The sequence below is a fragment of the Microtus pennsylvanicus genome, chromosome 19, assembly GCF_037038515.1.
Source record: "Microtus pennsylvanicus isolate mMicPen1 chromosome 19, mMicPen1.hap1, whole genome shotgun sequence".
In the NCBI taxonomy this organism is placed as follows: Eukaryota; Metazoa; Chordata; class Mammalia; order Rodentia; family Cricetidae; genus Microtus; species Microtus pennsylvanicus.
The window spans coordinates 29,076,246-29,148,334 of NC_134597.1; the positions used below are offsets into that span (position 1 = coordinate 29,076,246).

At 40.7% G+C, this 72,089-nt stretch overlaps 1 protein-coding gene across 1 annotated transcript; it reads right to left on the bottom strand.

The window, feature by feature from the left end:
* Nucleotides 1-21,403: 21,403 nt before the first annotated feature.
* On the bottom strand, nt 21,404-55,576 carry Mtpn (myotrophin). The gene is made up of 4 exons (XM_075953376.1): nt 55,194-55,576; nt 39,059-39,172; nt 38,212-38,295; nt 21,404-24,599 (listed from the first exon to the last, which is right to left on the bottom strand). Exons 1-4 carry the CDS (start codon nt 55,263-55,265, stop codon nt 24,513-24,515), a joined length of 357 nt encoding a protein of 118 aa, XP_075809491.1. The 5' UTR covers nt 55,266-55,576; the 3' UTR covers nt 21,404-24,512.
* Between the last annotated feature and the right edge of the window lie 16,513 nt (nt 55,577-72,089).

Genomic DNA, 72,089 nt, shown 5'->3' on the forward strand with positions numbered 1-72,089 from the left:
TTCCAACTGTGGGCTGAACTAGAGCTCCATTGGGGATCACTAGTAGAGAATATGAAAGGCCCTGTATTCAATTCCCAGTATGGTGTGTGTGTGTGTGTGTGTGTGTGTGTGTGTGTGTGTGTGTGTGTGTGAATTTTCCAAATACTTTATGGAAAAAGATCCACTCCCTGCTCTATCAAGATATTCAAGGAAGAAGGAAGCATTGTACTGAGTAGGAAGCCCACTCAGCAAGGTGGACTCCTAACTCTAGAGAGTGGACAGGCTCTGACGTCTTAAGGGGTTAATACGCGAAAGACAGCTCTGAATTCAGTCTGGCAGGGTACCCCGAGCACTGCAGATGTGCAGGGAGACATGGCCCCAGTCACTTTTCTGCTACCAGATGACCTGGCTGCTCTGACCTCAAGTCTGGTAGAGATCTCTAATGCCTGAAGGAAGGATTCTTGGGAGGTTCTGGTAGGAGGGGAGAATGAATCTGAGGTCTATGTAGTGTGTTCCAGCCTTGCCTGGACTACAGTGTCTCAGAAAACAAAACAAGCGAATTGGCTCAAGTTTGCAACCCTCACTGAGTTATCTGTAAAATCCCAAGTACTCAATAATAGATGGAGTGTGCTAGTAAATGCTTAACCACTAATGCCGAGGTGTAGACTCTGCCGGTTTCCATGGTGTAAATAATTGCACAGCAATTCAGTTTCACCCAAGCCAATTTCAAGTTCACAAGGAGATAGGATAGTCTTCCCAACGTTCCTGGAAATCTAGCAGTTAGCTTTAGGGAGCTGGCATGAACTGACTCCAGCAGGCTTTGGTAAGCAAGCCTCCCTGTGTGTTCTTGAGAGAGCAGCATGACCAGGACAGCAAGGGCATGGCTGCTCCCTCATCACGTGGCTCTGTGCCTAGCTGTTGGGATGTCACTGTCGATATCAGACAATTGCACACGGGTGGCATTGGGATGCGCAGTCCAACGCTGAAAACACGGATGATCCCTTTTTATCAAGATGTCTGACAATTCTTCAGGGCCTTTGGCCAGCGAGTCATCATTCTTTCCTGCTTGGAGAAGGGCACACAATGACACTCAGAAATTGGATTGCCAATAAAAGCTGTCGCGAGCAGAGAAACAGACTCCCTCCCCATGCAGTGGGTGGAAAATGCTCCGCGAGTAGAATGAGGCTTGATAATGGTGCTCAGTGTAGTCTTGAATTCATTAACCGAAGCCATCTTTTTTTTAATTAATTAATTTATTTATTAAAGATTTCTGCCTCCTCCCCGCCACCGCCTCCCATTTCCCTCCCCCTTCCCCAATCAACTCCCCCTCCCTCATCAGCCCAAAGAGCAGTCAGGGTTCTCTGACCTGTGGGAAGTCCAAGGACCTCCCACCTCCTTCTAGGTCTAGTAAGGTGAGCATCCAAACAGCCTAGGCTCCCACAAAGCCAGTACGTGCAGTAGGATCAAAAACCCACTGCCATTGTTCTTGAGTTCTCAGTATTCCTCATTGTCCGCTATGTTCAGCGAGTCCGGTTTTATCCCATGCTTTTTCAGACTCAGGCCAGCTGGCTTTGGTGAGTTCCCGATAGAACATCCCCATTGTCTCAGTGTGTGGGTGCACCCCTCGCGGTCCTGAGTTCCTTGCTCGTGCTCTTTCTCCTTCTGCTCCTGCTTTGGACCTTGAGATTTCAGTCTGGTGCTCCAATATGGGACTCTGTCTCTGTCTCCTTTCATCGCCTGATGAAGGTTAATATCCAGGAGGATGCCTATATGTTTTTCTTTGGGTTCACCTTCTTATTTAGCTTCTCTAGGACCATGAATTATAAGCTCAATGTCCTTTGTTTATAGCTAGAAACCAATTATGAATGAGTACATCTCATGTTCCTCTTATTGGGTCTGGCCGAAGCCATCTTTTGATTCTGGTCTGGCTTCCCCTTTCTATAGGTAGAGACTCATCTCTTGTTACTATTTCTAAGGGATAATACTTTAATGTTTCTGCTTGTATAAAAAAAGAAAAAATATTTTACTTCCCAAGACACACTCAGAGATGAACTCATATTTTACTCTTATTTAACCACAATCAAAAGCATAACAAAGGGTCCTGGGTTCAGTTCTGCAGCAGCAAATGGGCTTTACTGAGGGTGAACAAAGCCTGAGTACTCCTTAATCATGAGAATCTCACATAGAAAGGGTGCCCTGTAGTAATAGGGGCGGCGGCAGGGCTGCGTCCCCAAACACCCCAGCCGCCTGCCCGGCTCATTTCTAATAATCTATGTAGCGCCCCTAGGTGCGCTTACCGGGAAGATTCTAGCCTAAGTCCATCCTGGGTCGGAGCTGGGGCATGGTGTGCGTCTTCCCTGGAGCAGGTAGCATGGCGTCTCTTCTGCTCCCGAGAGGAGAGCTGTGTAGTCTGACCTCACTTCCTCTTCCTCCCGGCATTCTGTTCTGTTTACTCCACCCACCTAAGGGTGGGCCTATCCAATGGGCCTAGCAGTTTCTTTATTGCTTAGAGCCAATGAAATCAACAGATTGATATATGACACTCCCACATCACTATATGGTAATAAGGTACAGCCTGTTTCCTGCCCAGTCTAAACCTTAACTGCGCTGTTTTTATGGTAATTACGGTAGTTCCTACCTGAGACCAGCACAGTTCAGCATGGCGGAACTCAGCCCGCCGCTCCTACTACTACAGTGCCCTCAGCAACTGCTGTCTTCTAATGTGGATATCTATGTCAAATGGGGCCCAGTCCTCTGTGTGATCAAGGGATCCCTCAACCCAGAGCTCAGCTGATGTGGCGGCACAAAGCCGGCTGTGCAGGCCACAGGACCTACCGCGAGGGTTTGGTGATGGGCAAGGAATCCGGCCTGACTCACAGTTCAGCCGTTCCAGGCTAGCGTTGGGTTAAGGTTTACGGTCAGGGCTTCTTGGACACCAAGAAGAGGAATAAGGCTTCCACAGCCAGGCTGACTGAAAGGGAAGGGGTAGGGACCAAGTGACACTGGGGGATGACCTGGATCAAAATTGCAAGCCGTGCTTTGCTTTGAGTTCCATGCTCTCATGCACAGTTTTAGAGCTCACTTTATTTCGTTTCTGTCTGTCCATTTCACCAGTGACAGCAGCTCTGGTGAGTGGGCATGGTGGTAGCAGCTGCGACATGGTTTGCCAGGAACTTGGAGGGCGCTGTTGGTAAAAACCGGCTGGAGATACTGACTTGGGCATTTGCAGTGTGCTGTGGGTGACTGTTTGATACTAGAGGGCTGGAAATTCTACCGTTAGATGGCATGAAAGTCACCAGTATTCTTTATATCTCTCTGCGAAGAGCCATAAAGTTTAATTTTTCATGCTTAGGTCATTAATTCCTTCACTTTCCCCTGCCTTCAGTCACTTGCCTCAGATCACCTTGCCGCTTTGTCCCACAAGTACCTCTAAACCGTCACTCTAAACCTGGTCGAGCTGACATACCCCTTCTACCCTTGTATGCAAAACATACTCATCCTGTTTCTGAAGCATGAATAAACTTCCCTTTCTGAAAATTTATCACCTTAGTGACTTCCATACTGTGTAGTGGTGTAGACCTCCCTTGGCAAAAGAGACTCAGAGGTAAGAGACTGAACATAGCTTCAAGCATCAGTCTTATAGATGAATATTGTTGAGCTCAGGGAAATTTACACAGACAAGATGAAAAAGATTGGGACATTTCATTTTCTGAGTGGATAGGCACATGAGGTCTCCAGAGACTTAGAACTGGTATGATATATCTTTTCTGTCATCTGTCTATCTATGCGTGCTTCTGTACATCCATCTGCACACACACACACACACACACACACACACACACACACACACACACGCTCTACACACTCACACTTACACACAGTTTATTATCAAAAAGAGCTCATGGAACTATTGAGAGTGAGAAGTCCTATGATTTATTGTCTTCTAGCTGGAAACTCATGACAGGCAATGAATAATTTAGTCTAAGTCTGAAGGCCTGTGGACCAGGGGGATCATGGAATAAATCCCAGATTCAGAACCAGGGAAGATGGGGTGAGATGTCCCAGTTCAAGCAATGAGGCAGGGTGGGGTTGGGGAAGAGATGAATTCTTTGTTTGCCTTTGTTTTCTTCAGGCTGCAGATGGGCTGAGTGATGTCTCTCCACTGGGGAGGACTACCTGACTCACTTAGATCATGCATTCAAATGAATTCAAAATGCCAAATTCTGCTAGATACATCTTCACAGAAATGCCCCCCAGATAATGTGCGATCAGAATACTCCACGACCTGGTCGAGCTGACACACCACTCCCACCCTTGCATGCAAACATACTCATCCTGTTTCTGAAGCATGAGTAAAGCTCTCAGGAGCATTCTGGAAGGACAGCACACCGATGAGGGACTTTCCCCAAAAGACAAAGATGGCAGCTTATTTGCAAAGAAGTGCTTTAATGAGAAAGAGAGACTCTGCTGAGTGGTACTCAAGTTAGGATGGTATTTATTGTGAATATGTGTACATGTAGCTAGAGAAATTAAAACAAAGGTAGCCTAGTAGGTCTGTGCGTGGGTGTTCTACAAGCCTTCCTTTTCTGACTTGGTACTGTGAAAAGACACCCATAATGAGTATCTTTCTACATGACCTGGGATTTCCCTAGAGAAATTAAAGTCAGATTTCAAAAAAGAAGTTCAGTGTGGAATGGTTAGATTCCAGGGGTATCTATCAGCAGAGGTTCAGAGGCACAATGGATAACACACCTAACTACAGACCAGGGGATGCCAGGAGTATCATGGGAGAGCTAGGAAACAACTCTCAAGAGAGGGTGAGGGCCGGTGAACCCCGGAGCAGTTTGCTGTCAGATGGTCCACCCGTGGGATCTTTGTTATTCCCATTTTATAGATGGTTTCCTGGGTCCATAGCCTTAGTTGAGATCTAGAGATGGCTGGTGTGTGGCCAGCAGAGACAGAAGCACACAGGTTTATGAAGCTGGCCATACTTCCTGTCTCTGCAGGGCTCATTTCTCCATCCCTGAAGCTGATCCACAGTCTGCCCGCAGCCGTATGATGCCGCAAGACCCAGCAATTAGGCACCATATCCATCCACCGCTTCCCAGAGCTCACTCTAGCAGAAAACCTTGAGGAGACTTTTGCAGTCATAAGTCTCAGCCTAGGGACTACCTCCTTAGTTCAGGGAACACATTAGTAACAGCTTCTGATAATGGGAAAGGGTTTTGCTGACCCCATGGTGGCAGCACCCCCTAGACCACCCAGCCATTCTTGCACTCCCAGTTCAGTGTCATTTACCCTAAACCCTCCTTTCCCAGATAGCATTACTGTTGTCTCAGCCACTTAGATTGCACCATGGACATGCCTGACTTGACACATTTAACTTCCCTGAGGTAAGAGCTTTTTCTGGGGTTTGAGGGGCTGGTCTCTTCTTACAACACGTATCCGAATAGTGGTGGGTTCACATCTGCACTTAGGAAAACAGGCTCAAGGCGAGCAAAGTCTCCACACTCAGGAGTCCCTGAGCTTGTTTTCTCGTTTGCAATCATAGCGTTAGGGAGATTATGGCTACTGGAAAGCTCCTGGTCTGCCACCTCACTAAACTTCAGTTTCCTGCTGAACTGGAACCCATTAGTGAGAAGATAGACATTTTGTGACCTGTATTGCTTCCCACTTCTAGCCACCACATATTCTCACTGTTGAGTAGTGCACAGAGTGTTCAAGCAACAGGCCTGATTAGCTCCAAAAGCCACAGTGCTTTGAAGACTGGCACCCCTCATGACTGACAGCTTAGCTATAGATATTACTAATGAATGTTTCAAAGTAATTTTGGAGCCCTTTTTTTCCAGAGTCCTTACAAAATCCACTTCTGCCTCTTCACAGGTCTGGATGTTGGCTGTGAGTGTATGGTGCATGATTGGGACAAGACGGTGGCTCTGTCAGGGCCACGCTTACCAGTCCTAGCTGCTAGTGGACAAAGGCTGCTAACATGGACATTGCTTGCCCTGGTGTGAGGAGCTGAGATTGAGGTCTAGGGCGTAGGAGAGAATGGAAGACTACTGTTCCCAGAGCTGAAGGTCAGCTCCATTATCTTCTGGGGCTGAGAAGGATGGATGAGTTCCTCCGAGTGAACTACTCAGGGAGAGCCCAAAGAAGTGGTCTAACCACCCAGAGTAAGGTAAGACCTCCAAAGAGTCAGTTTCATTTTCCTAGAGTAGTGGTTAGGTAGTCATTGACACACTATATACACCAGTTTAACATTTGACTTCACTCTTTCTTACCTGTGTGATGTTGGATAAGGGAAGTTATGGTTCCATGCTAAGTGCGGTTCCTGCTGTGCACAACAGAATACCAGTAGTGATGCTTACCTCAGTAAGTGATTAGGAGGCCTGTGCTTTAATCAGGGTTATTTATTCCCACCTATGATGAGTAATCTTAATTGCATCTTCACTGAGATTCAGCATCACCTAGGAGACATGCCTCAGAGTTTGTCAGTGAGGACATTTTCATAGAGGCTTAAACTGAAGAAGAAAGACCCACCCCAAATGCAGCTTCACCATTCCACATACTGCATAAAAAGGGGAAAGGGATAAAGCCAACTGAGCACCAGCATCCACATCCCTTTGCAACGTTACTGTTGACTTAATGTGACCAGCACCTCACACTCTTGCTATCACAAAGTCTCCGCCACGATGGACTGTGCCCCCTTGAACTGTAAGCCAGAATAAACTCTTTCTCCCTAAGTTACCTCTTATCTCACATTTTGTCACAGCAATGTGAAAAATAATGAATACATCATCAAACTCTAGGGAGCACACTCTTTGTTTATGTCAACAGTTTTATCTATTGGGTAAGCTGCTTCCTTCTCTCCACTAAATTGTGTTCATTTTTTTTTACTGTAATGTTCAATTAAAATGCTTATTTTCTAGAAAGTAGAGTTCATCAAACCTTGTATGGCCAAAGTCAGTACCGTCTAGACACATGTGTATGTGCACAGCAAACACAAGCTCATTACAGAAAGCCACAGCAGCAACTCATTTATAACTAAGAGTTACATACTACCTACCATGTTAAAAGGCCTGAAGAAGACAGATAAAATCTCTACCGTCCTAAGTTAACTGTATCCTAGTAATGGAGGCATACTGAATTAAGAAAAGCATATTATATATTTAAGGTAACACATTCCAGAGAGGGAATAATAAATAATTGAAAATAATTTGAGTGCCATGGGGCAACATTTGAACTGTGTAAGGGTTGATGTATTAGTCAGCTCAGCTGCTGTGACAAAACACCACAGGCTGGGTATGTGAAAACATAGGAACTTATTTCCTCTCACTTCTAGATGCTGAAGTGCCTGCAGGGTTGATCTCCTTGGAGGTTCATAGATTTTGTCTTTATAGTCTTCCTTCTTTCCTTGTTTATGTTTTAATCTCCTCTTCCTATTAGGACACCAGCCATGTCAGGATGCAGTGCATCCTATTTTTAACCTTAATTACCTCTTTATAGATGCTATCACTAAATACAGTGACAGTCTGAACCTCTAGGGGTCAAGACTGGCAGACATGTCAAGGGGGATGGATTAATGGAAAGATAAAAGATCATCTAATGATGTCACTTGAACATTTATAGAAAAAAAAATCCAATGGAAGGACTGGGGGGGGGAATCATCTTCACTGAGGGCTCCAGTTACAAGCTTTAGCCTGTTAGAAAGACCAGAAACAGTGATGTGATTTCTTGTTGAGTTAACATAACCACTTCTGTCATCTATCTTTGATACCCTGACTATAAGACTCATGGCTCGAGTGGGTCACAGTGGGCACATAGAGCAGCTGAATATCATCTTGAAGGCTATTGGCCTCACACCACTGAGAGGATGTTAAGCAAAGAATTAGTAATTATGGAATTATACATCTCAACCAGGGACTAACAAGTCATCAGTCTACAGCCCAGGCTGGTGACTGGGTTAACACAGGAAAAACCCAAATGATGCTACCAGGCTTCAGAGGACCATGGCACTTCTATGTACATGTAATCCAGCCCTGCAAGGAGAGAGAAGCTGAGTCCACTCAGTGAGGTAGCAAGTTGGAATGATCTGAGTCAGCTTGAAGATGTAGACGATGGGTTGACTGAAGCTTAGAGCCAGCCACTGGAACCGAGGCCACTATCCAGGAGCTTCATCCCTGAAGAAGACTCATTCTCCCTTTCCTAGCAGTCATAGAGTGCCAATAGCTCCTTCCTTTTCATACTGGAATTTTGGCTTACTTGATCTTGTGCATAGCAGCTATAATTACATGCAAGGAATCCAGAGTGCATGAATAGTCATCAAACAAACAACAAAACAAAAAACAAAACAGCAACAAAACAAACAAAACATAACTAAGCAAACAAAAAACAAAACAAAACCCACAAACAGTTGAAATAAGGAAGGTGATTGAGGATATGAAAATAAAATTCAATAAAGGTATAGAAATTCTGAGGAAAACCCAGAGAGAGGAGGTTTTAAAAAACCCAAACAGGATTTCTCTTTAATGTTAGTAATCGAGGCTGACAAGGTGTAAAGGTTCCAGTGCTTTCTACACAAAGGCTTGGAGCACTTCTTCACTCCCAAGATTTGCTAACATGGGACATGGGCTCAGTGTATCTTTTCATAGAAGAGTTTCTCAGACAAGGAGCTGGTAGAGGATGGAGACCCCAGGTGTAGGTGGTGTGCTGGGGTGGCCTTATGCAACATTGACTCACACAGACAATTAGTCCTTTCAAATCATTTCTAATCTTTTTTGATTACATAAAATAAACATATCAGACTTTCTGGTCCTTAATAACCAGCTGAATCTTCTTTTATGATCTAGAAACAGGCTCTAGCCTGCAAGCTTTGGGACACCAGTAGAATTTAGTGAAACTTGCTATCGTTGCTTTATTAGATTTTATTCTGCTTATCCCAGGTGATAGCTTATTTTCCACAAAGAATTTTATTGGCAATTTAAGGGTAAAAAGTGATTCAGTTTTATGTGGATATTAGCTTTCAAGTCTTTAAAAATTGAGCTACAATCTGTACAACCACAGAGGTTAGGTATAGAGCAAGGGAATGGAGTGGAGGGAGGGATAGATCTCCTGAAGAAGGTAAAATATAATATATAGTTATGGACGGACAGGGCAGTGGGGTTGTGGGGATTGAAATGAGAGGATTAAATGAAAAGGGGGAAGGAAGAGCAGGAAACGGAGGTAATATGGGTAAGGGCAGTTAAAACTAAGGGCCGTCTGAGGGGTCATGTGGAAATCTACTACAGTAGAAACTTCTTAATATATATACATATATGAAAGAAATGTAAAAGGAATCACAAAATAACAAAAGAGACAAAGCCCCAATTAGACATTTATTGTCACCAAATGAAACGTTTAGTGCCAGGAATGGGTGACATCTAACTAAGTTGTTGACCAAAGGGGCCCAAAGGAAACTCCCAAACAACCTAGATATTGCCAAAGCTACTTGCTTCTGTCCACAAACTGAAAGTAGGGCTGGAATGCTGAAGACAACACCTATCAAACTCACCGCACATGGAGAAGTCGAGCTGGTGCTTACTTAGAGCCTTTATCCCTTCTGACTAGTGTTCATGGTACTGGAAGGTATTTGTGGTAGTTTGAATCTAATTGACCCCCATAAGCTCATAGGGAATGTAGCCTTGTTGGAGGAAGTGTGTGTGTGTGTGGGGGGGGGGCTTTGAGGTCTCCTATGCTCTATGTCAGGTCAGTTTATTTTTATATCTCCTATGGATCAAGATGTAGAACTTTTAGCTCCTCCATTACCATGTCTGCCTGCAGACTTTGGAGTTTGCCCAGCTGGTTTTTGGTCTTGTTTTGGTGCAGTATTCCTCACTATGATCCTTTCCTTATATTTTGGAATTATAATGCCTATCCTATGCCATTATATGTTGGAAGTATGTGACTTGTTTTTTATTTTAATTTCTTAGGGAATTATAATTAAGAAATTGCATGAATCTCATAAGAGACTTTGAATTTTAAAACATTGTTGAGACTGTGATAGACTATGGGGACTTTTGAAGTTGTACTAAATATATTTTACATTATGATATTGTTACAAGGTTATGGGAGCCAGGGAGTGGAATGTGGTAGTTTGAATGTAACTGGCCCCCATAAGCTCATGGGTAGCACTATTAGGAGGTATGGCCTGTTTGGAGAAAGCATATCACTGTGGAGGCAGGCTTTGAGATCTCCTATGCTCAAGCTATGCCTAGGTCAGTTCACTTCCTATTGCCTGTGGATCAAGATGCAGGACTCTCAGCTTCTCCAGCATCATGTCTTCCTGCATGCTGCCATGTCCCTTCAGGATGATAAACATCTGAAACTGTGAGTTACTCCATTAAATGTTTTCCTTTATAAGAGTTGCCATGGTCATGATGTCTTTTCATAGCAATAGAAACCCCAACTAAGACAGTACTCTTCATATTACCAAAGGAGAAAAATAAACACCAACCCATCTACAAGTCCTTCAGCCTACAGTGGTGGCCTGCCTTCCTCATATCTTGATATAGTAGTGGTACCGAAGTTGTGGGAGTAACCAACCACTATCTGATTGGATTTAAGGTCCACTGTATAAGATGGACCCCATGCCTGGCACAGCTTGGGTGGCCAAAATAAAGGAATATAGAAATAAAATGACTCCTCACAACATCCTGCTATTCTTCTAGATCAGTGTCTTGATCTGCCACCATCAGAGAAGCTTTGTAGATGGGAACAACTACAAAGACCCTTAGCTGGGCGGTGTGCAAAGAGTAAGAGACCTTGAAACATTTAATCCTAAAGGGGATGTTTTCATCTAATCTCCCCCTTCAGGGCTCAGGAAACTCTGGGGAAGAGGAGGTAGAAAGATTGTTAAGAGTCAATGGGGATGGAAGACACCAAAGAAATAAAACCCTCTAGATACAACAGGGCTGACAGATCTAGAAACTCACAGAGGCTGTGGTAGCACGTACAGGGCCTTGTTTTATTCTGTGTCCTATCTTGGGTTTTCTTTCCTTCTTCACTTTGGTTGCCTGCTTGTTTTCTAATGACAGAGTCGATGGAAGGGGGTGGAGATTGGGGTGGGCAGGGAGGTGGGGAGGATCTTGGAGGATTTGGGGAGATGAAATATGATCAGAATATACTGTATGAAAAAAATCTATAATTTAAAAATCTAGCATGTTTTTTACTACATGTAATGTATTATTTAATAAATGTAAAGTTCTTTTTCCTCCATACCTTTGAAGAAAAATTCAAAGAATATTTTCACATCTTAAAAGTTACTTTATGTAGGAAAGACAAATAAATATAAAATATGGAAATAAGAGACAATTTTAGGGAGATGAAGCATTTTCCTTGTAGTTGTAGTGAAGTGTTGGTTTAACAGATCAATATGATGTCAGGGAGTGACCATCAGTCACTCTCTTATTAAGGGTCTGTGTGTCTAACTTGCTCAGCTCGACATAAGATCAGGAATCTCCAGTCTAAATGTTCTATAAAGCAGATCAGCAGTAAATTCTCCATGCCCTTAAAAAAAAATGACTCAGTTTAATAAGCGAAAGTTACTCCAAGTGTTTCGTGGGAAGAATATTCCTTGATGGTAGTGCGTGCATGGTGGATGTTTTAGAAAAACTGCTAAGTACAGTGCTTCATTTGGCCACGTGTTCTGCATGCGTTTTCTAGGTTAGAGATCATTGTCCCTCAGAAGCATGAAGACACTGCTCTCCTATCTTTAGTCTCCAGAGCTGGAGGGAGAAGTCAGGACTCTCCCTGACTCCTTTCCTGCCTCTGTAAGTCAGCTGGGTCTCCTGCCAGACCCCAATGCTCTGCAGTCTGGGAGAATGCCTGAGTGTGCGCCCTCTGAGCGGGACACTCAGCAACCCCTGCTCACTGGGGTCAGCTGGGACATCCTCTTGATGCAGTTGCTGTGCTCTTGACGCTGTTGTTGCTGCTCTCCTATGTGTGGCACTTCATGTCAGGTGCCAGTTCTCCTTTCCCTCATCTCTCCTTTTCTTTTCTTTCCTATTTCTCACCTTGGTCTTCCTTCATATTTCCTGGGTGACCTTTTCAACTTTGAACATTTGTATCTCTTACATTGTTTACTTTTGTTTCTATAAGATTATTTTCTATAGAGGTCATTTTTTTTTGTTCTAGTTATTTTTTTTTTTGTTCTAGGTATTTTTTTTTTTTGTTTTAGGGCAAATTCTTAGTTCATAGATGCAGTATTTTATATTTCTTAGACCACACCTTTTTATATATTTGGTTTTGTCGTACTTTCTTCATTCTGAATGGTCTTTGTTTCTGATGTTCCCCCCCACCCCATTTGTAGTTTGTCTTGCATTAAAAATGTATTCCTCAATTGTCCACTGAGCCCTGGTTTTCACTAGGGGATTGTAAGGAATTAAAACGTGATTAGAATATCCAAAGACTTGTAGAGGGACTCAGATACTTCATCTTCACTTGTCATCCTGAATAGGTCTAAGTCACTAGAGACATACCTGTGGGAGTGTCTGCAAGGGCATTTCCAGAGAGGATTGAGTAGGAGGAAGGTCTGTCCTGGACGTAGGTAGCTCAACCCCTAGGCTTGCAAACCCTGGTTAGTAGAAGGAGAAGGAGAAAGCCTGACTAGTTAGTGCCTGTCTTCCCTTCTCTGCTTCCTGTGCCTCTGAGACATGAGGGGCCTCAGCCTCCGGCTGCCATGAGGCCATTCCTGCCACGCCTTCCCTCCCAGGGTGGATGTTATCCCCTTTAATCACGAGTGACTAGTGCCCTTCTTTTGACATGCATTTTGTCGTAGCAGTGAGAAAGATCTCACAATGGCCAGAAGTAGAAGTAAGTCTGTGAGCTGATAAAGATACAATAAAAATATAGTATCTACATAAACTCCTTGGCAGTCATAAAAGGAATGGAATTCTGATACGTGCTACAACCTGGATGGATCAGAGAATGCGCTAAGTGCAATAAGCTAGACACAAAAGGACAAGGGTTGCATTGTCCCACTTGTAATAGGCATCTGGTGTGGGAAGAGTTGGAGAGACGGAAAGCAGAATATGGGTTACTGGGGCCGGGGGCAGGACATTGCTTAATGATTGCAGAGTTTCTGTTCAGAGTGATGGAAAACTGTGGAAACAGGTAGTGGTAATCGTGATTGCACAACTTTGCGAATCTATTTCCTGCCAGGGAAGCATAAGCTTAAATGGCACACTTTATGCTGTATGTCCACAAAAGCTAAAACAAACACAACAGAATGAGCAGAGAAGCCCTGAGCTGGTGCGTGGGTTTATCAACTGTTTACACCGTTTGCTGAAAGAGCTCAGGCTGCAGAATCTTGTTACTGAGAGTTCTCAGGGCTGGCTTCTCCGGTCTAAAGTTTACATAATCAGATTATATGAAGTATACACACATTTTTTCTTGATTATTTGTTCTTTGACAACTTCATACATGTATATAGTAAATTCTGTTTAGTCTAACTGCCCCTTACTATCTCCCTCCCACACCTATAATAATAATAGAATATAATAATATTCTTCCTCCTCACTCCCTATACATCCATTTTCCATGTTCATGCCTTCTTGTTTTGTTGTGGGACCCACAGACCTTAACTGGGACGATCTGTATGGCCATGGGTTTGAAACTATCTGTTACAGTCTTGTGGGCTCACTATTTGACGCACAACTGAAGACAATGACCGTTCTTTCCCCAGAATCTTTCACTAGTTGATCAGGGAGAGGTAGAGTCCCATGAGCTATGGTTGGTGGTTGATAGGTTCAGTCTTAAGCAGGTACAGCTGCTGTGAGATTGTGTTAACAATGGCTGTGTCATACCCTGAAGATAGTGTTTCGCAGCTTTTCTCCCTGTCTGCTAGCTCTTACATTCTTTGTGCTTCATCTTCTACAGAGTTCTCTTAGCCTTAAAAGGAGCGGTGTAAATGTCCTCTCTGGCACTGAGCATTCATCTGCCACTCTCGGCATCTTGAACATGAATTTCTGTATTCATTGCCATGCACTGAAAAGAGAGACTTCTCTGATTAAGGCTGAGAATTGTCTATGGATTTAAACATAAATAGAGAACAGTTTGGTGCATACCAATTTAGCTCATCAACAATAGTGATGGCCCCTCTACGGTCTGCAGCTTACCCAGCTATGGGCATTGGCTACATTTACAGTATCAAGTGTGTATTCCCTCCCGTGGGAGTGGGTTTTAAATCCAAGCAGAGTGGTTGGTTACTCTCATAACATTTGTGCGATTATTGTACCATTAGGCACATCTTATGTCAGGTTGGTGTTATAGTTCATTAAGTAACTAAGATCACTGACACCTTATCTCTCCCAGGATCATTAATAGCACCTACTGGAAAACCTACTAGGAGAGTGGAAGCTTCCAACTCAGAACCAGTCTATCCTGTCTCAGGCAACAAGGTTTTAGCATCTTGTTCTTATGAAAATCAGGAAGAATGGTGTGGTGGTTTGAATAAAAATGGCCCTCAGAGAACCATAGGGAGTGGCACTATTAGGGGGTGTGGCTTTGTTGGAAGGAAGTGTGTCACTAGGGCGTGGGCTTTGAGGTCTCAGAAGCTCAATGGCTGACAGTTCAATTCCTGCTGTCTGCATGCTTACCACCATGATGACAATGGACTAAACAGCTGAACTGTAAGCCAGCCCCAATTCAATGTTTTCCTTTATAAGAGTTGCTGTGGTCATGGTGTCTCTTCACAGCAATAAAAACCTAACTTTATAAAAATGTTTCTTTGTAAAACTCCATCCCAGATTTGACTTAAGACTATGATTTGTGCCATTATGTGATCTCTACTGTACTCTTCTCCTTCATTCAAATCATTTATTCATTTCCCTACTCCCCCAAAGAGGTGTGTGCGTGTGTGTTCCACAGCACACGTGTAGTCAGAGGATACCTTGCAGAATTCAGTTCTCTCCTTCCATTGGGTCCAGGGGATTAAACTCAGGGCAGCAGGCTTGGTGGCATGTGCATTTACAGCAAAGCCTCTTGCTGGCCCTTATTGACTAGAGTCTCTTCTGATAATACATATTTCTTTTGCTCTAAAAATCTGTTTTATTGTGCACTGTGTATGTGTGTGTATTTGTACATCAAGCACATGCATGCGTGAGAATGTGCTAGGGTTGGGAATACCTAGGGGGAGCTGCTTCTCTCCTTCCATCATTTGGGTCGTGGGAATAGAACTCAGGTCTTCAGCCTTGGTGGTATGTTGCCACCTACTGAGCCATCTTGCCAGTCCTTCTTTGGCTTTTAATTTACCTTCAAGGTTAGACTTTCCTATACAATATCTCTTTCCCTCCATCTCCTCTATTCAGTGAATGGTGAGAGTCATCTCTTCAGTGTTATTTATGGCTAAAGAAATACCCCAGTGTTGGAGAAAGGCAGGGGACATGGGCGGGGACACAAAGAGGCTTTGGCAGACAGTTGGGAGGGCAATCATCTTCCGGGCCCCTTGCCTGACTTTGATACCCCAGTCACTGTGGTTTCCGCAGACCTCTGGGTGCTAGCATCATGGAGAATCTATTTACCTGATGAACTAAGGTCCTCTGCCCTGCTCAGGTAGAAATGATTTGAAAAGCAGCCGGCACATCTGTCATCCTTGAAGACTTGTCCTGTTTGATTCTGTTGGTTCTCTGAATCACCGAGCATCTCCGTGAAGGGGGATAGGGCTCCCTCAATTGGCATTTGCGGTGGCAAATCATGTCTAGGAGAGTTGTCAAGGAGTTCTCAGCACTGACAACCTCCTGGGGTAAACAGACCAGCTGACCATCATTTATTTATGCCTTCAAAGGACTCTGGAAGCCCAGGTAACAATGGGCGGAAGAACGAGCCTGTCATGTATTAATAAACAGGAAGGCTGATCATGGGAGGCAGGTTCTCTTCCAAGAGAGATCACCAAGGACTAATGGGCTCCCTGGAGCTTCAAGCCAGGCCAGCTCTAATGACTTATTAGTGAGGCTACTAGGGAGGAAAATTGAATTTTTCCCTTTCTTTTGCTACTTTTTGTTTAGAGAAACTAAAGGTATTCTATTAGCAAATCCTTTCAGAGAAGGTGGAGGTACTGTCTACCAGGGATGGACTTGGGACATACATTTGGGTGCTGGCACTTTTTAAAGTAACTGAAGTATTTGAGCACCCATGGGATGCCAGATGCTGTCTAGGCATGGGGGACACAAGAATGAGGACAGTGGTAGTCCCTAGGAGTAGTTCATTCTTCCCAGGTCCAGGGAAAGGTTTTTAAAAAATTGTGTGCTTCTCAGTGTCCATGTTGACTGGTAGGGGTTTATGGGCAGGCAGAAAGAAACAGGGCAGTGGAGTCAAGGGCAGAAGACAAAGATCTGAGCCTGGGTGGGTTAACACCACAGGAACCTGCCTCCTGGTGCCGAAGGGTGGTAGTCAGAGACAGGATGTTGGCAGGGCTGGGTTCCCTCTGACTCCAGCCTGAAATCCTTCCCTGCTTCTTCCTCACTTCTTGTGGTGACTGGCAGTCCTTGACTTTGCCTGACAGCCGTGTCACTCCAGTGTCTGTCTCCATCTTCACTTGGTAATAATGTCTCCATGCCTACCTGTCTTACAATAAGGGCCCCAGCTGTTTACAAACAGGGCCACAGTCTGAGGTCTTGGAATCAGCGACTTCGGTTTCTTTTTATGGAGGACGCCAGTGAAACTGTAATTGATGAGTGAGTAAAAGCAGGGTGTTGGGGAGGCTGAACGGAAGAGTCCCTGAGGTGCGAGACTTCCTGCTGGGACTTGGGACAGCACTGTGTCCTGCACCAGGGGCGGCAGTGGGAATGGGACATTAATTCAGCTCGACACTGGTGGCTTCTGTGGAAATGACTGAAAAGCAACTCTGACTGAAGTCAAGACTTAATACAGGCTTTAATTTTAGGTGGTTACCAGAATGTAAATTAAGTGTATTAAGCACTTTATTAGGAAAACAAGCAATGTTTAGTGTAGGTGGCTGGGTGGTGATTTCCCAGATATATAAGGCAGTTGGGGGTAAGGGCCCAGAACTTGGGTGAGATGTGATCTGGAGGGCTTTTTCTGGACAAAGTACCTGAGGAGTCAGCCAGACGGTCCAACATCCTTGTTTCTCGAACAGTTCCTGTTTCCACACTTTAAGGAGCCTCCCTTAGGCTGGAAAGCAAACTGCCTTTAGATCTCTGAAAACCCAGCACAACTGCCTTCTCAAAATCCATCACCGGAAACAGCCTTAAAATCACTTTCTGCTTTGTGTGCCCCACCTGTGATCAGTTTACAGAGCTTCCTTCGGGTTCAAGGACAGGTGCTCTTAGCATTTTGAACCCCTAAATATGGTTGGAGTTGGGGCCACTGGTATATGTATCTCTTGAGTTGCTGTATTATCTCATGGAGATTTGGAAGACCTAATTGTACTTTCTCAGACCCACTGTGACTCATTACGGGAGGGAGAGGAGCAGAGCTGAGCAAAGAGAACCTGTTAAGTTTTCATCGGATGGGTGTTTGTGGATACAAGCAACTTGGTCACTGGTGCCAGGATTTCCTCTGGGTTTGCTAACAGGAAGTACGGCTCCATAGCTGTGGGCTGAATTTGAAGGTGCGTGGTCCAGAATCCTTTATTTGGAATGTTTCCACACCTCCCCCTCTGACTTAGGAAGAAAACATATATCCTCTCTCATGAGCAGGCAATTTCAAAGACAAGACTGGAGCCAAAACCTGAATGGAAGTTTTAGAAAAGAATCACAAGGGTTATTTGTCAGAATGACAAAACTCTAAACATAGCATGTCAGGAAGCACCAGGCAAATCCAACCCTGATAACTCCGGCAAGAGAAACTCATAACCACAGCTACCTTCCTTGGGCTCAGTACTAAGAGCAGGCCTGTTGAGACATACCTTTGACTCAGCAAAAAAATAGTGAGCATCTTGAGAGAGAAAATATACCCCAGCAAGTGAAAAAAATTGCCCTGGATGAGAAAGATTAGGTTAAAAAATTCTCTGATGTTTGAACAGCTAGACTTCCTTTTAAAGGCATGTCCGTTGAAATTTAAAGGTAATTAATACTCGTTTTTAAAGATGCTTCATATTTACTTATTTATATATATTTTTCTTCCTTTAAACCTTTGGAAGTGGAGGAATTTAAGTGTTTAAGATCATCTACTTGCGTCGTGCAACCAAAACACATTAGGACAGTTGTCTTGGGGAGGAATTACTTGTTTCTCTCTGGACTATTAAACAGTGGCCTGGTGAGCTCTTCTGTTGCCTGTGGGGACTGTCCACATTTCCACTGGGGTTTTTATGGACTTTGTCCCTTGCAAGAATTATAGTGACGTGGGACATTTAAAGTTACCGAAAATGAGGTGAACTACAGGATTTACACAAGGGTACAGTCATGAGAGGGAGGAAAAGGATGAAAATCAATTCTCCATGCCCTCGGTGTTTTGTGGAGCAAATATTTGGAAACCATTTTTGCTAAGCAAGCATGGTCCTGTCCCCAAGTCCAGAGGCATTTTAAGTTCCCTGAAGAGGAGTGCTGAGGTCTGCTTGGTTCCTTTAGGGCAATCAGAGCTCTCAAGCACAACTCCCCAGGGTTCCCACCCTCGCTGCCTGCCTGCCAGTGGTGAGTAGGCCATTCCCTTAGAGGATTTCTTAGGAATATATTCCACTCTCACAAGATTCAGATCTGAGAAACCTGACCAGCAAGTCACAAGCCACTGCAACCCAGACTTGGTAGTTTGCTCTGGGGATGAATGGTGATCGTTATCAGACACCAGGAAGATGACAGGAAGCACACAATACTCCTTAAGATTTGTCACTTCAAAAACTTGGAAATTCTTTAAAAATGTAGTTACCTAATAGCAGTCTCAAAATCAGTGTCCATTTGCTCGAAGTTATTATTTTCTTCTATACGAGATGCTGTTGCTATGAATACTGCCACATGTGACCTCGAGTTCTATCCAGAACTGTACAAATGAAGGCTGTCCTTGCTGTGGCAGCAGCTGAGCTACACAGGTTGCTAGGGTGGCTGGGTAGACCTTTTGTTCCCTTCTGTCCTTTACAGCTGTGTTTCAGCGTATCCCACTGTGGCAGGGTGACCTGCATTTGACCTGGTGGTCAGCATCTCAATGAAATAATGTGACCGTTACCCGTGTATTTGGGTTTGTACTAGCTTTATGCAGGGGCACTGGCTCTCTCAGGTAGTCATGGCTCAAACATTTAGTCTTGCCTTTAATCCCAGCACTCGGGAGGCAGAGGCAGGCGGATCTCTGTGAGTTCGAGGCCAGCCTGGTCTACAAGAGCTAGTTCCAGGACAGGAACCAAAGCTTCGGAGAAACCCTGTCTCGAAAAACCAAAAAAAAAAAAAAAAAAAAAAATTCAGTCTTCAGCTGTACGCAGTGAATCAAAACGTCTCTCATACGTTAATGTGTAATGGTCTGATAGCTTTAGCTCAGGACAGGGGAATGTCTGCCACGGTCAAGCACTATTCAAGCTGCTGACAACTTTTTTTTTCAACAACTGTATTTCAATGAAGTAAAACAGCCTTGAAAAGGCTTATGTGTGTTGATCTGACTTACACCTCAGCAAGATCACTGTGTGAGAATGACATCATCAAGTCAGGAGCAGAAGGCAATTCTGCAATGTGGGGATCCTGGAGATGTTGGGCAGTGGACGCGCATCCAATGCAGTGGGCTCCACTCTCCACGCTGCAGGGTGGAGCTCAGCCTTCGTGTTCTTCAGACTGGTGGCCATAAAATGTTTGCTGCGAGAGCAATCCCAGCTGGACCTGACGGTAGGAAGTGTGACAGCGGTTCACGGTCTTTCCCAACCACTCATGTATACTCTCTTTTTGGGGACTGCAGAGACTAAAAAGGGGGTGGGGCTTGGATAAAGCATAGGTCCTAGGAATTTAGCCGTGGAGATAACTCTGGGCTGGTGAACTACAGAAATACACTCTAGAATAACTGGTATGACATACATTGTTATTTTTTTTTTTTTAAAAAACAAACCAAGGATCATTCTAATAGTATTGCATCCTTAGGTTCACAGTTGAACCTTCTTTCAGCCAAAGCACACTCTTCAAGCTCATATGATGATTTTTTTTGGGTGTTGAGAACTTCATTTTACAATAAACATCTATTCTCTTATCTCTAGAAAACCCTGCCTGGCGAGTTTCCTATTGGATGCTTTCTTTCTCTATGGCTATTTTCAGGGTTCTTTCCCTGAAAGAACCTGTGCATCAAAATACTCCAAAGGCCCAGCCTAGAATTTGACTCTTAGGTCTCAGCTGGGATTTAACAAATTTGCATTTCTACCAACTTTCTAAGTTAGGGCAATGTGGTCTAGGGACCACATTCAGAGAGCACTAATCTTGCAGATAGATGAAGTCAGATCAATTGTGGTCTACTGTGCAGTGGGAAAGTTCTGTGCAGCTGCTCTCTAAAGACAAAACAAGTTGGCTATTAAGTTCACTCCTTTGAGGTATGCCTTCCACCCATATTTACTAGTTTGCCCTTGAAGTGTTATTTCAAGGGGCTCCATTCCTTTTTGGCATTTAATCAGATTGAAGCCTTTTCTTATAGACTTTGATTCTTTTTTCTTTGGTTTTTGAGACACGGTTTTTGTATAGCACTGACTGTCCTGGAACTCACTTTGTAGACCAGGCTGGCCTTGAACTCACTGAGATTCACCTGCCTATGCCCTCCTAAGTGCTGGGATTAAAGGTGTGTGCCACCAACACCTTAAAATGAGAAGTATCTTAAAATTTTTTCTGGGAACACATTCACCTAAAGCCGTATCAGGTATCTGTTTATATTCTAGTCAATAACAGGGTTTGCTGTATCTTAGCACTGGTAATGTTTTTGTTTCCTTGTTTTTATTAATGGATATCTTTAAAAAGTTTTCTGGTATCAACAAGGATTACAACAGAAACAAACTGATTTCATATATAATGTGGCTCAGTTTTGAGATTCAAAGAGATCACTCATCCAGAAAAGTATACTCTAAAACGTGTAAGTGGTCATTTAATTTGGGAAATGTAAGTCTTCAAGTAGCAAACAGCAACCTAAGAGAGCCATGGAAAGGATTGCAAAGACAACCCTGTGACCCTACTTTCTTCAACATCAGTCAATAACTCTGATGCTCTATTGGCAATGTCTTGTTCTCAGTCAGTAAGGAGGGTTCCCGGACTCGTATACAACAACACTGGGAATCAGATGACTAATACTGAAGTAATCTCTCCATGAGAGCAAAATCTACTCCCATTAGGTCTTTAATATTTGGCTTCTTTTCCCACTTATTTCTTCTAGAAGTGGGATAAAATCAGATTAAAACCTCAAGTCAGGCAAGTTTTTTGGATAGCGGAAGGAAGTCTGGGAATGAAGGCGACAGTGACTGGGAGATAAACATGTTTCTGACATGTTGTCTGTAGCACAATTCAAGTTTATTCCATTTGTTCTTGCAACACGAAACTTAAACACAGTATTAGTTAGCATTCGGATGTACATGAACTAGGATACTTATGAAAAACCCAACTGTGTCAAAGGAATGACATTGTGGAACCATGAACTCAGATATACCAAAAATGCACAGAGCACTAGTCTTCCTCCATACTGCTTACAAAGATTGATTGTTTCTCCATTTACAAAATAGAATCAGGACAATTTAAATTTTTAAATTTTGCATGCAAAACACTGCAATTGCTTATTTATGTAGGAGGGCACTCTTACCAGCTTCTTCTATACACAACCAAGTATACAATATTACATGAAGAAAACAGCAGCTGAGCTGAAGTTAAAAAAAAATCAAGTACACACAAATTAAAGCTTGTTATCGGGGAAAAGAAGAAATGACTAGAAGGCTACTAGTTTGAGCTTCCACATGCTGCAGTTCCTGCCTTTCTTCGTGTGCAGCTGCTTCTAGACAGGTGAGCTGGGATATGCAAGTGCTGTAGTAGAACTCAAATCTATAGATGCCGGCATGAAGCTGTGGGGGGATTTGTTAGTATGCTAACCACCAATAGGCAAATTATCTGTTTTTATTTGATACAGTGCATATGAAATGATGGATTTGATATAAAACTATAGAACATGCAGATTTTTTCTAGATGTTAAATAGTACTTTAGTGGAGAACAAAACTTAACCTTTTATTAATGCATGTAGTACCAAAAGCAGACATTTTAGCTTCCTTTATTCAAAAATATTAACATTAAGTGTCATGAATTTCTCTGCCAAGTGGTTCAGAAATACATTATAAATAACCTAGTTTTTTTATTTTTTATTTTATTTTTTAAAGAAACTGTAAACCATCCTGGTCAGTCTATCCTAGTCTATGTTTATATGCTATTTTCTCAAGCAATCACTTCATAGCTATGGTTTACAAAATGGCCAACAAAGGGGGGTGGGAGGCAAAACAGTCCCTTACTGCATTACAAGGAACACCAGGATAAACTGTACAAAGAATCCTATGGTTTCAGTACCATAATGACCGTAGAAAGCAGACCCAAGGTTAGGAATGATAAGACAATATATTCTCTGCAATAGCCAACTCTAACAAAACACTCTGAAAGAAAAACCAAAAATTGTGTAAAGGGTTAAAATTCAAGCCTTTAAAATAGCAGTATGCCAGGAGGTGAAAACCAAGGTCTCAAAAACACCCTGTTCCATTACATTGATAGTTACAGACTGATGAGTGTCCTCCACTTACTATCAGGATGTCCAACTCTAAGCTTTGTGGCCTTTTGGCTAAGATCAAGTGTAGGATGTCCAACTCTAGTAGGTTGCATTAAGACAGCAGAGTTAGCCAAATACACCAAAATATTTAAACTACTGTTTCGTGATTGTTTTCTTGGACATAGAAAAATTACAGGGTCAGGCTAGTTGAAAGTGAAAAAGCCACAGGATAAAAAAGAGTTCATGGGAGAATACACACACACACACACACACACACACACCCACACACACCCCAACCATCCATCCATCAACTGATCAAAAGTTATTTAGCCAGGCTGTTTGTGGTAATAGTTTAACTATTAATAGAATGCTACATTGCCTTAAAAAAATCATATTAGTTTTTTAATTATCCATAATCTGAATATAAGTCCCTATACCACCCACCCTTTAAAAATTTGAGGTACATTCAATTATTGCATGACTTGGCTAAGGAAAGACTGTAATAGTTTTTGTAAGCCTGTATGAATGGCAAGTCAAAGAAATCCTAATACTTTAAATGTAGGATATCAAATTTAATCATTTATTGTTCATGAATTAAAATTTAGAGATAAGTCTAAATTTTCTGCAGGTCCTAAGAACACCATTTTAGGGCACTGTATTCTAAGAACACAGACTGTACTGTGAAGTTGTCACTTGTATGCAATGTATGATTGTTAAGAGAAACAAAAACACTACAGAGGTGAAGCAGTGTTGGCCCAGCAAGAGTCAATCAACAGCTCAGGGAGACCTGGTAACGAGCACATTTTTGAAGGGATGAGGTCCCATCTATTCAAATAGTGCATCTCACCCCAGTGATAGCTTTGGTGCACTAAAAAAATTAAAAAAAATCAGCATCCATGGTAGGTCTCAGAGAGGCATCCCAAAGAATATTCTTCATTCTCAAAACACAACTAAGGCTGATTCACTCAAACAGCAAATGAAGACAATCCGTAAGTACTAAGACAACTGTTCTCTCTTTATAAGATACTAACACGTTTATGGCTATGATTTATTTTTAAATCTCCTTTTACTACCAGCAGGAGTCTCAAAGTGTTTCAATGTTATATAAATGTCTAAGTCTAAAGGAGAAAAAAAAAAGAAATAAGCATACTGGAATGATTCCTCCTTTAGGCTCCTAGAATTTAACATTTTATAAATAAAACTAGTCAGTTTTATCTAACGAGACATAAAATTGATGTGAAAGGGGAGAGAAAATCCAAAGTTTAGTCATCCAGCAATTTAGGGGTGCGCCACTTATCTGAGCTTTCACAAAAATATTTAAGTCATTCAAGATTTTGGTCACTAACCATAGCAGCGCTCTTACCTAGCCAGAAACCCCCAGGAGAGTGCATTCTTAAGGCAGAAGGCTGTAGCTAATTGCTTATCTCAGCACCCTAAGTTGACATAACAGCAGCCATTACTGCTCACAGCTAGGGCTGCCCAATAAGTAGAGTTGGCCTTGTATGGGCAGACCTTCAACACACTAATTAATAAATTAGCTAGGGAGCTGAGAAGGTCCAATGATCCCCACACTGTATTTTTTGCTCTCCCTTGGGTATATAAGCTGTATATTTTACTAGAAATGGAAAAGAGGCTGGTTTGATCAGGAGTCCCAGTAAAAGCCCAATCACATTCCCCACTGCTCCTCCAAAACATGTTTTCCCCCCTTGGTAGTCTGACTTGTTATGAATTTCTCTCTCCTCTCACTTCTTAAAGTATTTAGCTGAAGAAGCTGGCAGATAGAAAGTGACAGACAGACAGGCAGCAGTGTGAGGCCACAGGAGAGTCATTCTTCCCAAGGTATCAGTCCATCCATCCATTACTGGAGAAGAGCTCTGATTGCCTGGTTGTCGGTGGCTTCAAGGGCAGTCAGTCCATCTGGGCCTTTCACAGTCTTATCAGCACCCTGGAAAAGAGAGGAGGAAACCTTCATCAATTGAACTCACACTAGAGAACAGTGAGTGCCAGAGGTGGGTGGCTATGTGGCACAGGCCTTTTATACTCTGACCCTTGGAATCCTTGGTGGAAGGATTGAACCAACTCTGGAAAGTTGTCCTCTGTCCTTCGTACTGTGCTATGACATGTACATGCTTAGACTAACATATACACAGTAAGATAAAAAAATTAAAATGCATTATTATTTTCCAGGAGTTAGACATTTTAAGAAACAAAACAACTATCTTGGGTACTGTTCTATTGCTGTGAAGAAACACATGACCAAGGCAACTTATAAAAGAAAGCATTTAACTGGGGGCTTGATTACATACAGTCTTAGAGGGTTAGTCCATGACCATCATGGTGGGGAGCAATAAGAGCAGGTGATATGGGAGGGTCTTCTGTTTTGTGTTGATTTCATTGGTTAATAAAGAAACTGCCTTGGCCATTTGATAGGCCAGCCCTTAGGTGGGTGGAGTAGACAGAACAGAATGCTGGGAAGAAGAAGGAAGTGAGGCAATCGCCGTGCCTCTCCTCTCTGGGACAGATGCCATGGAGCCAGCCACCAGGTCAGACATGCTGAATCTTTCCCGGTAAGTCACCACCTCGTGGTGCTACACACATTAAGAGAAATGGGTTAACCAAGATGTGAGAATTAGCCAGTAAGAGGCTAGATATATTGGGCCAGGCAGTGTCTATATGAATACAGTTTGTGTGTTGTTATTTCGGGTGTAAAGCTAGCCATGAGGGAGCCTGGCAGGACAAAAAGCAGGCCCGCAGCTTCATCTACAAGCAGGCATGCCACGAGAGCAATAGCTGAGATCTTACATCTGCTCCATAAGCCCAAAGTGAGAGTGAAAGACTAGGGATGGTGTGAGTTTTGGAAATCTCAAATTCCAGTGACACATCTCCTTCAACAAGGCCACACCTCCTAATCCTCCCAAAAACAGTTCCACCAACAAGGGACCAAGTATTCAAATATGACCCTATGGGGAACATTCTCATTTTCATTTAAACCACCACAACTCAGCATCAGCATTAAAAATAGTGAACCAGCTTTTACTTATCATATTTATCCAACTGACTAAGTTTCAAAACAATAATATCTCTTGGTTTCTGGAGAAGGGAGAGAGGGAGAGACAGTCTTTTTTAAAGGGCATGGCTCCTGGTAGGTCAGCTGCTTTCTAGTGGATGGCCTCATATGTAGAATATATAGTCAGCACCAATTAGACTCTGTGGGATGGACAGATGGACGGACGGATGGACACACACACACACACACACACACACACACACACACACACACACACACACGAGAGGAGCTAGGGGGAACGGTGGCAGTGACCAAGGGGAAATGAAGCTTACTTAACTGTGGCCTCACCTAGATCAAACACTTCAAAGATCCCTGCTCCTCAAAGCCCCAAGATACCTAGCTTCCACTTCTGAGGCTCTCATTAATTCTCTCTCCAGCCCAACAGCTTTTCAAAAAGTTCCTATTACAGTGAATTTCTATTATGCCAACATTTAGTTGACAAAATACTTATAATTCTATAGGCCAGATACAACTAAATACTAGTATTTTAAATGAACTTAAAATAATAAATTAAAATTAAGATAATAACATAACACAAAACATAACATAAAAATAAACCAATTTGTCAACATGGGTGAGAATATTAAGGAAAGTGGGTTTTGTTTTTTTTTAAAGACTAATGAAGTTACTGGAAAATTTGGGTATATCTTTAGGAAGCAAGTCATTTTTGTGCATTCATTTTTAGTTATGTGATAATTTCCATAGCTTTACATAATATATTCCTGTTCCTATTTGAGTTACCAGCTTTAAATTTTATCTTTTGATTTCCTGCTACAGAGACAGAGGAGTCTTAACTTACCACATACCCTCTTCCTTCCTCATTCAGACTCCCACTTTCTTATAGTATCATTTTGTTGCTTTGCAAACTTAAAAGTTTTTTGAATCTAGATTTCTTCATACATTTTGACAATGTATCATTTCCCATAAAGTAGTATTATTGGATAACCTCCTGACTTTGTCATTCTCCCTGTGGATCTTTTCATTTGCCAAATTTGGTCTGTAAAACCCGTGTGTATGTTGATGGTCAAAGTTAAAATATACTAACAATGTTTAGTTATTTGAGGTAAGCACTGCTTACTGTGGCATGCGGCAACTACTATCCTTTGCTATCTTCTTGTTATTCCACAACACAACTCTGTGCAGACCTCCAGACAAGGAGCTGTAAAGAGTGCAGGACAGCGCTACACCAACAGCCAGAGGCTTCTCAATCTCATTCATTCATTTTCAAACAACAAACTTTTGAGCCTTTATGTTACTGTTAGAGTAAACCGGTACAATAAAGTAGAAGACAAAATTCTAAGACAAAAAGGAAGAGGAAAAATAAGACATAGCACACAACTGGCAACTGACCTAAAGTGTTCTAAAAATACTTTGGAATAAGGTAGTATTGTTCTCTAAATGCTGAGTTCTCTGGGTGTTAATGTATCCGAGCAGTGAGGACAGTTAAACTCCTAACTCAATACACCCACTCTCAAGACAGGATCTTCATATTCTCTGCTGCTAGGACTGCTCCTCCTTCCTTTTGCTCAACTCCTTTCCACCTTCTCTGGTTGTCCTGCATATATTCCCCATTTATTATAGACCTGCAACACTTGCTCAGGTCTTTTCATTAGTTATCTCAGGTACATCCAACCTTTATTTCCACGCTGGACAACATATCCCGAAACAAGCCTGTAATTTCTCCCTATACGCTCACTCCTTTTCAATGTTCTCATGGTAAAGAACTTACCAGGAATTGTGAGCACACCATGAAGCCTTTCTTGTAGACTTTCCACCTAACCAGTTGTTAAGGCTGCACTATCTTAGTATTTCCCAACTACCTTCTCCATTGCTACCCTTATTTTTAGCATCTTCTCAACATTTAGATGCAATGGTTTCTTACTTGGTTTAACTTCTTTATCTTGCAGCATGCAGTATGTAGGTGATCTTTCTCAAACACAATGCTGACAATTCTCTTCACCTTCCTAAGAGTCTTTAGTGGCATCCTCATAAATGAGAATGAAAAAAGTAACAACAACAACAACAACAACAACAACAACAACAAAAACCCCGCAAGCAATCTGCTTAATCTTGTCAACTTGACATACCTAGAGTCACCTGAGAAAAGGAAACTTAAACTGCCTGGACCAGGTTGCCTGTGGTGATGTCTGTGAGAGATTATCTTCACTGGTTTGGGTGATATCATCCCTAGGCTGATGGGGCTGAGTCATACAATAAAGCTAGTTGAGCATGAGCCCGACAGTTAGAAAGCAGTGTTCCTCCCTCCATGGTTCTGCTTCAGTTCCTGCTTTTGAGCCTGCTCTGACATCTTGATGATGGACAGTGACCTGGAAGTGTAAGCTGAGTAAACATTTCCTCCCCTACGTTGCTCCTGGTCATGGTGTTTATCAAAGTAATAGAAAGCAAACCACAACATTACCTAGCTCTCATTTCTTGCTAAATACTTTCTAGCCCACACTGTAGCTTCCAGAAAACCTATTGCAATTCCTGGTGTCTCCATCATGTACCCGAGACTTCTTTAATTCATGTTTCTGGCTTGAATGACACCTCAGTTCCCGTATAAAGATTCTTACGACACTCTCTAAGCTTCCCAGCTCCTGCTGGCTGATGGAAGAGCTGTTAGTACTACATGGTATTTTAACGCTACCCTTTCTACCCTTCCCTGGACTTCAAAAGCATATCTGACTTCTTTTTCTTTTGTCCAAGCAATCAATCAAAATATTTTCCTAACACTTGCTGTTTAATGTATCTGTTTTCCTTTATCTCTGCCCTGAACATCTACCTTGAACTTAAGCCTCACCTTCCCTCCCTATTTATCTGCTTTGAAATTTATATCAAGCCTCACAAATACCCCAAATTCAACATATCCTAAAATCAATCTGACATCTTTTCTTACACGCTAGTTCCTTTACCACAGTAAATATGTTGATAGCAGGAGCCAATCCTATTAGTCTTTGCATTTTCAACGCCTTGGAAAGGCCCCAAACAGGATGATGTTGGTGATGATAAATCTTCAAAGAAATATTTAATCATGCTATGTTTACTTGACCTAAGAGAAACATATACCCTCAAATACTTAATTTTTTTTTTTAACATTACAGAGGCATTTTCTTTCTTTTCTGAAGTACTTGTACTTATCTGAAATTAAAATTTCTGCCTTTAGAACATGGGGTCCGTGAGGTCTGAGTATGCACTCACTTGGTTCTTCTATATACTCCTGGTGCTTAAATGAAAACCGTTTATTTTCCTTTATTTGATATTAAATATCCCACCAACTGAAAAATGTAAAGGAACAAAAAATTTGTTTGTTCTCTACTCAATAATTAACTCCTATTTAGTCATTACATTCTATGAAGTCTTTCTAAATATCCCCGGCAGTTGGCTCCTGTTTCTGTTTGTCCATGGCATGTTGTCTATCATACTGAGCTGAACACTACCTCCTGGCTCTCTCGAAGGCCAGTGAAACTTCTTTATCTCTGTTTTTTCTTTACAGAGTTGAAAAGAAATGGAATTCTCAGGCTCCCTTCAAGCTAGAGGTCACCATCTGATATAATTAAAGCTTTGCTCATGCATCACTTCCTTTTTTTCAGTAAAAGCACAGAAGAACATTCTCACCTCTTTCCCTTCTTCCTTTCCAAACTTAGATAATCCCTGCAGGTGCAATACTCATTCTGTAACCATAACAGGTTACACAGGGCTGGAAGGGTACAGAAGGTGGCTGATGACATTCATATATAGAAAGTAGAGCCAGTGGCTGGGCCTTGGACTGTAACCATTAGACAGCTCATGCTGAGACACAGTCTTGCGTAGAGTCCTGTAATAGGAGGTTCTGCTACTCACAACTGAGCCCTACTCCTCTTATTACTCACTGGAGTAAAAGACAACTTTTCAGACTTAGGCGGCATTCCATTATGTCAGGGTCCTTATTGTAGTCACCTCTGGAACCTGACAGTGACTCATAGTCACTAATGCTTATTACATAGTGGTTTAATGAAAAAAATAATGCTTGTTGCATGGTGTAACTGCATACTTAGGAACGCTGTACCCTTGCTGGACATATTCTTAGTCACATCAGTCTCTTACTGTGGTAAACATCTGCACCCAACTTCCCTTTCCTATCATCCAATCTAAGTATGTGCCACCATTTCCTACTGTATCAGAATTCTGCAAATCGGAGAAACTTTTAACTGTTTGAATGTGTATTTAAATATTACCATTGCCAAGGATCTTACAGATACTGTTCCGTTTTGGAGGTATTTAGTGACATTAAAAACTATCCAACCTGTGAGATGGTTCACAGGTTAAGAGCACTGACTGCTCTTCCAAAGGTCCTGAGTTCAATTCCCAGCAACCACATGGTGGCTCACAGCCATTTGTAATGAGATCTGGTGCCCTCTTCTGGCCAGCAACCATACAGACAGACAGAGCACTGTATACATAATAAATAAATAAATAAATAAATAAATAAATAAATAAATAAATAAGAAGAGAGAGAGAGAGAGAGAGAGAAAAAAGAAATTTTAAACTATCCAAATACGTAAACTACATATATTGTAAAATTATATTTATTGGTACAGGACTTGACAGCACATTTAAGTTGCATATTAATCCTAGATACATGATGTAAGGACAGCTTACACAGTAGTAGTTCCATGAATTTTAATTTAATACATTATTATGACCCTTACATTTTGGTAATTTGGGGTTTTTAATATATCATAGACAAATGTTACTTTTTCTCTCACTAGTGTTATGAAGGAGGGCACTGTTAACTATTTTATATATTGGGGTTCTTAAGTTCAGAGAGATAAGAAACTTGTTTAGGATCAGTCAGAGCTTCTGATTATAAGTCCTGTATTCTGTGCCATATTTAGTAGAAAATTACCCGTGGCTTTTTTTGCAAAAATGTTAGGATGAGATATAGTTCCCTTGAGATATTTGCAACTTAATTGTGTGTCTTATAAGGCAGTACAGAACCTTGTAAAATACAGAGACAGGATGTATCATCTCATCTGTTGAAGCCTGGAAAAACACATCCCCCCTCACCCCGTGTGTGTGTGTGTGTGTGTGTGTGTGTGTGTGCGCGCGCGCGCGCGCGCACAATCAAGCTCAAAGACCTGCTTACTTAAGGCAAGTGCTATACTACTGAACTACATCATCAGTGCTCAGGAAAAAATTTAAAGACAATTTGTTAAGTTAATTCAACAAACATTGACTGAGCTTCTATTAAGTGTCAGATGTAGTTTTGCTAATTAAAACTTCCAGCCACTCACTTGTTTGTAAGTAGTTTATGGCTGCTTTGGTGCTATGGGGGCAGAGATGAGTGAGTGGTTCATGACAGGGACTATATGTTACTATCTGGCCCTTCATCGAAATTGTTTATTATGTTGTAGGGCACTGAGGAGAGGGAAAGTTTCTCCTACTTCACAATCTAGTTGGCACAGGAAAGGATCAATGTACACATCTATCAGGGAGCAAGTACTATACTAAAAACAGAATGATCACTGCTTTCTCTGACCCTTACAGTATTCCAGAGCATGAGGACTCTGAACCCACTGTGTTTATCTGTTCACTGACTGACTGTTTTGTTTCAAGACAGGGTTTCTCTGTGTAACAGCCCTGGATGTCCTGGAACTAGCTCTTGTAGACCAGGTTGGCTCGAACTCACAGAGATCCACCTGCCTCTGCCTCTCAAGTGTCACTGCCCGGCTGATTTACTGGTTTTTAAACTATGGATCCAGAACTTCAATGTATGTCTCTGAATTTTATGGCTAATAGTCTCCATCTGCACTACTCTTCCTGAAACAGTATACTCACTGTACAATGGAGAATGACATACATTAACTACAGTACTAGCTCAAAGTTTTGATTTACCTGGTGGGCGAAGTGTTGTTGCTATTATCTCAGCTGTTTTTTTTCTTCCTATCTAATCAACTCCAACAAACTCTTAACTTTTAAAATATTGTGTGTGTGTGTGTATGTATACGTATGCTCAGATACCAGAGGTCAATGTTGTGTGTCTTCCTTAACTGTGCTCTACTTCATTTTATGGAGACAGAGCTCTCACTAACCCTGGAGCTTACCAAAGGGCTAGTCTGGCTGGCTACTGAGCTCTAGGGATTCTCTTATGTCCATCTCCCCAGCAACTGAGACTACAATTGAGCACTGCTATATATTCAGCTTTTATGTAGGTACTGAGAATCTGAACTCGGGGCCTTATGTTTGCACAGCAAGTACTTTACTGATGATTCCCTCTAGCTTCAACCTCACTTAGCTTTCAAGAGTCAAGTATTTCAAAAGCGTTCCAAGCAGCTACCTTAACTCATGCCTGGAGGACCCTCCCCCATCCACAAACACGTAAGTGCAATGTTGCACAACCTTACATTTGATTTTATTTCTTATTTGAACAAAGTGACTACTATCCATTTCTAGTTGAGATATAATGATATGTATTTGTTCTGTTACTTCTTGTGAAATTAGATGTTAATGTCTCTAAAGTAAACCTTCTTTTGGTTAAGAAGAATAAAAAGAACATTTGAAGGCTTCACAAATAGGATGGAATAAGTACAAATGCATCTTTCAACTGTTTTCTCCAAGGACATTCAGTACTGAGCTCTTCTAGTAGTTGGAACATCCTACATTTTTCAAGGGTGCTGATCCTTGAAACAAAGTTCTTTCAGGAAGCATGTTTCAGGGACCCCTCATTCTTGTAGCAGTAAGTTTTCTCAAGTCTGCTAAGTCTATCAGATCCTGAGTAGTCAGTATTTACTGACAAATGGCAGTGTAGCAAATAGCTTACACACACAGCACACTTACTAGGCTGTAATGTGGTAGTTACAGAGGGTCACTGGAGCTGGGCTAGTTTCAATGTCCACACCCCTGATAGGCTTCAATGTGTGGCCTTGTGGCAGTCACTCCTGTTTGTCAATTTGACAAAAGATGATGTAGTACAATGGCTCGTGAAAGTTATGTGTGGCATATGTTCATACTTCTCAGCCTTTAAAGCCAAGAGTCAACTAAATTCTTACTCATTATCAATTAGACAGCTCATGTCGTTTTGTTTAAACCAGCTGTGTGAACCTGGGATGAGTTTACTCACTCTTATGTACAGTTTCCTAACAATAAAACCCACCCTTTCCACATTCCTACTTCACAGGATTGTTGGGATAAATTAGGTGGCCTGATCTATTTTAAATTTTAAAAACAGTACTTGCACTTTGAAAGTGTTACTTAGATGTGAGTTATTTTATGCTCTGATGGACTGGCCCATGTTCCAATAGAGTAAACTTATAATGAGATGTTAAAGAATGTGTTCAAACCAGATCTCCTAGGAAGCAGGATTGAGGAGATGCTGTAACATACAGCACTTGTCACTAGCAGAAACCATCTGAAATAACGATGTGCTCCAGCTTCAAAGAGCTGACTGGATGAAAATATTGAACTTAAATGGTACATTTGTTTAAGAAATTAATAAACCTATCCTAACAGTTCTTTAGTTATTACTAGGTCAATATTTTGCTAGTCTCTTTATGATGCAATCTCCTCTTATAATAAAGCAACTGAGGAGGGAATGTTGGATTCTTTGAGAGTCAGAGGCCCTAAATATTATTTGAAGCCAAACTTAACACTTCTACAGAAATTTTTAGGTTTCAAATAATCATTAACTGTGGCTTATATTAGTGAATAATTTTGGCTCACCTATTTGCTTATGCTGCAAAGGGATTCCCAGTCCTTCCTTAATCTTATATATCTAATTCTCAGCTCAAGTCACAAAATACACCTGCTGCTTTACTGGTGACAACATTGTGAGGGACTTGAAATGGACCTAAGTTTCATGCCCAAGAGGCTGCTTGTAAAAAAAAAAAAAAAAAAAAAAGCAAAAACCACATCAATAGCAGGAACTGCAAAGTCCAGGGAGAGAACCAAGACTCAGAAAGATGAACAGGAAATGTTCTTTCTCTAATGTGGCTCCTGGCTCACAAGTTTTTGTTGTTGTATGTGAGAATGAATATGTACAGAGGCCCAGAAACTACAAAAGGACACAGGATAGAACAAAAAGAATTTAAGGGAGAAAGGCTGAGAAGAATAGTAGAAGGAAGACAGGTGATGACAGTGGAAGCAGAGAACACTGGTGGGGCAAGGGATTAAGTGCAGACAAGGAACATGGAGAGGAAGAGGGAAGGGGAGAGCATCAACTACAACAAGTACATATGAAAGTATAGAGTACATATGGAGACCCACTACATTTATAAGCTAGTTTAAACAACAACAATAATAAAAAATTCTTGTTAAACCGATGACAGCTTATGCTGGAGAGGATGTGAGGTAAAGGGAACACTCTTCCATTGCTGGTGAGAGTGCAAAGTTGTACAGCTGCTTTAGAAATCAGTATGGAGATTTCTCAGAAAATTAGGAAAACAATCTACTAGCAATACTGCTGTCGGGTATCTATCCAAAAGATGCTCAATCTCATCACAAGGACACGTGGCTCGGCTATATTCATAGCAGCATTATTCATAACAGCCAGAACCTGGAAACAACCTTGATGCCCCTCAACTGAAGAACAGATAAAGAAAATGTGAAACATTTACAATGGAGCACTACACAGCAGTAAAAAATAATGGCATCTCAAAATCTTAAGGCAAATGAGATGGATCTAGAAAAAACTATATTGAGTGAGGCAACTCAGATCCAGAAAGACAAATATAATATGTACTCACTCACAAGTGGTTTCTAGACATAAAGCAAAGGAAAAAAAAAACCAACCTAGGTCTACAACCTCAGACAACCTAGACAACAAAAAGGACCCTAAGAGAGACATACATGGATCTACAAAAGAGAAAAAGACAAGATCTGAGTAAATTGGGAGCATGGGGGGTCATGGGAGAGGGTAGAAGGAAGGGGGAAGGAGGGAGGGGAGTGGAGAAAAATGTATAGCTCAATAAAAACAATAAAAGTTCTTGTTAACAGAGAAGATGGTTCTGTTTTCTTAGCAGACTATTTCGTTTAAATCTTAACAAATGAGAGAAATAGATTACAGAGTGATCCAAATAATCATGAATCATTAAAATTAAGAGCTGTACAATAATGGATTGTTATGATTCCCCCCACCCCATTTACAAGTAGACTTCTTAAGGAGGTTAAGTTCTTTGCCACAGTATGAAGCAAAGAAAGAAAGGAAAATAAGTTTCTTTTGGAAGTCTACCTGGAAGATAAAGCCCCCAAAATGTTAAATATAATTAGTAACAGAATGATGGTTTATGAAAACAAATTAAATATGATGTCTGTTTTTATAATCTAAGATACAGTAAAAATATAGTGCTTTGAAACTTACGTTATTGGAATGTAACATGTTTATTTAAAGGGCATCGATTCCTACCTTATTTGTTTGTTTTGGCTGCTTGAGACAGTCCTGATCTATAGCCCAGGCTGGCCTCAGATCTTCCTGTTTGCATTCTGAGTTTTGGGATTACAGGAATAACTCACCTTCCCTAGCTCCTATTATTTTAACATCAGTGCATACCACATAAGCAATGTAGTCTGCTGACTATCAGTTTATCACAAAAAAGTAACATTTAATAGTGGCCGGTAACAGAAGTAGGGTATTTTTAAGGGTATTTAAAGGTATATTAAGGGTATTTTTCTATAACACCCTATACTAACAGATTTAGAAATGATTTTTTTCCCCTTAGGATTAAAGAACAAGGATACTGAACTACTTAAAAATCCTTTATTATCACTTCTATAAACTATAAGAAATTATATAAATTATAAGGGATTTTAAACAAGTAATAATGTAGAAAATTTAGTACCTGGTAAATGATGTAAGAAATGTTGAATGTAACACTGTAAAGCTGCTACCAGCAAACTAGTAATATTTCTCTTGGTGCATTTTTTTTTTTACCTTAAAAGTAACATATGTAACTTGAAAAAAACTCAGTTTGGGGCTTATAAAAGCCCATTTGCTAAAAACAGTAGAGGTAAAAAAATATATGGTTTTACCATCGATCCTCTTCAAATAATGTACTCATGCTATCACTCTGACACTTGAAATATGAATCACAAGAGTTCAGCAATGAACCATGGAGACCCAGATCAGTGTTTTGTGAACTCTTGTTTGGCTACATTTGTTTCCAACAGTTAAGTGTTAACAAGTCCAAGCTCATGCACATTCAAGTTTGGAAGAACCACCTTGCCACTAAAGTTAAGGCTTTGGAACAATGCTTACTATAAAATCCAAAGTACTTGTGAGCTACAGTGGGGGCTGGACGGCAAACTAAAGATTAAATACTTGTTTATGTAAATGATATTTTACTTTCTACTCGATGGAATATATGGAGCTGTTATCACAAAATTATGACTAAGACCACATGGTTTGCAAAGGCACAGAACACTGGCACCCTAGCCCTAATCCATGATATGCTTGTTAGGGTCTCATGTAGCTCAGGCTGGTCCTGAACTCTTTAGCCTGCCTCTACTACCCAAGTGCTGAGATTATAGGAGATTGGCCTATATTTTTATAGCATTGATATTCAGTGCTTACAGGCCAAAGAATTTCCTGGTAAGGACTTTTTAGGGCAAAAAGGAGAACTTCATTCAACTGAGCTAATTATAATTCCAAATGACACATGATTACAGAGTCTATTTTTGCTTTGATAAAAACAGGCTGAAGCACAGTGAGCTTGGCCCTTATATCACTCGATGCTGTGTTATTAGTCACTACTCTTCTCTCATGGGTGTCAATATCACACACTCACTTTACCAATTCTGTAAACATTGAGAGGAACATTTTGTACCTCTAGGAGTGGAGCATCCTTGGATCAGCTCTTACCTTTGGTAAAAAATCCCATCTAGAATACAGTTGAAAATGTTTTCTTTGAATCTACTTTCTTTGCTTTCTGTTTTAAGGGTTCACTACCATTTCTTATCTAATGTTTAATGAATCCCCTTTGTATGATCCACTATAAGGCATTGGCTCATTAATTAAAAAAGTCTTTTTGTCAGTTGGGAGAAACACGCTCCCACACACATAATAATAAACAAACCCCCAAACCAACAAATAACCCCCCCCCAAAAAAAAAACTGGGAAGCAAGCACATGTGGTTAGATCTCAGTCTTGAAATAGAAGCCTGATAGTATCTGTGGATCTCTGCATTTTTCTAATTTATCAGCTCAGCAATTAAACGTAAGTCTGCATCTCTTTCTATCTATAGATATAGGTACGTTCCAGGCCTCACAAACTGCTCTGATTAATTCCAAAGGCATTTAAAAAAAATATTTATTTATTTATTATGTATACAATATTCTGTCTGTATGTCTGCAGCCCAGAAGAGGGCACCAGACGTCATTACAGATGGTTGTGAGCCACCATGTGGTTGCCAGGAATTGAACTCACGACCTTTGGAAGAGCAGGCAATGCTCTTAACCACACATTTACCTAGTTATTTTTTGATATGGATCTAAGAGTAGAACTCAACACCAGTGTTAAGGACGCACTGTAGAGCTCTAAGGAGATAGTGAGTAAGTGTTAAGACAAGTGTTTATCTTCCCCAGTTCGCTCTATTATATTGAAACTCAAGCAGCATGTGCAAAGACCACCTTCAGTCTTAGTTACAATAAAAACTATTCTCTACGGATTACATAAATATTTTGCATCAGGACTTGACAAATCTTTATATATACACACTTACTAATTTTAATTTCTTTTTCTTTTTCCTTACTGCTTTCTTTTAGCAGGCTGTAATCTAAGATCCCAAGTGGAAATGAGTCAGTGTATGGTCATAAAATGCAAACTTGGTGACTTACTCTATAGAGATTTCTTCCCTTATAGAATACAACACAGCTAGAATGGTTGTTAGTAATCAGCTATTCCCAAGGCTGGATCCTGTACTCTTATTGTGTATTAACAAAGACAGGAACATCAGAAAACTCCCAGACTCATCACTGCCTCAATGATATCAACAAACTAGAGAGCTCTTAAGCACTTCTGATCTTCCTCAGTATAGACTACAGAAAATAAAGTGTAAAATTCCTAACCTCTGTTAAAGTGTGCTCTATCACCCTGTACCAGGATGTAAATTTACTCATTCATGATAACATTTTTATGCCATTAATGCTTGCTTACTTTAGCTGACTTCTTTTACTTAACAAGATTTTTTTAAGAAAGAAACTAGGCCAAGCACAAACTGGAAGCAAACAGTCTGTAGCCAGCAATTATAACCAACACTGTTCTAGATCTCAATTTCTTTTTTATTTTTATTTTATTTATTTATTTATTAAAGATTTCTGTCTCTTCCCCACCACCACCTCCCATTTCCCCCCCTCCCCCAATCAAGTCCCCTTCCCTCATCAGCCCAAAGAGCAATCAGGGTTCCCTGCCCTGTGGGAAGTCCAGGGACCACCCACCTCCATCCAGGTCTAGTAAGATTTCTGTTTCTGCAGTCACACTCAGTTTAGTTAAAATAAGCGATAAAATGAACATTGACCTTACCTTTGACAGAAGCAATTTCACACAGGAAACATGACCCTCATAGACAGCAGACAGAAGAGGGGTAATATGATGTTTATCTGGAGCCTATAGACATCAAAGAGATAATTTTATGTACTTTTCTTCTTTTTAAATCTTCTTTCTATATCTAACTAGGGAATTCTTAAATGAATTCTCAAAATTAATACCATTTTTCCTTCTGTAAAAAAATTACAAGTTTCCAGTTATTTTAAAAGTTATCAAGAAGCAAAAGTACACACATAGTGTCTTCTCTTGGCAATCAGCATGGAGAGGAAATCTGACCTAAACTCAAATCTTTTATCTGCCCCTTATGTGACTAGTTTCTCCACACTTAGCTTCTCCACTATTGTAGAAACACCAGTGTGGTTCAGAAGGGAAGGAGAGGTAAAAATACCAATAAGGAGACAAGACTAGACAGCCAAGTTGGGTCAACTGACATATTAAAAAGTTATCTCTTTCACTATTATTATCATCTAAACGATTTCCTAAAATCCTGAAATTACAACTCCTGCCTAATGACTTTGCCACATTTATCTCATGGTCTAGGCTAGTGTAGCCTACCACTTCCAGGTCCTACGCTCCATTACATGACAGACAGCATCTACTACCTACAGTGGTAACTCGCCAAGCTTTAGAACTTGAAAAGCAATAGCCAAGTGGGGGAGACGATAAACAGTTCATGAACAAAAAAGAATGGTTTGTGTAGACTGTATTATTTAAAGTAACTCATAAACCTACAGCAAAGAATTCCTTGAAACATGACAGACTTTTCTAGAATGATATCTATTATACATATACCATTAAGTACTAATGTATGTATAATACATACATTAATATCTGCTCCTTTCAGCAGCAGAAATTCCAGGATTTCCAGCTGTCCACAATCTGCTGCGTAATGAAGAGGCTTCCTTCCACCTTCTAGTGTCCGGTTAACATCTTCTCCCTTGTCAGAGCAGCCAAATAAAAACAACATTTATATGGATAAGAGACTGAAGAGGGAAACAAAACAAGGCATCTGATTTTTTTTTTAAGTTTCTATAAAAACTTGAGTTTTACGAAAATTCTATTTTTTGCAAAGTAAAATGAAAATGTAAAGAAGTCACAGTCTGCATAATAACATATGGTACTCAACTCATGATTAGGCAAGCTGAAAACAATTTAAGTAATAATGCTAAACGCAATGAGATGTATCACTGTGTTTCATTACCTCAAATGAGTTCAGTCAGCATACTGTCGATATGCAACCACAGAAGACTGCTAAGTTCAAGTACTAAGATTTTGTATTTTCTATGACTATATGATTATCAGAAATTAAACTTATAATCATTTAATTCTTTCGGTATTTACTAAAGTGGTGCAGTAAAGCAAGCACACCGCCAGGCATTAGGAAGACAAAGGTGAACAAAAGCAGGCATGGTTTCTAATGAATGCAACTTACCACTTAGTGTGTAGAGATGACCTAATTTGAAAATATTAGTGTTCTATAACCAAAAACAGTAATTCTTCATCGCATGGTTACCAGAAGATCATGACAATCTTGATAACAGGGATGCAGTGTTAAGACATTATCTTTTCTAGTGACCAACTTCTGTATTTTTGGTACTGTGCTATATACATAATTTCTAATCTTCAAACTACCCTTGGATAAGGGTCTTTTTATACCAGCCGTGCTTTCAAGTGCCTCAATTTCCCATCCTTTTCACTTAGATCAGTGCTTTCCTTCCTTCTCATTAATGCAAGTATGATAGATTCCCTAAGTCCATGCAAATTCAAGATTTCTCTTATCCACATCATTTTTACAGATATGGTAAGTGTTCCCTCCCTTAAAACCACAGCAATCATTTGTATAGAGTGTTTTGCCACATTTCACATGTATATTCTTTCTTTCTCAATGGGATGCAAATTCCAGGAACAGAAATCATATTTTTCTTCTTTACCTCTTCCTACAGTATGATGTATGGGTTAGGAATACACACTTCATCACCACTAGACACTAGGCAAGTTATTTATGTTCTGTGTATATGTGCTTTCATAATTTAAGATGGAGAGAGAGTGAAGTACTTGGCTTTCACAGAACTATTGTGGAGATTAAACTGGATGAGCCAAGCAAAGCACTTAACCCCAAACATATAGAGCACATATACTGTCTCTTTAGAAGAGCGAGTTTCACCAGAAATTAATTTCCTCTTCCGAGTTAATGGATGATAAAACAACCTTTCTGTAAGTTAAGATTACTATGGCAATTGAAAGCAGTGACTTCCAACAGGCTGTTTATTTAAGCCAATTCAGCCAAACATAGTTTACTGTGAGGACATTCCCTGATTTTCTGAGTTGTTTTGTAGTTGGATGATTTTGCTGTTGTACACACATTATAGAATAGATTTTTAAAAATAAAGAGTACTTAAAAACCTCTGACAGCTGCCACTCCCTGGTGTTTTGTTACAGAACCACCATGTACATATGAGCTGTTTTTGAATGGAACATGTGACACCTGATGGTAACATCTGTTCCAACAGTGACTTAAAATATATACAGATAAAGACAGGCACATGGTATCTTAAGACCCCTGGAGGAGAATGGACAGTGTTCCAACTATTCCATATAGTTCCAGGACCAGAGACTACTCACTTCCTAAACCTTAGATCCTTAACAGTAAGCTAGAGTGAAAATGTCTGTACGCTCCACAATGGTTAAAGTTCAACTGTGGGGATAAATAAAGAGTATGTGGTATAATGCTTAATACAGAGCAAAATGTTTAATAAAAGTTAACTATCATTTTTATGGAGCATTGGTGTTGGTCTAACCCATCTATCCATCCATCCTATCCATTAATGAATGAGTCAGGGTCTCATGTAGCTCAGACTGGAGGTCTGAATGAAGGGACCATAGGCATACACATACCTGGTTTTATGTGGAACTGAAGACAGAACCTAGTATGCTGAGCAAGAAGTCCACTAAATAGTCCTGATATTAATTTATACATGAACTAAAAGACTATCCAAAGCCGAGTTAAAGCAAGTTTCTGCAGAATGGTTAAAATATGAACATATGGCTTAACATTATATAGTTTACAAACAAATTTAAATAATAAAGGTGATTTGCTGTACCATCTTACATTCTAGTCAAATGAAACACAAGTTGACAAGGGGTATTGATGAGATCACTGATAAAGTGATGTGGGAGTCTTCTGTTTTGTGTTGATTTCATTGGTTAAATAAAAAAACTGCCTTGGCCCTTTAATAGGGCAAAAATTAGGTAAGCGGAGTAAACAGAACAGAATGCTGGGAGAAAGAAGCTGAATCAGGGAGTCGCCATGATTCTCCCACTCCAGACAGACGCAGGTTAAGATCTTCCCTGGTAAGCCACCTCGTGGGCTACACAGATTATTAGAAATGGGTTAGATCAATATATAAGAGCTAGCCAATAAGAGGCTGAAACTAATGGGCCAAGCAGTGTTTAAATGAATACAGTTTCCGTATAATTATTTCGGGTAAAGCTAGCCGGGTGGCGGGAAGCGGCCCGCGGCTCCTAACACTACAATAAAGTTAAGTTTTCTTCCCATTATTATTATTTTCTTTTCATATCAGTATTGTCTGTATGGACCATTATATTGAAATACCCTTAATAAGTACCGAGGAGGTTACTTTTGTTACAATGACAATGCTCTAAATCATGTTGGATTCTTAATACAAGGCTGCAGAATACATATCAAACAGTCACGTTTACACTCTCTTCTTTATCCCTTCACACTTGCATCACAATTCTTATTTTAGCTGACGAGTGCCAACACTGCAAAGACTGTGAGTGACCAAAAACACAGGACTCTCTCTGCAAAGCAGCACTGAGAAGTTACAGCATTAAATGTACTAGACAAGTGAAAGGCTTTAAGATAATGTCTTTTCTACATTCACCAAAATAAAATTAGAAAAAGTAACTTAAAGCAAAGCAAAAAGGACAAAAGAATAGAAGGTCAGAGTAAAAATCAAGTAAACTGAAAACAGGACACCATGGAGAGCAATAAAAAGGTGACTCAGGAAGATCAATGCAGCTGCTAAGCTATTCTGAAACATGAACAGAAGAGAAGGGTAAAGCATATTAAATGCCAGCACCAGACTCTACAGATACCTCACAAGGAAACTTATAAATACTTTCGGAAGTCTTTGGACCTGTTCTGCACATTTCAGAAAACAGAAGACTAATTCTGAGGTTGGCATTAGTCTTCTAAGGAAGATGAAGATATTACCAAAAGCTTGCTTTAAGAAAAACCAAAAAAAAAAAAAAAAAAGAATCTCACCCTCTGAGATGTTAGGAACCCTCCCCTGGTTATTTAAATCTTAAAACTTTCATTATCTGCTTACTTCCTATTTTCTGTGAAGAGATGAGTATTTAACCATGCAAAAAGAGCTCTGTGCAGAAGCATTAGGCTTCAGGCAACTGCTGCTACCTAGCATATGGGTAGCAATACGCTGTAGACCTTAGTTGGTGGCTGCATCCAAATTGTCTATAGCTCCCTTTTCTCTCTCCCAGGTAAAGGTCCTCAGATATTATGTTATTATGTTAGTCTACAACTTCTCTGCTTTCTCACCTCCTAGACCAGGAAAGACTTTTATGCACACATGGCTGTAAAAACAGTTCTCAAAAAGACAAAGTGCTACAAGTAAACTTAATATCTGACATAAACAGGTTCAACAAAACAGATATAACACAACACCAAATAAAATAGAAAAAATATTTTCAAAGTAAAAATGTTGTTTAAAATGCACTGTTATTATGAATTGTACTTATAAAAGTAGACAAAGATTAAAATAGATAAAACCTGGTACCAGAAAAAGACCTACTACCTAACTTGATTTAACTCAACAAATAATTAGTGTTTAAATTAGACAGTTTTTACTTGCTTGAAATGAAACAGGAAGTCCTGACTGAATAAAAGAATTAGCTGCCTTTTGGGGAAAGCAAATATGAGTGCCATTAAGTTTTGTGTCCTAAGAACAGCAAAATTATAGGAATTCGACCAAGAGAATGATCAAAAACTTCCCTCCCTGGCAGCTTCCCTTTTACTGTGAATTAACTTTCAGGTATGTGCGTCTCTTCTTGTTAGATTCTGAAGGCCCACAGATAGGGCCAGAGACTGCAACTTTACTTCCATCACCACGACTGGTATTACTTTCAGACCTCAACCAGAATTTACTGTGACTCTGCTTATGACTGAGCATATTCTAGGCATGTTTCACCACAAAAGTAGGAATATTAACAAATGATAAAGGAGAATGCAAAACAAAAAGCAGAGATAATTTTGTACTTAAACATGCTTACGTTAGTCGTGTGTCTATGTGGACAACAGCAGGGAAACTGACGAAAACAGCACTGACAAGAAGCATGCACACAGTTCTCTGCATCTAAGGCACAGCAGCCATGAGTAAAATCAGCAACATCTACCACGTTTATTCTCCCCGTCTTCTTCAATCTTTGTCTATTTTTTCTTAGCTGGTCTTAACATGGAATAGAAACATGCATACAAATCTGTGGAGTGTGTGTGTGCGCGCGCGCACGCGTGCATGCGTATGTGTAAAAACTACGTAATACAAATGGAACACTGTACGGTTTGTTTACGACCACCACTCAGATCCTGTATGGCATATACATTAGAGGCACAGATCTCCCTTTTAACTCCAGATCTTTTCTATGGATCTTAAACTACACTAGGTTAGGTTCATGTGAACAACAGAAATAAAGACATAAAAATGTTTGATATCAGATGGCCACCTGACTCCTGCTGATAACTTTCTTTAAATGAAAAGAAACAAGTCGACCAACACTCAGATCCTGTATGGCATATACATTAGAGGCACAGATCTCCCTTTTAACTCCAGATCTTTTCTATGGATCTTAAACTACACTAGGTTAGGTTCATGTGAACAACAGAAATAAAGACATAAAAATGTTTGATATCAGATGGCCACCTGACTCCTGCTGATAACTTTCTTTAAATGAAAAGAAACAAGTATTTCTCTTCCTTTGGTTTCTAAATAAGCAGTTTGTGAAACCAAGATCTACGGCATGAGTTCATATTGTACTGTCACAAGAGACTAATGTCCTCCAAAGTTACTAAAAAGCAGGCTATGTGTGACAATTTTGTAGGACAGCATGTAAATTAACACCGGACACCTGACTGAGTAGAAAGCAAACAGCAAATGTATTAAGTTCTACAGTTGAGCCAATGTTCAGTCAGCATTAAGTATTCCCTGTCTCTTTAGAATTTTTAAGATAGTAAGACCCTTCTGAGATGACTATTCTGGCCCCCACTTCCTTTCTTCTCCCACATGTACCCTATTTTCTCACCCCACCCACCTTACTAGTTAAAACTTTCGCCTCAGGATGTGATTTTGCAGAGAAATACATCACTGTACCCGTGACATTAAGAGTGTAGAGCAGTTCCAGAATTACAAATTACAGCAGAGCAGTGGGCTCAAATCTACCTGTGAAGGCAATGCAGTCAAAAGGTGAGAAAAGCTTTGATACTTTATCTGGAACTTTCTAATACTGAAAAACTGACAACAGAAAGTAAAAAGGTATGATATATATATCTCCGACCTTTCCCCTGCCTTCTAAAAAGTTAATTAGTATATAAATAAGCTATAAATCTTCAATGTTATTAATATAATTTAGTAACATAAAGTTCATTGAAAGCAATGAATAGTAATTCCCACAACTATATTTAATAGGCACATGCTCAATTAATATATAATAAGGTAGCCTCTTAAACTACTTATTACTAGTTAAAATCAAGACCACAGTGATCACTTTCTACAGCTGAGCAGGGCACACATCTCAGCCAGCTTCCTAACTGAGAGGTAACTGACAGACTACTTGGATCACTTCCGTAGTGGGCAGTGATGGCTGTAGATCTTCTACAAATGATCTTACAGGAAAGACAGAAAAAAATGTTACTATTCACAGTATTTAAAAAAAACCCACACATTTAAGAATAAAGGTTACAAAATTTGGTGAGCAAGTACTTCTGGATTCGTATATGTATCCGTATATGTGTATACGATAGACTTTTCTTATTTATATACCAGTACTAATGAAGTGAAAAATACAATGTGCTACAAAAAATTTTAAGCCTAAAGAAATGCAATGCTTAACTGTTGTCAAGTATTTTAAGGCAACACAGTTTTAGCTATCTACCTTTCTGACCTATAATAAAAAGGGTTTGAAGAAGAACCTATGAAGTTAGCCCCTAATGGTATTCCCCTACTCAAGCATTTACTTCAACTTAGCAATTTTTTTGTTCAAAATAACCAGTTAAGTGATTCAAATTACAGAAAATCCTTAAATTTTATACAGGCAGTTTGTTAAATGACCCTTAAGTTTTCTCCTAAGGTCTGAAAGTCGTTAGTCAAACATATATTTTGCAACTAGAATAGTTAAGTTGTTTTAAAGAAAAGTTTTATTTGTGGTATAAAACTAAAAATTTAGTAGCTAAGGTGTGTATATAATATGAAGAAATGCTTAGCAAATTAAGAAACACATGCAAAATACTACGGTTTTATCTCAGTTTGAAAAAAAGACAAAAATGTAGCTTCATTTACAAGATACAAACTCAGTGACCCATAATTGGAATTCCTTCTGAAAACAATTGCAGTCTGGAAAGTATCTGCTATTTTATTCAACAGATTACAGATATAAAGGTTATATTTGTAAATAAACTTGTGACAAGAGAAGGAAGCAGTGGGGAGGAAGGTTTTATCCCCCCCCCCCCATCATTGGTAGTCCTGACACATTCAAAGCATAATGATGGGAAAGGAACAGGAATGTTCTTTTGGAATGACTCAGATCAGAGCTGAAATCCTGTCCTCCTGTGACTTAGCTGTGAGAGCTAAGGAAAGTTACTCAGTTCTCACTTCGCAGATTTCCCTGCCTAGTTAAATGACACATGTATCAATATGTATATATTTCTGTGTTGACTATACACATACAACACAGTACTCAAAGAAAGGACATTCTTTTCTCATTACTAGAATTCTGATTTAAACCTGATATTTTAGTGTTGATTTTTCTTTCTATTGGAAGCAAATATAAATTTATCAAAAATCTTATAGCATCTATTTTTTTAGAGTTGTATTTTACTAATAAAATGTAAAGCTACTGAGTTTTACCCATATTTCATGTATTTAAGAAAAAAACAATTTTAGAACCCACACAATCATTGTATTTGCTGTTTTCTTGGACGCTCAAATGAACCCCCACTGAACACATATCCTTAGAAGCATTAACTTTTGCTGTGTTCACGCTTATCTAATACTGTAGGTGCTCAACTGGTACTTGCTGAATTATGAATGAACCAGTGAAAACTGTGCTAACCAGCCTTCTCTTTCACTGCTGGAATAGAACTCAAACCAGGTCATGGGACTTGTAACAGAGCTGGGGAGAGAATTCTAGAATATTTTGCTGAACACTTTGACAGCTGAAAAGATTCTCTAGAAATTCCTTCAGTTTAAGAACTTAGGTTAATTTGTTTGCACATTTGTGAATAAAGATTTCTAATGCTTAATTTATAGAATGATCCCACATCTCTTGCCCAAGTTTCAAATTCACTGGAGACTATACTTTTTTGTTTAGAGAATTTTAGTTTAATGTCTCACCTATGGCTTTCCATGCTTTGGTTTTCATTACAGTTCAATATCTTTAAACCATAAGGATTTCTGAAGTGGATTTTCAGAAACACCCTCAAAATAAAACTATTTTATCATATATCTTACTTATTTTAGATGTCAAAATCTTGATAAAGAAGAAAATTTAGTCTACTGGATGAATTCATTTTTTTCAACTTCAGTCTTATGTAAAGATGAATAATCTATGGCTAATGGGTCAAATCAAGCCTGTTGCCTATTTTTGGTAAATAAAGTTTTACTGGAACACAAATTGCACATTCAACTCTTCAGTTGTTTACATACTATCTATGTCTGCTTCTGCACAACAGCAGAGATAGTATGGCTGACAAGATCTAAAATATGTACTAACTGTCATTTAGAGAAACAAAGCCAAGTTCGCCAGCTTCTTGCCTTAGCCTTCTCTCTAAGCCTTCACTTAGTAAACAATCTACACAGACAACATAAATAGCAAATATTATTGCACAGCTGCAACATGCAGTGGAGATGTTGCTCTTTTTAGACACATTTGCTGTCTCTTTAAAAACTGTGCAAAATTACGAGTTGGCAGCATCATGATCCTGTTTCAGATGAGAAGGCTGAGGCGTCAACAAGTTCTTTTAGGTTTCTAGTAAGAAAAACTGATTGATGATTCTTACTTTTCATAAAGCATCAAATTTTGAAAACACTTAACTACAATTCCAAAATGATGGTCACAAGACAAAAGTCAAAACTGGCAAGATACGTAAACAACTATTGTCACTAAAATCATGGGGAACTGCATAAAGTTCACCAAGTTTACAACAACCAAGAGTTTGAAGACAAAGGGCTATTTCTAAGAAGAAAAAAAGAATATCACTTACACCAACTAGAGGTATGTATGGCAAACCAACTTTGAAAACAAGGAACGGCTAGCTTCTTCAAATATCAATCCAATTCAATTAAAATTTAACTAAACTGTATGGTAGATAATTGTGACAATAATCAGGAATACAAAGATAATTTCTTTGTTTTCTTTTAAATAAAGATGATTTCTGTCTTTTAAAAAGACAAAAAACCCAGGAAGAGTTGGCAACTAAAAATGAGCAATAGAAGCCCATTTGGATTGACTAACAAGTGTAAAACACTAACAAGGCACCAATGTAGTTCTCAGAATTGCTGAGCAGATTGAAGAAATGCATAAGAAATAAGGCTTTCAGTCAAGAAATAAAAATTACAATCGGCCATAAGAAGAGCATGGACAAGAGATGCACTACTGTGGTTTTTCTAAACCGAGTGTCTTCTTGTGCACTACATCCTTTACTGCCCTTCACTGTGCTTAAACTTTTATATTCAGCTCTAATCAGAAGCATCCAATTAGTCATATTTGGGTTTTGTGCCATTTCCTGTGTGGGCAGGAGAAAGCAATTTATTTCTTGGATTTTGTTGTGGTGTGGGCCAGGCTTCACATTCCATCAAGATTCATATTGTACTGCAGGGAACTAACTCCACCAAATCAGAAAGGGGCTTCAGTTGCTTGCAAGTCTTCCCTCATGAGACAAATGCTCCACTAGCCATGGTATCTCACAAGATTAGCTGAATGCTTCTGGGGAAAGAGAGTTGCCTAGTTCTCAGAAGCACTATTTAAACACGCACACACAAACTATATGCTATATACTAATATATATATAATATGTATATATACATAGTACTAACTACTCGACATCTATAAATGCACCTTTTGGGTTTTCTTTTTTATTTTTTTAAAGCAGCCATTAAGGCGAAATTTGAATTCTCATTTTTCTCTCCTACTTCCCACTCTCCTTTCTCTGTCTACTAGGATTTATTCTGCAAAGTCAGAATTTGTCAGTTAACTCTGGCTCCCCAAAGTTCAAAAAAACTCTACAGCACAAACTCAGCAAGAAAGTTCTGTAAGAGATGCTGAGATGCAATTCTGGTCTAACTGCCCAAGCCGGGACTTTTGTTTTACAAAAGACATGAGCCAAAACTCGAATGTACACAGTGACAGGATCTGGAAGTAGTTTGTTTCCTAAGGGTTCATGTGCTGAAAGCTTGGTTCTCAGGGTGGTGGTGTGAAAGCTGGTGAAATTTTGGGTGTGTGTGGTTGCTACTTTATTATCTATGCTGCCCCTGGGAAGGGATTTAGGTAGTTCTTGGAGAGGCCAACTATCAAAGCCTAAATCTGAGCTCTCAGCTCCCTAGCCTAGTTTCACTGTCCTGTGGCTGGTTCCCACACTCCCACCTCTGAATCTTGCCATCACTATGATGTGACACTGCCAACAGGAACCTCACCAGAACTGAGGCAGTGTCAGCTCCATGCTCCTGAACTTGCAGAGCCGTGAATTAATTAAGCCACTTCTCCTAATACTAAGTTGGATACTTTAGATAGGTTCATTCTAGCATGTTAAAAACCTGACCGACAAAAGCAGAAATTTACCAAGCAGATGGAGCAGGACAAAACCCCCAATATTCCCACAGAAGGAGTAGCTAGTATAAAGTACTCCATTCGAAAACACAGTAGTTGATTTTGAAAAAGTATGTTCATTTTAGATTTAGAAAAACTGAACTGAAGTCCCAATTCTAGTAGCAAGGTCCTAGTTAAGGCTTTTAACATACAAGTATTCCTTATGTAAGTGTTGGACTAGATGTTATTTTTTGTTGTTCTTATTCTAAAACAATTTTAAAACTTAGCATACAAAGTAATAATCTAAATCATGGATGTTCACACATGTCTCGATATACTCTGTTCTAACTGATCCTTTTTCCCTGCATCCCATATCACAGATTCTCTTCCTTTACTCAGTTTCCTCTCTTTGCATTCACGTCATATGGATCCTATTACCCTATCTTTGCCCCCATTCCCTTCAGATTCCTTTCTTCTCAAGATCTCCCTTCTGGTTTCAGGGCCTACACACACTTTTAAATGGTTTACATATGAGAGAAAATAGTACTTGTCTTTCTAAGATTTGCTTACTTAATATAATAACTTACAGTTCCATCCACTTCTCTGCAAATGTTATAATTTTACTTTCTTTACACGTGTATAAATTTTATTCTGAAAATACACATTTCCGCCGGCGGTGGTGGCGCACTCCTTTAATCCCAGCACTTGGGAGGCAGAGGCAGGCGGGATCTCTGGGAGTTCGAGGCCAGCCTGGTCTACAAGAGCTAGTTCTGGGACAGGCACCAAAGCTACAGAGAAACACCAAAAAAAAAAAAAAAAAAAAAAAAAGAAAAAAAAGAAAAAAGAAAAAGAAAGAAAATACACATTTCCTTAATCCATTCATCTGTTGATGTTCAAGTCAATTAGGTGTCTTTTAAGTGGCTTTGCTTATAAACATACAAATATTAACAACAGCTAATTAAGCATTGAAAATTACCATGTGTGCTGGCTAGTTTTATGTCAACTTGACACAGGCTACAGTCATTTGAGAGGAAAAGAAAAACAAGTAGGGAAAGAATACAAATGGCTAATAATGTCCTAAAATGTTCACCATTTATCAAAATACAAATTAAAGCAACATACCATTTTTTACCTATCCAATGGAGAAATCAAAAAGTTTAGTGATATTTGGGGCTGTTCACAGTGCACTGTCCATGTACACCTAAAGACATCAAACTTTTTAGACTCAAAATGTGGATCTATTCTCAAAAGTTGTTAAAATACAAACACGATCACCCTAATATTGTTTAATGCAAAAATAAACTAGAAATAAAAGGCTTATCATAAATAATTCATTATATCATACCTGTACAAGGAAATATCACACACCATTTCAGAGTAACTAATTTCAATATATAGCATGTTTAGATAAATTAAGGAACTAAGAGCAAGTGCAGAGTGTTTTAAGAACTTTTAAGTGGAGAAAATGGACGAGTAAGTGAATTTCCAAAGTTTTTCTGAGATTAACTATACACACCACTTTAGAATGCTTAACTTTGCTCACAGCTCAGAGGCTGGGATGAGAGGTCTTCAACTTTTTGTTCTAACTGCTGCATTTTCAAATATGTGTCTGAAGTAATCTGACTTTGAAGCCCCATCCCCGTGTGTGTGTGTGTGTGTGTGTGTGTGTGTGTGTGTGTGTGTGTGTGAAGGCCAGGAGTTGATGGGTGTCTTCCTTGATCATTGTCCACCTATTCACTATAGCAGGGTCTTAAACCCAGAATCTGCTGATTCAGCTCATCTAGCTAGCCAGCTTTTCTAGAGATCATCTTTCTGCATCCTGGGGGCCGAAGAGTTCAACTCCAGTCCTCACGCTTGGACAAGAAGTACTGGGCCATCTCCCTAAGCACCTCATTTTACTTCTTAAGATTACCAGGATAGTAGGATTATGACCTATTTTTGTTTTCTGTATTTTTGAAAGATTCTGTTGATATTTCATCTCAGAAAAAAGACAAAGTATAACAGAAAGATAAATATTTAAACTACATTGAATTTCACTGATAGCACCTTTATTTCCCAAAAGCTGATGAAAGCTTTTTCACAGGCAAGTGATAAAATGTAAGAAAAATACCCTGCTAGTTTAAAAATGTTTTAAAAAGTAAACAAATTGACATAAAGCAATAAATGGAAGGTGACAGACTCTAGACCACTTTAAAATTGGCCTCTTTCTCTCTTTTTAGAAAAGTGGAAAAAGATCCCAGTAAATCTTGCAATTTCAAAAGATTAGATTTGATATATCTCTTTTGACTCAAGAGATCCAATCCTTCACATGGTGAGCTCCTGTTGCTCGCCAAGCCTATTAGAGTGTCAAAGGCAGATGTAATTAGAATGGGGTTGGAGAGAAACCACAGAGAAAGGAAGTTAGAGACCTAATGTATAGTGTTTCACAGCCAGAGAAACAGAAGTACACATCAACCAGAGAGTGTACATATTAGAGCTGTTGGAGAATCTACAGGCTACTCACCAGCACTCCACTGAAGGAACCTTGGATCCTCAAAGGCTATGGTAGAGTCTATCTCTAAATAGCCTCAAGGGACCATTATCATCCTGCCCAATCTTTAATTTAATTTAATTTAATTTAAGCAGCAACACATCTCCTTAGTCATCTGAGATTATTTAGAAGTGAAGGCCAAGAGTATATGAAGTGGTTAATCAAGGAATTTTGAAAGCCCTTCAGAGCCTGTGAAGGTGAGTTCAAATCTCACTCCTACTACCCGCTCAAGAACTTCAAGATCTTGGGCGAATTACTTATTTTTACTTCTAAATGTCTAAAACTACACTCATGGGTTGATGTGATAATAATATCTACATACTACACCACAAAGTTCAAATATAGAAAATGTTAAGAACACGTTCTTTTTTCAAAGTGTTTAAGCAATTACGAATAGACATTTCAGTAACTTAGTTATCCATTTCTTCCTAAAGCTAACATACACCATTACCTTTTGATGGATGATCACAACTACAAACATAATAAGTTTATGATTATAAAAAAATGTTTCACAAGCTACCAAATAATCATCTTACAGACATATACTGTACCAGACAGTCTGATGAGAATTTAAATTTACCAGATACTTGTCTTTATGCTAATTATTTCTAAACTGTTGCGTGTAATAAAAAAGCCCTCTCTGTCTTCATGCAGTCAGGACTAAGTTCTTCTACCAAGCCTCTTATTTTCTTAATGGGTTGACTCTAAGCCTCAGTAAGCTAAGAAAATGAAAAAAACAAAAAAAAATAAAAAAAAAAAACAACCACAACTACTTCAAAGCAGACTGATACAGCTTTGAAAAAAGTGTATTCTTTAGTTATAGACAGCCTTTGGTTTAAATCCAAGTTGGGTTAGTCTGCAACCTTGTCAGAGGAACTTCTCCAAAACTTACTTTCCCCTTTCTTAAAATGGGAATATAGAAACAGGATGGTAGGCCAGGCAGTGGTGGCACACACCTTTAATCCTAGCACTTGGGAAGCAGGAGCAGGAGGCTCTCCGTGAGTTCAAGGCCAACCTGAACTAGTTCTAGGATAGGCTCCAAAGATCCAGAGAAACCCTGTCTCAGAAGAAATAAAGGAAGGAAGGAAGGAAGGAAGGAAGGAAGGAAGGAAGGAAGGAAGGAAGGAAGGAAGGAAGGAAGGGGTAAAAAATACATTAAAAAATGAGTAAAAACTCTGAGTGCTTTCTAGCACTGTGTAACATAAACTGCCCAGTGATGGTAACCACTACCAACATAAACTACCCAGTGATGGTAACCACTACCAACATAAACTACCCAGTGATGGTAACCACTACCAACATAAACTACCCAGTGATGGTAACCACTACCACATAGCTAGTGAAGTTTATTAGAGCCATAGCTAAGGAAGAATTTCCTACTAGGAACATAAACTTTTAATGTGTGAAACTCCTTAGGGTTACACTGGAGATCCGAAGATGAAAAAGAACATAGCATCTACTGTCCAGAGGCTCATGGCCTAATGCAGGACAAACACAAAGCAACGTCACAGTGACCTGCAAATGAAACAACATTAAGAAGCTGAGTCCTCTTTCAAGTTGAATTTTTTTTTCTGGAAGTGGTGATACTGAGGCTAGGAGGACAAATACGAAGTTAGCTGGGAGGCTGACTTGTGAAGCTGACTTGGCTGAACAGGGATGTAAGTGCACATGGACAAATCCACTGCAAGAAATACACATCAGGGTCTGGAGCAGAGCCTCCAGACAGGCGAGGAAAACAGGCCCTCAACACATCACAATGGTCCAGTAAACCAAAAGACAGGGGAGCTGCAAGTAAAGCAGAGGCTAAGATGCAGAATCCACCATCAAGTTAGAGAAGGAAGTTCACTGAGAAAAATAACATGCTTAAATAAATGCAGATCCCTTCAGCTATCTATCTAAGATGACCAGGATGGGGTGGGCTGGAGAACTGCAGCAGCGAACCTGAAGTGGCGCTGAGACTGGAAAGTGACAACCCTCAGCTCTTCAGGAGAATTCCCCAGTTTCCACCTGGGCTGAATGGTTTGGTCAGGAAGTTAACATGGAGAGGATAGAAACAATTTCAAGCATGTTATTTTGTAACCAAGTTCAGTTAGTCTTATTAATATTTTGTATTTCAAATCACTTAAGTTTGAGCAGGCCAGGAAGAACCAACTCATTTAGAGAGCAGTGTGGTGATCCACTACTGGCTATGTTTTCTTTCACCCAGCATTGAAAGAGGCGGTGATTCAGGTTTCAGTCTACTGCTAAGGCGGTTCAGAGGGCAGCCTGTCTTAAACATCCACTATATCAACTAAGCAGATCAAATACATGGGAAAAGTCTAAACTGTAATGACATTAAGGGGAGAAAAGACTATCAGCCTTGTATAATCATGTGGTTGTTTTGAAACCAAAACACAAACAACCCCCACCCACCCACCCAATAAACCTGCTTCTGCTTGCTTTTCTACCACAGTCCCATGAAGCAGGATGCCACGGCTCACACCTTTGAAGAATTGAAATCCTGACCACAGCCTCACATTTTTGGAAGACGACCAAGATGCTCACAGCTGTCATAAACCTATACTTCCAGAAAATCATTTTAAAAACTACTAAGTTCTCCTTAAGATTAAAAAAAGGTGCAGTTTTTAAGATCCAAAGGCAGGTTAGCTTAGAACTTTTCAAGTCCCTCACAAAGTGAACTTGTTTCTATTAATTTGGGTTTCGCTCTGAATTTGGCTTTCTTAATCATATTTTCTTACCCGCAAATACAGCATGAGTAGACCGCAGTACCATTAACTACAAGCACACGGGCTCCAGATGAAATCAATGGTGTACCCAAAGTTAAAATGCCTTTGAAAAACTCCTCAGATTTCCTAACCACTACAGATGCCAAATGACAACCTTATCACTTGAAGAGAACACACACACACACACACACACACACACACACACACTGTGTATTGGAGGGGAGGAAAAAGGCCACACCCAAAGTTAGGACTTCACAGTGAAGTGACACCAAGTTTCAGAAATTCAACTCTGGCTATTTTGAGCACTTCATTTCACGATTAACGAACGTCTCCGGCTTCTTTCTATTCCCACCAGGCTCCAAGTTCAAGAAATCGTTCCGGATTCTAACTGCTAAGGTTACATCTTAGTAACCCGCAAGTCCAAGATGGAGAACTGTCTCATTCAAAGGAAAGATTGCAGTAACGGGTCTCTTAACGATCGAGAGAAGCTACCAAGGCGCCAGGTACCCGAGGGGGCCAGCAAGGCCACGGGCCGCCGTAGCGACGCGGCGGTTACCTGGCACCGAGCGGCAGCGTCTCCCCCGCCTGCCTGGCTGCCGGCGCGCGCTCCGGGCTTCCCGGCCCCGCCACCTCCGCGCATACCCGCTCACCTTGGCCACATAGTCCTTCACCTCGTCCAAGTCTCCGTTCTTCAGGGCCCACATGAACTCCTTGTCGCACATCACTGCAGCGGGCTGGGCCGGCAGGCCGGGCACAAGTGGCGGGTACGCCCAACAAGGGGACACGAGGAAACGACGCGCCTCGGGCCGCCGCGTGGGCGAAGCTGTGGGCCGCAACGACCGTTGGGGCGGGAGAAAGTTCTTTTGCAGCCGCTGGGCCCAGCCGAACAGGTTCCGCCTGGCTGGGGGCGAAGCAGGACGTTTGCACTTCCGGTTCACGCCCCGCTAGGACCCGCCTCCAACTTCCTCTTCCTCTTCCTCTCTCCGGAACGCCCCGCTCCGGACCCCGCCCCGACTGCCTACCTCCGAGAGCCACTTGTGCGCAGGCTCAGTGTCCCGGCTTGCCAACGCAGAGAAGGGGAGAGGCGTGGTCCAGTGGGCGGGGCCTGGAGGCTGAGTGACAGAGATCCTGGAGGTTCCGAAAGTAAGGGAGCAAACCTGGGAGAGTTATGAAGTTATGGGTGAGATTAGGATGCTCCCAGTCCACTACAGAAGGGAAAATGTTAGTTTTAATAACGCCAAGAAGTGTTTACTTTAGGTCGTCTCCGTCTCTCTCCCACTTTAAATCATTAACAAAGCAAAACAAACAGAACAACCCACTCTCAAAAAATTTTTTTGAGAATTTCATCTATACGCACAATGTGTTTTGATCAAATCTACCCCAGATTCTGTCCTTTCTCTCCCCATCCCCACCACCACTTTTCCTCCCAATTTTATGCTTCCTCTCCTAAAAATACAAAAACAGACCCCCAAATAACCCTACTCCCCCAAACAAACAAACACTTTATTTTTATTTATGTGTATGAATGTTTTGCCTCAATGTATGTACTTATGTGCACTACGTGTGTGCAGGTGTCTGAGGAGACAAGGAGAGGTATCAGATCTCAGGGAACTAAAGCCACAGTGTGAGCCTGCATCTAGACCTTGTGGAAACCAAACCTGGGTCCTCTGCAAGAGCAGTAAGTGCTCTTAGCCTCTGAGTCATCTCTCCAACACTTCTTTTCATGTTGAGCCCACCGAGGCCACTTAGTGCTTCCTGTGTGTGTGTGCTGTGTGTGCATGCATGTAGGACCTGCTGTGCTTCCCCTTGAGGCCTCATACTGGATTTCTATTCTTAGAAATCTTTGTTTGGGTAAGGCTCTATCCTCCTTTCTCTCCTGCATTCCCATGACCACTCCTGGCTTTTCTCCTTCCTTTCCTCAACTATGCAGTACTGTTTGGGACTCGAGAACCCACCACCCACCAGAAGGAAGTTAAAAACGAAAGAATAAAGCAAGTTTTGCCCAGAAGGAAATCTTCAACACACAGTTGAGACAACGATGCCAGTTTGTTTCTTTTTAAATTGTATACTTGGGTGCGTAAAGTACAGATCTATGTATGTGGGCGTGGGTGTGCTACTGTAGCCACGTGGGAGTCAGAGGACAAGGTGTGGAAAGAGTTCATTCCTCCTAGTATGTGGGTCCTGAGGACTGACCTTAGGTCACCATCAGACTTCGTTGCATGGATCTCTACTGTTTGAGGCGTCTTGCCATCTCAACAATGTGAATTTAGCGCATGGTACTAAGCATTGTGTTCCATGCGGGGAAACTGAGTGTGTGATGGGGATTAAAACTCAGTGTGTGATTTCCTAGCTAACAAGTGACATCTAACCAACATGTTCAGTATAATTCGTGTTTAAAATGTATGTGGTTTAAAAACCACTTATTTTTTTAATTGATTTGAACTACGGAACCATTTTTTTTTTCTGAAGTTAGTTGTATTCTTAGGATTGGACTGAAATATCTTACAATACAATCACCTGGTGGTTACTATTTTATAATCTTAATGAGTCAAACATGTGTATATACTCAGGAACACTGAGAAAAAAATCTTACTGTAACTATTATGCATATAGAATATTATTACCCAGTAAATAATTAAACCAAACTAGTTTACTTCTTTTCTACAAAGTCCAGAGGTTGAAAGCCCAGAGTAGAAGGATAGCCCTAGGATTTTAAGTACATGATGCACTCTGATAGATTTTGTGCCCTCTCCAAGTTATTTAACCCACTTTGCTTCAAAATTCACAGCAAAACAGTGCTGTTTGCTGTGCGTGTGCGTGTGCATTTGCTATCGTTTAGTAACAATTGAGAAAAGACTTCTCATCACAAACAAAACTTGTGAATTGTTAACAGCTGCTTACAGTCTTGTTCATTCTAACTCTGATGGCTGAGAATATGAATCTATATGACCAACAACAACTTCGGTTAAAAAAAATGATGAAGCAATTTTGATTCCTCAGAAACTTTCCTGAGAGAGTTACAGGTCAGGGCAGCTCTTGGTTCAGCATGAGACTTCTGTGTGATCTACTTTTACATTCAGCGTTTCATGTCCCAAGGTTGGCATGTTTAAAATAGATCTTGTGACATAGGGTTCTGAACTTCAATAACTCTCTAGTCTTCCTGTTCTATAAATCCTACCGATCACCTGGTCACTAAAACCAGAAACATGAAAGTCACGATAGCTCTGGCTAGTCCCAACTTTCCCCTACCCCAACCTATGAAGCCCCACAAAATACTTTGAAATTGGTTGACTTCTTGTAGATTTCAGTACTGACCCCAACTTTTGCCCAAGCTGTTATTGCTGTATGCAAAAGAGTTCGCTATAGCAGATCTCAGTTTTGCTTTCCCCCTGTTGCAGGCCATTCAGAGTCACCGTTTTAAGCCCAAGGAAAGCATTCCTTGTTGTAAGTGCTGAGCAGCTTCCTACTGTATGTCTCATGTGCTCTGCCCCTCAGAGCAGGGCCTTCTGTGATCTCCCCTGGATAGTTCAATCCCATGACAGCCCCTCCCCACCACCATTGCTGCTTGAATTCCCATGTATCTCGCCTTCTGTCATTTTCAGAAAAAGCCAGGCACACTCCAGCCCGTGGCCTTCATGTGTGTTGTTTCCTATCTAATTCTTACTGCCTCTTTTCAATCATTGGGATTTGCTTGCAGATGTTACCTTGAAGTGAGATTTCTAAAACTACTTACTTCAGTCATATAGCTCCCCTCTTTTTCCAATTCACGATGATTATTCTAAAGATTTTCATTATTTTTTTTTTACTTACCTATTTTGGAAGATCTTTATGGTATTCAATAAATGCTTCATTTTGTATGTCAATACCATTCTGGGTGCAAGAGACAACTCCTCTTCCTGCATTCTTTGTAATTGAGTAATGTCATGTAGCTAATTTTGGACTATTACTATGAGTACACGTAAAAAAGGCCAACTTTAGGCTGGCTGGTTCAAGACTCTTTAGCACCCAGTTTTGCCTTCTGCTGTGGCAATAGACAACATTCAGGGCAGTGACTACATAGGCAGCCAGGGGTCCTCAAGGAACATAACCACAGAGTTTGTCCCATCCTATGATGAATATGTAATACGAATGAAATAATTCTTTGGTTTAAACCAATGAGACTTGGACTTGATCCCTGGAACAGCACTGAGCCAGTCTTGATGAATACAGAACCAATTTCCAGTTTGAAGAACTGGCTGGACCAAAACCAGTGAATAAATGACTCTGTCTTAAGGACCAGCTAGTACACAGAAACGGAAGTGATAGAAGTCATGAAGATGGTGACTCATAGTCGCAGGAGCAAAAGGTTGGGAAAGTCTATTATGGGAACATGGCGCATCTTGGGAGCAGATAATGTAACCCATAAACTTGTAGCTGTCGTGGAGGAGGCTGGATCTGAAGGCTCAGTTCTCTGTGTTGAAAATAGTGATTACCTAAAACAGTACAGAAAACGTTCAGCATAAAAATAATTGTCCACTTTGCAAATAAAAATGCAAGGAAGCCCAAGAGATGCCTCAGCAGTTAAGGGTGTGTGCTGCTCTTGGAGAAGGGAGTTCAGGTCCCAGCATCCAAGTTTGGGCAGCTTGTAAGCAACTGCCTGTAACTTCAGTGATCTTGTGTCTTCTGTTCTTCATTGTCGCCGGCCCTCATGCATACGTTCCCACACACAAATACAAGTACGTACACATAGTTAAAAATAGAATATTTGAAAAACAAAGTTTATTATAGGGAGTCAAAAATGTGGAAATATGAACAACTAGAAGAAACAAGTGATTTTCACTTTTAGTTATTAAAAATAAGCAAAAATGGGCTGGAGAGATGGCTCAGAGGTTAAGAGCATTGCCTGTTCTTCCAAAGGTCCTGAGTTAAATTCCCAGCAACCACATGGTGGCTCACAACCATCTGTAATGGGGGCTGGTGCCCTCTTCTGGCCTGCAGGCATACACACAGACAGAATATTGTAGACATAATAAATAAATAAATATTTAAAAAAAATAAGCAAAAATGAAAGGAGATAGTGAGAAGAGACTGGAGGGGAGAGAGAGTGAGGGGAGAGAGACAGAGACAGAGACAGAGACAGAGACAGAGAGAGAGAGACAGAGAGACAGAGCGCGCAACAAGGGCTGGTTAGAATGTAGACTTGAGGACAGGATCACATTCTAGATTAAAGTAGTATTTCAGTGAAACTTTTCAGTAGTACACAATAGCACATGTATTGCTAGTCTATAGGCTGGAAGAAACAAGAAAGAAATAAGCAAGAAACGACAATGGCTGGTACACATAGAGCTTACTTGGATCAACTGTAGAAATAGCTGACTGAAGTTCTGAGACTGAGGCCAAAATACCTATCGGTCACATTTATAGGAAACTGTGGATAGTCTTGAAATGAGCCAGGGCCTCTTCCTCTGTCTACAGAAAGTAGTTTGAGAAAGTTGCTGCTTAAACTCCAGTACTTACTCAAGATGACAGGTGAGAACATGAAAGAACCCTTCAGGACGGTATAGGTAAGAGCTGCCCAAGCCATGAACTGGAGGAGGAAGATGCTATAGATTGGAACTGGGACCTAATCAAAAGCCATCCCCTCCCCCAAGGGGGCTCCTTGCAACGGCTGTGCAAGGTTGCAAAATAGCCATAGACTATGATCGGTGTCTCTTTCCCATTCTTCCTCTTTCTGAATGGGAGTGGCTATTGTGGTTATCATGTTCCCACAGACATCTGCATACTAGGTTCAAGGGAAGGATTCTCTGCTGCTCAGTTCCTATGTCTCCAGGTCAACAAGAGGCATAAAATCCCTCCCGTGAGCCCCTGGATGTTGAGCTCGATACTCCACTGCCCTGTATGGTTTGTTTGTTTTGTTTTTGTCGTTCTGAGGATTTGAATCTAGGGCCTTTCACGTGCTAGGAAAGCCCTCTATCACTGAGCTATGTTACCCAGCAAACTTGATGTTCTAATAGCATAAAACTTCTGGGGTCATTTTCCTCAGAAGACATTTTACATTTATTTTGCATGTGGGAAAAAGCACAATACCTCAATATCTAAGGACCAGAAAGACCAACTGATTCTCACTAGTTTTTGCTCTTGCTTCCTCCTTTGGGGAGGTCACTTTTTGATCCCTAGAGCTTAAGTGTGGCCTTGTGACTAGTTCTGGCAAGTGAGCTGTGAACATTTAACACTGAAGAAAACAGCCGAGCATGTGATAGCCGTTCTGCATTTTTCTAGTACTCTTTCCCAGATATAGTGGCAACCATCAACCCAGGTTCTGGAGTAACCATGTCAAGAAGACTTCCTTGCTACCCATAATAGACATGTAATATCATTGAGGAATGTTTTATACTGAATGTCACTAAAATTTCAGGCATTTCATGCCATAGTGAAATAACACAGCCCATCTTCAATAATAGAACTATTTCTTGTCTATCTCTTGCATTACAGTGTAATATACTACAGGATAGAAGATTAAAAATATATTTCCTTCTCATAGTTTTGAAGGCCAAGAAGCCTAAGATGAGAGCATGATTGAGTGGGGGTCATTTTTTTGGTTTCTCCCCATTGGAGGGGAAAGAGAGAGTAAATATTATATTAACTATGATATTCCATCCCTGAATTGTGGGCTTGTAGTTGATTTCTTCTTTATACTTGCATAAACTTCCTAAATTTTATAAATAATATATATAAATATATGTAATACATATTTATTATATATATAAAATATATAAATAAGATACATATGTATATATATTAGAATATGCTCAGTTTAGTTGAAGGGCCATGATCATTATATTATGTCTATAAAGACCGAGTAGAAAGAAGCAATGAAGCAGGCCTCATTCTGTTTGTCCTCCTACACAATGCAGATTAAGAACAAACGATGGACAAACTTTTATTCAGTGCCCTGCACTGTGTCAGGAATCAGGAAGAAAGTAGGACTGAGAACAAGCACTGTGCGAAGGTTTGAATGAGGGTGACCACATCTTAGCCAGGCTTATCACTGCTTGATGAAGCGCCATGACCAAAGCAACTTGGGGAGAAAAGAACTTATTTGGCCAGTGGTCAGGGTATAATAAATAATAAATAAATAATTTTTCTCTATAGAAAAAGAATTTATTTGGCTTATGTGTCCTCATCACCTTCAATGACTGTTGAAGAAAGATGGGACAAGATCTTTGGAGGCAGGAAATGATGCAGAGGCCATGGAGGAGTGCTGCCTACTGACTTGTTCCTCCTGGTTTGCTCAGCCTGTTTTTTTTTTTTTGTTTTAGTTTTTTGTAGAGCCAAGGATTGCCATCTCAGGGGAGGGGGTGACCCCATGACAATGGGCTAACACATTAATCCTCTTCAATCACTAATTAAGGAAATGTCCTATAGGCTTCCCTACAGCCCAATCTTATGGAGCCATTTTCTCCATTGAGAAAGTAGTGACATAAAACCAGCCAGTACAGCTCCACCTTCCCCCTCTAGACTCACATGTTTGAATGTTTGCTTCCCAGTTAGTGGAAATGTTTGGGAAGGATTAGGAGGCCTGTCTTTGTTGGAGTAGGTGTGGCCTTGTTGCCAGAGGTTTGCCACTGGAAATAAGCTTTGAGGTTCAAAAGCCCACACTAAGCTTTGTTTCCCTTTCTATCTCTCTGCTACTTGAGAGTTACTGCTCCAGTGCCATGCCTGTCTGCTTCCTGCCATGACTATCATGGACCTCTAAAGCCACCAAATAAATGCTTTCTTTTAGAAGAGTTGCCTTGATTATGGTGTCTCTTTACGTATGGTGTCTCTTTACATCATTTTTAAATATTTATTTATATATTTATTATGTATACAATATTCTATCTGTGTGTATGACTGCAGGCCAGAAGAGGGCACCAGATCTCATTACAGATGGTTGTGAGCCACCATGTGGTTGCCGGGAATTGAACTCAGGACCTTTGGAAGAGCAGGCAATGCTCTTAACCACTGAGCCATCTCTCCAGCCCCCAAGAGGGAACATCTAAAGTGAGACAAAGAGCAACTCACTCACTTTTCTGCAGCAGAATGTTCCAGGCAGACAGAACACGAATCTCAAAGGTCAAGGTAAGCATAGGCTTGGTGGAGTCAGGGATTAGGTTGTCTATAATAGTAAAAATGGGCAAATGGAGAGTCAAGGCAAGGTGTGATGATAATTTGGACCTGCTGAATTGTTCTAAGAAGAAACACACACATATGAAGTATTATTGATACTTTTTCCAATGTGGTGAGAACAACCACAGTGCGGATATAGCACGAAGACCATGTTGAAAATCTACATGAATATAGCTTTTGGTTTCTCATTTTTCTTAAATTCTCTTCAAGTCACGTATAGTACTGTGTAGACTTAGTGTCCTGATCATCTAACATTTTAATAATTTCATGTTTTAGGAAGAGCTGTAGGTTTTGGTGGGAAATGTCTCCTATAGGTTTAGGTATTTGAACAGCTCATCTCCAGTTGGTGGCACTGTTTGAGATGACTCTGGAACATTTAGGATGTGGCGTCTTGCTGGAGGAAGCTCATCACTGGGGACAGTTTCGAGAATACACAGTCTTAGTATGCTTCCAGTTGACTCTCTTGGGTTCCTTTATGACAAAATGTGATCATCCAGTTTCTGCTCCAGATGACCCCCATGATGCTTTCCTTACCACCATGGACCCCTCTCTGGTCCCTAAGCCACATCTTTCATATGCTGCTTATGGCCAGGTATTTATCGCAGCAACAGAAAAGTAAGTGGCAGAGGTCCAAATGCATTACTGAAGACGAAAATAGAATAGACTAGAAAGCAAGCTGTTAGCTGGGCGGTGGTGGCGCACACCTTTAATCCCAGCACTCGTGAGGCAGAGGCAGGCAGATCTCTGTGAGTTCGAGACCAGCACGGTCTACAGAGCTAGATCCAGGACAGGCTCCAAAGCCACAGAGAAACCCTGTCTCGAAAAAAACCAAAAAAAAAAAAAAAGAAAAGAAAAAAAAAGAAAGCAAGCTGTTTTCTCTCTTATTAACCCACAGCCATGTGGAATCACTTAGATGCCAGGGTTAACCTTTGCTGGTCCCTGAATTTTGGGTACAGTCTAGGTCGGAATAAATTAGCTCTAAAATGTTAAATTTGCACTCCTAAACTTATATTTGAAAAGCCAAATGTGAAGCTGTTTCATACACGTGACAAGGATGACAGAAATGGGCCCTGAAGAACCACCTTGCACTGACGGATTAAGAGTCTGAGGTGTAACTGGCAAGGTTTGTCATATTGAATTGAGTCTCTGGCACAACTAAAGGTCTCTTTAAGGAAACCAGACTATCATACGAGTGTTAGTAAATAGCCATCTCCCCTCATGAGTCCATAACCACAGTAGCAGTAGAGAGACAAGGTAAAGCTGCTCTGATGAACCAGGAATAGCTTCCCCCAAACAAGTGTGTAGCTGGAGGGAAGTGGACTTTCTATGAAGCGGACTTTCAACTCACACACAGCAAAACATATATATCTATGCCTTTCTTGAGCATAATAGTTCTGCAATGTCTTGCTCTTTTATTTACTTACTAAAGAACACACATGTGGCAGGGGAAGCATAATTCATGAAAGCAAATGTGGGCAAATAGACACCAATGTGTGTAGCTGGGTAGTCAATACTGTAATTCTCCCGGTTCTGAGTACATTAATCCATTCCATAGCCTCTAAAGCGGTATTTCTTGCTTCTTGTTCTGAGAGGTAACCCGGGGGAACAGTAGGAGGTGGAGAGAACAGTGGGTGTCCATGAGGCTTCATGTTTTCCTGTCAACTCATCAGTACCCTCCCATGTTCAAAAGCAGAGAACTCTGATTGCTCCCTCTTTCATGATTATAACACATTTCCTCAGTGATTTCTTTTCCTAGTCACTGCTATAGGACATGGAGAAAAATGAAGTTCCTTGGGAAATCTTCAAGTGTTTAGATTCTGCACTGAATTCTAACTGAAGGATTTTGAGCCCCAGTGTTCCAGGAAAGAGTTTGGATGATTCTGGAAGCTTTAGAGAGATTTATTAATGGAAAAACAAGATAGCAATTCAAATTTCCATGAATTTTGTTTTTATGAAGCAAACTGTCCAAGTCACCAATAAAAATGTCTCATAAATATTAAAGTCAGGAAAAATGCATCAGTGTGTATAATATATTTATAAGGAACATATTTGTGTTTTAAATATTATAAGAGTTTGTTCTTTTTATTTGTTATTTCTTTGATCAATTTTGCTCAGCCACAGACCATAATATTGTTCTCCTGAGAAATTTATTTTATGATGATTCATTTTATTTTCTATTCCTATGTACCACATAGAAAAATTCTAAACAAAATATGTATTTTTTTCCTGATAAATTTGAAGATGGTCCAATTGTATAATAAATAGTTCTCTACTCTTCTGAACATGCCTGAAGAGATTTACTGTCCATAGAGGTGGGCCAGGAGAAATAAATAATGCATGTTGTAGTAGGACGTTATGGTGTTGTGAACAAATACTTGACTGATCCTTTGTCTAGTGCGTTTGTTTCCGAGGCTTAGATATATTAGCTACATGAGAGGAAAGTGTGGGAAGGAGTTGGGAAGGAAAAGGATAACGATAAATATATTCTATTGCTTTATAGATAGTCAAATGTTCTTACAGTATTTTACCTGAACACCAGGCCCGCAGTTCCTGAAGTAGCCTGTGTCATTATTGTCATCTTGTAGGTGTGGAAATGAAGCAATGGGAGATCCTTCACGTCGCCAGGCTCCAGGTGGTGGAAGTGGATGTTCGCCTTGGTTTCAGTACTGCAGTAGGGAAAAGTGGGCCGGGCAGGTATGGAGGAGTGGGAGCAAGGTTTGAGTTTGTTAAAATCCCAGGTTCTAGAGCACATAACAAATACAAAGGCTTTAGGATGTTCACGAAAGATCAGAGGATGCTTTCATCTCTTTCGGTCCCAGGCAGGAGTATGAGTGTGAACAGTCAGGATCAATCTTGCTTCTTAAGCCTGGCGGAGGTGGCACATGCCTTTAATCCTAGCATTTGGGAGGCAGAGGCAGACGGATCCTTACAGACCTGGGAGTTAGAAGACAGGTCTTTCAGCCAAGAAGGGGAGAACTGAACTGTGGACTGAAGAAGGGAATCTAGAAGCATCATCAGCAATTGCTCGTTTCAAGCAGCTGTCATATATATTGTATGGTGTTTAGAGACATTGCTAGCTGTCAGGGGCATTGCCCCTCATCCTCAGTCTCCCATCTCCAGACATGAGCTATTGTCCTTAAAGAGGCAGAACCATTATTTAAAACTAACCTAATTGAATTAAGTAGCCAAGATAATATGCCTTGAGTTTATCTGCTAATACAGATTGTACCTCATCATCCCCCTCAATGATTAAAGTATAGTTATTCTGTGACAGTGGGCTATTGGTTCCAAAACCTCCCGCAGATAACGAAATACATGCATGCTCCAGTCCCTTATGTAAAATGTCATAGTAGTCACACTCCCCCAGGCATGTCCTCCCACGGTTGGTTTTTCAGGCATGCCCAAGCTTCTGACATTGAACCATGAGATCATCATCTATGAAGTTCATGCTTGAGAACAATGCACAAATGAGCTACCAAAAAGTGCACAAGCCACCCTCATAATATTTTAGCTAATTTTACAGTTTGTGTGTTGAACCACATTAATAGTTATCTTCCGCTTCAGGCAGCTGTTTTCCACAGGTTTCACATGCCTGTTATACTAGCTGATAAAAATGTGGTCTAAATAATTACTAAGGGAATAGTGAAAAAAATCTGTGCATGTTTTTTACGTGTGTGTATGTATGTGTGTGGTATGCCTCATGTGTATGTGTCCTCATGTGTGTGGGCAGGTGCGTATGCATGTACATTGTGGAGACCCGGGGTTGACTTTGGGTGTCTGCCTTCATTGCTCTCTACTTTATATATTGAGTCAGTGTCTCTCATTGAACTTGGACTCACTGTTCTGCTAGGCTATTTAGCTAGCTTGCTCTGACTCCACCCCGTGTGCTAGAATTCAAGGCTGACCACCATGCCTAGCTGGCTTTCACTTGGTCCTGGTGATCACAACTCTGCTCCTTACGTTTTCATAGCAAGTGTTTTATGTACTGAGTGGTTTCCTTGGCAAGTCTTTTTTTTTCCCCCCTGAGACAGGGTTTCCCCATGTAGTCCTGACTGTCCTGGAAATTGCTCTGTAGACTAGGCTGACCTTGGACTCAGAGATCTGCCTGCCTCTGACTCCCAAGTGCTAGGATTAAAGGCATGTCCCATCACCAGCTGGCTATTTTTTAAAATTCTATTTTTGATCAAGGCTTGGTTGAATCTGTGGATGTAGAACTCTTAGATATGGAGGTGAGTGTATGTTTGTTTTTAAAGCAATGAGATCAAACTGCCAAGCTTATGCTCTTCTATGGGTGAGGAACATCAGGAAAAAAATATGAGGGCAATCATGATCTCAAGAAAGCAGACTTTGAAGAAACACCCCAGATCGTTAAAATACTACCAGTAGAGTAGTAATTGAAGCAGAAATGTCTCAAGTCCCTCCCTTTTATAAGCAAGGCCCCTTGGCATGTACAATGACACTATAGTTTTGCAAGGGCATTTATCTTTGCCTATGGCATCTGAAGTCACTTCTTTAGCTAATTCATCACAACAGCCGGGGCCACCCATTCAGAAACGTCTGATGAAAAATGTCTCTAAGAAAGTGAGACAAGTCCAAGCATCCAGATGATGAGATTTTGAACCTCTCCTGAAAGGGAGGCGACTTGTCTATTTCAAAGTCACTAGAACAGGGGATTCAAATGCTTTTATTGTAAGGAAATAATAAACATTTGAGGTTAATGATGCACTGAATCCTCTGATTATATCATTACACAATGTATGCATGCATTAAAGCATCACTTGGTGTCCCACAAATATGTATAATTATGTACAGCTTAGGAGAGTCTGTGGGTGATGAAAAGGCAGACGGCTTGGAGGAGAAATATATTATCACAGTGGTTTTCTGGTGAAAGACAAGCCATTAAAAAAAATGAAAGCACAGAGTTAATCTGTCAAACAACTAGTATTTTGACCGTTCTTTTATTCCAGCTCCGCAATTACCATTTAAACCTAGAAAAGGAATATAATGATGGATGTGAATCTTCGAGAGAACGCCACAGGAACTTAATGAATTTTTAATCTTCTACTGAAAAAAAAACCAGGGTTCATCAAGGAGAAATCATTACTGGCCACTGTAGTGGACATTTGCTCTTTTATGTTTGGAAATTTTGAAAGGGAGGAAAGCAAGCTTGTCTCCAGACACAGAAGACTAAAATGACAACGACATCCTATTCCAGCTTCTGTCTGATGTGCCAGTCTGATGGAGCCGGTGATACGGGGACCGTGCGAACTGCAGTGTGAGGCAGTGTGGCAGCTGGCTGTGTGCAGCAGGTGGGAGCAGGGAGCCTTAGGCCATGGTGACACCAGTGGGGAGTCTCTACCCCTCTGTCCAGCTCTCACAGGAATTCTCTAACCTACCCCCATTTTGCAGGTAAGTCAATCAGCAAAAGGTTGCATTGCTTCTAAGAACCCAGGGTGACGAGATCATGTTTGGGAAAGTTACTTTAACAGTAACAGAATCAGAAAATTAAATTTAGCCATTGCAGTAGTAATACTAATGAGAGTTAATGCGCCTTGAAGGCCTACTTTGTGCCATACCTGCTAAGCATGTATCTCATTCATTAACTCACCAAGTACACAGCTGGTATAGAAATGCATGGCTAAGTACAAGCATTCTGACATCAGGGACCATGCACCTAACAGTTGTCAAGTAAAGATCAGCTTATTTTGCTAGGAATCTTCAGATTTTTGCAGTGGTTTGAATAAGTATGACCCCCGTAGATTCATGTGTTTAAAAGCATGGCCCACAGGGAGTGGCACTATCAGGAGGTGTGACTTTGCAGGAATAGGTGTGGCCTTGTTGAAAGAAGTGTGTCACTGTGGGGGCCGCCTTTACGGTCTCATATGCTCAAACTGTCCCCAGTGTGGGTGACAGCTTCCTTTCTGTTGCTTGCAGATCAACAGGGACTGATGCCAGAAGTGAACATGATAACTTCAGGTAGCATTTGTTGTCTCTGGGGAGACTAAATGTGTGATGTTATAGAGCTGTTCTTGTACCATGTACTCATGTTTATTTAAAATTAAAAATTAAGTCAAATAAACTAAGATAAGACTTCAGTTTTTTTAGCAAGGGTATCTGCATTTTGAGAGCTCTGAGGCCACTAGTGGCTTGACTTATGGCCACTGTGTAGAACAGTGCTGATTCTGGTACACGCCTGTCATCACAGAAAGTAATAGTGGGCTATTGGTGAGGATAGTGGAAAAATTGAGGGGTTTCAGTGCCAGTTTTATGTTATCTTGCTACAATCTAGTGTCATTGGGAAGACAGAACCTCTATTAAGAAGATGTCACTACCAGATCAGGCTATGGGAAGCCCTGTGGTGTATTTTATTGATTGAGGATTGATGTGGGAGGGCCCAACTTACCGTGGGCAGTGCCACCCCTGGGTTGGTGGTCCTGAGTGCTATAAGAAAGCAGGTTGAGCAAGTCATGATGAAATGCTGCGGGAGCTCCTTCCGCTCCTTCAGCCAATAGCCTTTGAGATACCAGCCCACTGGGGCGTGGTCTCTCTCTCTCTCTCTCTCTCTCTCTCTCTCTCTCTCTCTCTCTCTCTCTCTCTCAAAAGCATAGCAGCAGCCCTCCTTTCTCTCTCTTGCTTTGGATTCTGGTTCCGACGATTAGACTCCTTTCCTGGTCGTGTAGGATGGTGTTCTGTAAGTTTTTTCCCCTCAAATAAATAACCCTTTGAATAAGTCCAAACTGGTGGGGGATTGTTTCTGCATTAATGAAACATGCCAGTAAGCAGCATCCCTCCATGGCCTTTGTACCAGTTTCCGCCTCCAGGTTCCTGCCCTGCTACAATTCCAGTTCTGACTTCCCTCAGTAACAGACTGCTATCTAGAAGCTTAAGATGAAATAAATCCTTTCCTCCGAAGTTGTCAGTCCTGATGTTTTATCACAGCAATAGAAATTCTAACTAATAGAAGGGGTATCTTTAAAATAAGGAGCTAGGGGAGATGTTTCTAACAGGGAAGTATTTGAAAGCAGGACTGGAAGGAGAAGAGTGAATACCTGATCTCTGAAGACCTAGGAATGGGGTGTGCTCAGCTGAGGGTACAGACACATGAAGTGGAAGGTGGCAACCCTTGTGATGTGTTTGAAGATCGTATGTCTGGAACGGAGTCATCCAGGAGTAAGGTTGAAAGGGGACCCAGATTAAGGAGCTTGGATTATATTTATTCACCCTAGATAGAGGAGAGAGAGAGAGAGAGAGAGAGAGAGAGAGAGAGAGAGAGAGAGAGGATTCCTTCTAAGTCCAGCTTAAAGGCCCAATGGGGTAATGTACAGGATCCTGGGTAACTCACAGGCACCCACGCCACTCTATGGATGACTCACGGGAAGCTACACCTCTAGAGAGTCTCATCCCAGTCAACTGTTTGCCTCTTATATAATGATTGAAATCTCGTGGAGAAGAAGGGCCTCATGATGCGCTTGTTGGGGGGGGGGGTGTCTCAGATCCTTGTGAGTCTTGGGAACCTTGCTTTTCATTCCACAAGGGAGTGTTGATAGGCAAGACATTGTCAGGAGCTCCTGCTGCTCACCACAGCCCGTCTGCTTCAAGACTACCAGGGTTATATCCAACTTGTAGAAACTATGTTTCAGACAATTAAATAGCCAGAACAGTGGGCTAGATCTCATGGAAGTCAGAGTTGGGGACAGAACTGGGAGTCACTGGCATATAAATACAACATAGAGCCATGGTACTGGAGGTCATCTCTAGGAAAAAGTACAGAGATGGGGCTGAACCTCAGCGTTACCCATGCTGCAAGGGAAGGAAGAAAATTGATCAACATGTGTAACCTTTGCCCTTCTATTATTGCATAACAAAATAGTTAGGACTAATTCCTAAAGTAGAGAGCCCTGAGATTTTGTGCAGTTACAGTTCTCTGGCATTCAAAAAACAAAATTGAGGTCTGGAGGTAGTGATAGGAGGGAGAGATCCGATTAAAGCAAATATCTGAATCACTTACTGTGGAAGCCTAGAAGGTTCTCTACAACCATATGTGTGTCTTAGTTCTTATCTCTCCATGCTCTGGCTGCAGTGAAGTTTGCCAGGCATGTCCCATGTCAGGATCTCTGTAAACACCTAGTAAGCACCTCTCTAAACATCTAGTTACCTCTTATTCTCTTTCTTGACCACTCTATCTACAATTTAAAAAAAAAACCTTATCTCATCAATTTGTATTGTTTCTTGTATAGTTCTCATTACAATTAGTAATTAACTTGATAGCTGGTTTTCTCTGTTTTTGGTGGCTTGAATGAGAAATGTTCCCCATGGGCTCAGGTATTTGAACACTAGGTCCCCAGATGGTGGCGCTGTTTGGGGAGGTGATGCAGCCTTGTTGGAGGAAGTATGCAACTTGGGTAGATACTGAGAGATCATAGTCTTGTTCTACTTGTAAGCCCCTCGAATCACACAAGTGGTTAGGCCCCTCTTCTGAGGACCCCGAACTGCCAATTTCCACCCACAGACTACTCTAACTTCCCTAACTGATGGACCCTGCCCCTACCCTATAGACTAAAAAGCCCAATCTCTGAATGTAGAATCCCACCAAAGTTCTACCCCTTCCCCCAAGAAACTCTATATAAACCCTGTATCCTGTTCAGTTCATTGCTGTTTGTCACCAGAGCAGAGATGGCCATCCTCCTGTTTTTTTCTCCCAGTAAACCTCTTGTGTGAGGTTTGTTGTGTGGTGTGACCATGTGGTATTCCTTGGCTCCTGGCAGCCAGGATACCTTTTCTTCTGAGCTGTAATACTTATCCCACTTCCAGTTTGCTGACTCTGTTTTATATTTGTGGTTGAAAAATGTAAGTTCTCAGCTTTCTGCTCCAGCCACCTGCTGTCATGCCTCCCCCGCCATTATGAACTCCCTGGAACTGTAGCCCAAATAAATAATTTTTTGCTGTATAAGTTTCCTTGGTTGTGGGATTTTATCACAGCAAAAGAAAATACACTATAGGGTATAAACCTTACAAATGAAGAAATAATTTGTCTTCTTTATCTCTTGCATAAATATCTTCAATGCCTGGAAATAAATATTACTGAATGAATGAGTCTATTTATTGAGTCCTAAGATTCTGTAAGTTGTTTGAAAGGCTTAATCTCATTTAAGCCCTTCAATGCTATGGTACATTTGGTTTCTATTTTACTGGTGAGATGGCAAAGATTGAGAGAGGTGGAGTGAGCCTGTCAAGTGGATACAGCTGCAAGTAACAGAGGGGTACTGGAAACATCAAAAGCCAGACACGGGTGTCTAAAAGAATATATGGAGGGCATACAGGTGAGAGGGGCTTCAAACCACAGGTGACAAGGGGCACAGGGAACAGACTGTTGGTTTGGAGCAATCAGGGCAGACATG

What these genes read in the sequence shown, in the direction of transcription:
- Mtpn (XM_075953376.1), bottom strand. Translation starts at nt 55,265, where the DNA reads ATGTGCGACAAGGAGTTCATGTGGGCCCTGAAGAACGGAGACTTGGAC. An exon ending in TGAAGGACTATGTGGCCAAG is followed by an intron (nt 39,173 to 55,193) that starts GTGAGCGGGTAT and finishes TGCTCTGACAAG; the next exon opens with GGAGAAGATGTTAACCGGAC. An exon ending in TGAAAGGAGCAGATATTAAT is followed by an intron (nt 38,296 to 39,058) that starts GTATGTATTATA and finishes TGATGTCTATAG; the next exon opens with GCTCCAGATAAACATCATAT.